The sequence below is a fragment of the Monodelphis domestica genome, chromosome 1 (genome assembly GCF_027887165.1).
Source record: "Monodelphis domestica isolate mMonDom1 chromosome 1, mMonDom1.pri, whole genome shotgun sequence".
Lineage (NCBI taxonomy): Eukaryota > Metazoa > Chordata > Mammalia > Didelphimorphia > Didelphidae > Monodelphis > Monodelphis domestica.
Window position 1 is genome coordinate 634,213,497 of NC_077227.1, and position 72,089 is coordinate 634,285,585.

The window sequence follows — 72,089 nt, forward strand, 5'->3', positions numbered from 1 at the left end:
AAAGGACACATGTATATACATGCAAATACACACCCACACCCACTCATACAGATGCCTCCTTGAAGGACAGAGGCATTTAATGAGAAACAGAACAAGCAATTTCATGGACTTTGGGGAAATTTTCTCATTCAACATAAATATTAAAATGTTATTAAAAATAACTGATAATTTACAACTTTAATTTTTCAACACTAACTCAAAGTCCATAAGGTTACAATGGACCTAATTTCATCTCTTACCTAAGTCTATTATCAGATGCCAAGTCTAGGAATGCTGAGTCAAGCCAAGGTCCAAGAGAAAGAAATGCAGAAGAGTAAACAAGAAGGCTTTCAGGCTTCTTTTCCTCAACCAGACACCAAAAATAAAATAATAGTCACAGAAAATAGACCCTCTAAGACAAGGAAAGTAGAATTTTAGTTAGTATCCCATGGGCCACGAGACTCCCTGTCCCAGAAGTTGCTTTAGAATTGTTCTACTATTATTTTCCAATAGATGAAAGTCCCACAAAAATTGCTATATTCTTACTAACATCTCCACATCAAGTTCTTGTGTTCTTATATTTTTAACACTAGAGATAAAAAATCCATTCTGAGTTTCTCGATAGAGCTAATAGATCACCATTTTCCTTTTTGGATCAGCTATATTTGCAAAAGTTAATGGGATATCAGAAAGATCCTGCCCTTTCTGAAAATAGTCTCTTCAATCTAACTGCCATGTCTGTTGTGTGCCCTTTTCACTATTATATTTTTTCTGCTAGAAGTAGAATTTATAGTAACCTCAGTAATCAATAGGAGTCTAAGAAAAGTTATACAATTCCATATTGCCATACATAGAAATAAATGAACATGCAAACTTTTAGGCACAGGGTCATGCTGTATGTTATGTATTGGAGGCATAGCAGGTCATGTCATCACTGGTCCAATATGGTATGTTAGACATTTGTAGCCCTGTCCATACCAGCAATACTTTCAGTCTGGACTTTTTCTATCAGCCCTAGTAATTTTAAAATGGCAACTCTATCTTGGATCTTCAGTATTATGGGCATATTCTATGTCAAACAAGTCCCTTGATTCTCTAGACCCAAGGTGCAGGCATTGATTGAAACAGTGGTTCTCAAAGTTTTCTTCTCTCAGGATCCCTTTATAAATTCTAAAAATTATTGAGGATGTCCTCACCAAGAGCTTTTATTTATGTGGTTTATGTGTTTATGTGATATTTGCCATGTTATATTTTGAAATGCCTTAGCATTATTATGAAAATCCTTCTGACCTCACAGATCCTTTGAAAGGATCCCAAGGACTCACAGGAGTCCTTGGATCACACTTTGAGAACCACTGAGTTAGAAGATGGCAGGAAATCACTTTCCCTTGATGGCCTGAGGATCAGGCATAGGCTTGGCATCAGAGTTGCTAAAATATGTCAAAAGCTCTGAAGAACCAACTGTTTTCATCTGCAGTGGCCACAATATATAAAATAAAAGCAACATATTGGCACAAATAATAAGGGGGAAAGGAGAAAAATGTGGTTACTGTGAAGAGGCTGATTTTTCATCTCCAAATCTGAGAGAAAATGTTTAATTCCATGTTACCTTGCCCATATAGAATCATGTTCTATGAAAGGTTTTCATAGGGATAAAAGACAAAAACCCTACTTTTAGTAATGGTGAACCTAGTGTTCATTAATATTCAAAGAGACAATACTTTTCATTATATTCTAAAAATCTGTTTTCAGCCTTTTAGATAAATGAAAGTTTCTTTTGAAAATAAGATAATTGATTATATGATTATTGATTTTTTCAAACTCTGTATTTATTTTCTTGTATTATGGTTAAAAAGTATGCAGCATGTACATTTTAATTTAAAACTAAATAATCATATAACCAAGTAATCCTAGCATGCCATATTAAAATAAGTACTTTAAAATTCACTTGTAGGTATGAGACAATCCAAAAAGAATAGAATTGTGCACATTAAGTTAAATTTTAATCTTTAATTTGCTGTCATTCCATTAAGAATCTATGATAAAAGTATGATATGATTTAGGAGTCCCTCACTATCACAGTCATTCTCCCCTGAAATAATTTTATTTTGTCAGTCATTAAAATAGGTCATGAACAATGAAACCAGTATTCCAAGTATGTTCTTACCATCTAATCATATAGCTATATAAAAATTCTGCTTCTATTCATGTAGTCTAAGTTTGTTACAGCTTTCCTAGAATTCAACTTATGAGTACTTGTTGAATTTGTGGCCAACTAAAACCTCCATGTATTTTCACATGAACTGCTATGAAATCAAACCAGATTTATCTAATAATGTGTACTTGTGTGTGTTTATTTTTCATTCAAAATGCAGGATTCTACCTTTATTGCTGTTATATTTTATCTTGTTGGGTTCAGCTCATTACTGGAGCATGTCATTCATTTTGAATTTTGATTCTGTCAAGCTAATACATCATATTAGCTATTCCTCCCAGCTTTGTGTCATCTACAAATTTAATAAGCCCGCCTCCTATGTCTTCATCCAAGTCATCAATAAAAAAAATGAACAGGTCAGATACAAGATATGCCATTAAGTGACCTCCCCGAGGTTGACATCAATCTATTACAATTGTTCAACCAGTTACAAATTCCCATAACTATATTATCATCCAGCTCTCATTCTTATATCTTATCCATATGGCTATCATGAAGCACTCTCTTAAATGCAGGGCTGAAATCAAAGATATATTATATATCTACATGTGCTATTTCTTCATTCAGGAACATAGAAACCCTCTTAGACAAGGAAGAAATTAAATTTTAGATTGACAAGCAAGATGCATGTACTTGAAACAAGGGGAAAAAAAACAATTCACAAGAGCGTAACCAAGCACCAAATTTTATGCCATAGCTAAGTACAGCATCATTAAATGGAAAGGACATAGGACGGGGGTTTGGGTTTTCTGCTGGGATTTTTCTAGATTCTCAAATGCCTTGGATCACAGTAAAGAAATTTTCTTCTGTTCTTCTGGGAATGTTGATAGGATGTTTGATGAGAAGATGAGAAAGGATGGAGAAGTCTTCCATCCTTTAGACCCTTCAAAGCATACAAGGTATTCCTTCTACCCAGGATTGGTAAACAGGTGTCTCCATGTTTGGTTGATTCCTTGACGATGATTTTCACAGGATCATTTAACAAAATTATTTCCATAATTAAACTGGTCACAGATATTGTATAAGTCCAACAGACACAGAATAAATCATAATGAAGGAAAACTTTTAAAGCTCTAGTTTGCCTTCTGATATGTGTGTATTCTCTGGTGCATGCATATATGTGTGTGTTCACAAAGATATGTATGCACACATGTATGTGTATATATATACATGAACACATGTGTTCGTGTGTTTATACATTTACATATAATACAAACATTTAGATATATATAAATCAACAAATGGAAAATTAGAGGAATTTCAGCCCCTCCACAGTACACACATTTTCCTCCTTTCTTCCCTTATTTATTCTAATAATTTCCTTTGCTTTAAAAAGTAACAGGTACTCTCTTCCTCACTCTACCCTAAGCCAGGCAAGACAAAGCAACCCGCATTTATTAATCATTTACTATGCTCCAAGCATTAGTCAAAGAGCTTGGGATACTAATAACATAAAAAAGAAAGACAGTTCTTGTCCTCAAGGGGCTTAACATGCTAATGAGGAAAACAGTATTTAAAAAAATAAAGAATGAGTGAGAGAGTTGCATAGCAGATTTGGTGTGGAAGGTACTTGTAGGGTGGACACAGTTGTGAAGTCCAGAGAAGCAGAAGCCCAACTGGGAAAGGAATGAAGTATGGCAGGCAGTGAATCATGGTGGTGAAATCTGTGGAATCAGAAACACAGCCATAAGGGGAATGAAGCACAACCAGCTTGAGCCCATTCTAGAACTGAGGCCCTGGAAGGAACTTACCCACAGGAGAATGGGGTCAGGAAGAGGAAGGGCTGTTCCAGGGTGAGAAAACAACTGTTTGATGGTGGGAAAGTCCAGAGGGTCAGAAGTATAGCTGTGAGAAAATGAAAGGACAGCCCAGGAAGTGGGGGGTGAAGAAAGAATTCATAAAGGCATGAAGATAGAAGATGGAGCTTGTGGGAAGAACAGCAAGTAGTCCAGTAGGGCTGGACTCTAGATTGCATGGAGGGGAGAATATATTGAGAGATTCTAAAAACAAGAGAAAGCCTTATTTTGAAGAGCTTTAAATGCCAATCAGAGGAGTTTTATGTTTGATATTGGAAGAAATAGCATTTCTTTTTGTTTGGTTTTTGTGCAAGATAGCCTTTAAAATATTGGTGAACCCTTTTGGTGAGCGTGTCTCCATGTTTGGTTGATTGCTTGATGATGATGGGATCATTGAACAAAATTACTTCTATGACAGAATCTTCACAGATACTGTATAATCCCAACAGACACAGGAGAAATCTTGATGTTGGAAAACTTAAAGCTCTAATTTGCTCTCTGGTGTGTGTGTGTATTTTCTGATATGTATAGATATATATAGATATAGTATTTACACATTATATATACACAGATATATATGCACATGTACATGTGTGTACATATATGTGAACACAAGTATTAGTGTGCTTGTATTTATAAATCAACTAATGGAAATTTAGAGGAATTGTAAAGTCTTCATATCTGTTCATTAATGGTGTTCAATAAATGAACTGAATCAGAACTTACTAAATACTTACTATTATCAGACACTGAGATGAGTGCTAAGGAAACAAAAATGAAATAAAATAGTACCTATTGTCAAGGAACTTACAAGCTATTTTATGAATAAGGGAAAAGCAAAATGAATACAGGTCAATAAATATAAAACATACACTGAATTGAATGCTGGGCATTTTCAATTCCTGTCTCAGTCACTTACTAGCTATGGAAACTGGGGCTAGTGATTTAAATCATTATCTGCCTAAGTTTCCTTATTTGTAATATGGGAGAAGGAATAGCACCTATCTCCCAGTTATTATGAGGATCAAGTAAGATAATATTGTAAAATGCTTAGCATAGAATCTGGATCATAGTAAGAGCTTTGTAAAATATTAGTTATTAATACTATTATCAGAAAAACAGAAGAAAAACTTGATCACATGGGTTGATGGGGATATGATTGGGGATGTAGATTCTAAACAATCACCCTGGTACAAATATCAATAATATAGAAATAGGTCTTGATCAATGACACAAGTAAAACACAGTGGAATTGTGTATTGGCTACCGGAGGGGGAGGGGAGAATATGAATCATGTAACCATGGAAAAAATATTCTAAATTAATTAAAGATTTTCAATTAAAAAATAAAACTATTATCATTACCCTTTTGGAGTTATCCTCTCTTTGGAATATCTTGAAAATCAATCTCTGAATGCCTTTAAATTGTGCCATCTCTAATGTGGCTTTCTATTATATGTCAACTATACTTGTTCTTCCCAACTTCATATTCTGAAGCACTATAGCTATTTGCTATTTTCCTGAGTCAGGAATCGAACGTGCCCAGCATTCAATCCACTGTTCAGTGTATGTTTTATATTTATTAACTTGTATTCATGTTGTTTTACCCTTCTCCCTAAAATAGCAAATGAGGACTATTGCAATGGCATTCCAATGACGTGGCTCCACCATAGTTGAAGGTAAGCATCCATTGCTATTGGAATGCTAGAAAATGTTTTTGGTTTTGTTTTTGTTTTTTGCTAAAATTGAAATGAAATGAATGAACAAGTATCATAATCTGAGTCAAGAACTAGATCCAGCATTTGAAAGAAATTCTCCAACCCTCCAGGGCTATCTCAAGATCTCTGAGGAGATGCTAAGGTCTTGGGACCCAGCTCATTGATGAGAGTGGTAGTTCAAATAGGAACTTCAAAGCATGTGCAACAAAAGTCTTCTACATAGAAAAAAGAAAATAGATGAGCAATGCATATTGCCCAGAATACCATCTTGCTTCGAGCAAGAAAGATATTCTTTTTTCCCATTGCTCAGGATCAAATAGTTAATAGTTGGGAGGCTGGCAACAAAAACTCACTAGGTCATCCCTCTCTATTTCACCATCTTGTCTCTCAAAAAGAGAGAGAGGTTTCTTGAATGACCAAAAAGACTAGGTTGTCCTTTCTGGTAATCAAGAGAAGAAAAAAGTTCTATTATAACTTGCCTTAAACAAAATATTCCTTTGTTGCTCCTTTTGGAAATAATACATAATTATCCTATTTTTCTAGGCAACAGACAATAGGAAATGATTCATTTTAATAATGGAAACATTTTAGAAAATTACTTTTAGCATTCTATTGGAAGCAAATATCAAAATAGGTCATCTCTCCTGATAATCTAGAATGCTGACTGATTTTCTCATTAACTTGGAGAAAAGTCAACTGTCTCTCTTCTATTGCTGCCTGTTCCTGACCTAGTCATGAAAGAAGTTTTTTAAAAATGGAATAGTAACCAAAAGTGAAGGGAATGCATTTCTATAGAGAAGGAGAATTGAGGCAGAAATATAAAGCAGAAGTGCTTTGAAGTTGGAAAAATAAGGAATATTTCATTCTTTAAAAAAAGGAAGTTGAAGACATTTATAAAATGGGACAGCATCCAAGAAAGGTGGATTTATCCACAAGATCTAAAGACAGATGAGGATTTGTACTTGGGCTATATTTATCTGCTTGGTCTGAATGGGAAGCCATATGCCATATTTCACATCATATGGGAATTTTTTTAATTCAAGGTCACATTTTATTGTTCTCATTATTTTCAGAATCATAATTGTAAGTTAAAACAAGTACAAGTAATGGCTTATGCATGAATGCAAAGTCTTTCTAAAGTAGGCTGACATTCCAGTTCACATCAAGGCTTGAATTTCTTTTATACACAAATACACACTTATGTAGATATGAATACCTATATCACACAGATGCTGTATTATTTTTGCTTATTGTTTAAATGATCATTTTGAGAGGCCAATTAAAAATACAGGTCTCTACTAATGTTTCAAAAATGCTGATCATTTTTTACTTGCGAGGAATCGGATTTTATCCTATTATTGTTGAACTCTACACAAAACATAGTATTAAAATAGATTTATTTAGCTTGGCCTGAGCTCAGTTTGTAGTTGGCTGCTGCCTTGTCTATCCTTCTCCATTTATTGCATTTTTTAAAAAATCTAATAAACATGAAACTTGATGTTGTCCTGTCCTTTGTTTTTTTAAAAGAATCTATGACCTCATGGGTCAATGTCTTGACTTGTTCATGAGTTGGATTTCAGTGAGACATGGTTATACAAAGTCATCAGCCTCACTCTCTCTCCCAAAGTCATTGAAGTCCAGTGGCAAGATAAAATTCAGGGCAACTGGCAATGACCTGGGATGCGGTGGACAACCTTGACTTCTTTAATATCTGACCAAGGTCTTAAATGCTCTACAATGTGTGCTTTAGCCATCTTCATGGCCATTAGAACAAATTGTTCCTAGCTGCCCATTCTGCCTGATAGATCTGAGACAATGGGAACACTGGAAAATTTTTTAAAAATGAATTTAAGCTACATGTAAATTTAAGCTACATATAAATGACTTGGTTTACAAAACAATGTTTTGAAAAGGAATGATGAAATTAGATCTCCACACTCACAAAATAGTTAATTTAATTTTTAGCTCCTGATTCAATTCAGTAGTAAGCATCTATGAGTGGAAGTAACTGGGTATAATAGGTAGGGTTCTGTGCCTAAAGTTAGGAGATGTGGAGGCAAACCCCACAAATTATATTTATTAGGTAGGTAACCTTAAGCAATATATCTACTAAATCAAATATGGGATGAGGATCTACAACGATGGGAGAACTTCCTTATACTCATCAAATCACAGATACTTCCAGAATTCACATATGGGCAACTAATAATACAATATATTTGTTCAATGTTTCAAAATTTAAAAAAACACTTTTTCTGCAACAGTATGAGGTGTGTCATTATATTCATTTTACAGATAAACTATAAGAATAGAGATTAAGTTATTTTCCCTAATCAGTTCATTAATTAGTGAAACAACTGGGTCTTGAACCCAAATTTTCAGTGCCTTTTAAAAAATTATTTTTATTGTCATGCAAAGCACACTTCCATATTGTTCATTATTGTAAGAGTCCACTCATATATAACCAAAACCCTAAAATAAAACCAAACATACACAGATGTGAAAGATTATTCTAACCTTGCTTTCTCTGGAGATGGATAGCATTCCCCATCAAAAGTCTTTCAGGATTGTTCCAGGTCATTGCATTGCTTAGAATAGACGAGTTTTCACAGATAATCATTGTACAATATTGCTATTATTATGTTCAATGATCTCTCATTTCTGCTTTTTTTGCTCTGTATCAGTTCCTGCAGATCTTTCCAGCTTTTTCTGAAGCCATCTTACTTCCTTATAGCACAATAGTATTCCATCACCACATATGTACTATTTTTTTCAGCCATTGCCTAATGCATATGCAACTTGTTTCCAATTCCAATTCTTTGCCACTATAAAAAGAGCTACAATAAATATTTTTGTACAAGTAGGTCCTTTCCCTTTTTTATCCTCTCTTTGGGATACAGACCCAATATCTGGGTATCATCAGATCAGCATAGTTTTATAGCTCTTTGGGCATAGTTCCAAATTAACCATCAGACTGGTTGGATCAGTTCACAACTCTACCAACAATACATTAGTGCTCCAATTTTGCTACATCCCCTCCAACATTTACCATTTCCTTTACTTCCAGATTGACCAATCTGATATTGCCTCAGTGTTGTTTTAATTTGCATTTCTATAATCAAGAGTGATATAGATTTTTTTCAAAAGATTATTGTTTTCTTCATCTGAAAATTGCTTGTTCATATCTTTGACCATTTGTCAATTGGAGACATTTTCTATTATCTTAATGCAAAACATTTTCCATTACAACGTTCTGTCTTTAATTTCCATTTCTAACGTTATCATTGTAATAGTTCATCTTAAAATAAGTAAGAAATCAGTTGCATTTTTTGAAGTATCGGTAGTGACCTGCACTTTTAATTGCTCTACAAAATGAGCACTTAAATAAGAAGCAAAAAAGTATCAAGTCATTCAAGGTATTGCCTATTTTACAATTTAAAAATTAGACTCATTCTCTATTTGAAATAAGAGTTATGTATACTATGCAATTATGACACTTCAAGGTCAAGGTAAGGTTTATTGTTTAATTAGTCATTCAGTCAATATTTATTAAACACCTATTACAAACATGACATTGTGCTAAGAGCTAGAGATAAAAAAGAAACAAAAAAAACAGTTTACCTTTCTAAATAGTTCTTCACAAGAACTGTAGGAGTAAAAACACAGAAGAAAAACAATTGCTTGATCACGTGGGTTGATGGAGATATGATTGGGGATGTAGACTCTAAAAGATCACCCTCTTGTAATTATCAATAATAGACTCCAGGAGGGTGGAGGAAAAGAATATGACTTATGTAACCATAAAAAATATTTCAAATTAATTAATTAAATACAATTTCTCATTTTGAAAATAAATAAATAATAAATAGTTCTTTACAGTAATCCAATGTGAGGGAGCCAAATTGTTTTATATACCCATAAATATATATGTATATGTATATATAAATACATGAATGTATGCATATATACTTCCATCTCATTCCCACATTTGTGTAAATATATGCATGTATGTCTGTGTGTATAATTATATGTATACATAGTTCTTTTTCCTCAACTCTTGCTTTTATTGATAAAATATTGGGATCATCATAAATTCATTGACTGACATTGAACAGTTTCACAAGAAAGATAAGCTGCTATTTTGCCCATCTTACTTATGTCAACATATGCTGTATGAAACAACTATTTGACAGATTGGCATTTTTGTCTTCAAATGATTATGTTCACATTGTATAGACAGTTTAGTTTTTCCGGATTCCATTAACCTTGGAGGTATACTTAAGTATGAATACAGATCTCTTCAACATGGCTACATTCTCCAGTGGCACAGATTGTAATCCTTCCATATATTCCTACCTTGAGTGTTTTTTCTCCATATGCTTTCCATAAATTCTCTATCCAACAATGAATCTACTCAACACAATTAAAAGCCATCCTTTGTTTCCTTTTTTCTTTATTTTTAAAACTATCTCAAGAATACTATATTACACTAAGACTGTCAATCTCATTCTTGCTCCATGATCAATTTTTCTCCTTTGTGGAGCATACATATTCTTCAATTGCTTTAACTAATTTTCTACTGTATTTATCTGAAGGGTCTAGCTGTGGTGAGTGATGCATAAATAGATCCTTCATCTTGCTACTTGACAACTTTGAGTGTCAATTTCCAGATCAGCAAAATTCAAGAAAGATTAGTCGTGAATTTAGTATTCTGTACAATTTTAACAGCAGATCAGTTAGTGGCCTTATTTTGGGCAACATAGGAATAAACTCTTTGAAGGATCATTCTGGGAAAGAATGGGGGAAAGAGAATTTATGGAAAAATAAGAAGTATTAAGGCAAAGCAGATGTTTAAATGGAAGTTAGAATAAATCTGAAGATAATTTATTTTGAAAAGAAAACATCAAAAAATAAACAGAATTGATTATATGGGAATTTTGTATACATTAGAAGGAAATGAGATAGAAATTAATTTATTCCCATTTTTTGGTAGTCAGAAAAAGGGAAGCTTTGAAGTATTGATGCAAAGAAATCAGCCATACTCACAGAACTCAGTACTGTAAAACCAAAAAATTCTTAGCTCTAACAGTTTTAAATGAATAACTGCAAACTGGGCTACATTAAGCTATTTTTGGCTTATTTGTAGTTCCTCCATGTCTTTTGCCCTTCTTTGATCAGAGATAGCTAAAGTGACATAGTGGGTGGAGAAATGAACTGAATTAGAAAGGCCTGGATGCAAATCTTATCTCCCATACTTATTACCTGTGTGATCTTGGGAAAATTCCTTAACTTCTTCTAGATTTTCCTAATCTAAAAAATGGAGATAGCAATAGCATTTAACTCACAAGGTTGTTGTGAGAATCATATGAGAGCATATGTAAAACTCTTTGCAAACCTTAAAGTGCTACATACATGTTAGCAACTATAATCTGGTCAAGGTTAAAAACCCAAATTCTAACCAAAATGGCATATTGAATCTAATCAAACAATAAAGTTCTGTAGAAATTTCTAGGCATTTAATGGTAAATTATTTGGGAAATACTTTTGTATACACTAACTTTTGAAAAATTACACAAACTTGGGCTCCATCAAATAAAATTTTCTATTTTAGCCTATAGTGCTATTTGGGGAAGTTTGTATTCTCAAACCAGTGTCTAAATTATGTTACTTTGCATAAAAGGAGTGATAAGAAAAGTCTTAGAATAATAGATTTAGAGGGAACAAAATCTTCTAATCCAATTCTCTCAATTTACAAATGAAGAAAATGAGACCCAGAGAGAGTTGCCCAATGTCACACAGGAAGGAAATAGTTAAGACTTGAACTTCACTCTATTAATTCCAAATCCAGTATTCTTTCCATTGTACCATGATACTACCTGGTATTGGTATATCAAAATTATATCATAGCAATTCAATACAAATAGAAGACCATGAAGATTTCCAATCTGTAAGAAAGTCGATATGAGCCAAAATTCCGATCCTCTGAAAAGTTCCAATCCTGATTACCCCCTTTGGGGCTTTATTTGTTTGTATTTTGAAGCTTCATTTTGTTCAACTATCATTCTTTGGTTCTTCTAAATACAGAACCACAATGTCACACTTCAAAAGCAATAAAAGAATAGTGGAATTTTAAATTATGTTCAATCAACAAAAATATGAAAATATTTATTGAAAAAATTATCTCTGACAGATTCCAATATTAATAATTATCATCTATGTAGCACTTTGAGGTTTATAAAACTGTACAAAGATTATCACATTTGATCTTTACAAAATTCTTGGGAAATAGGTGCTGTTATTCTTATTTTATAGATGAGGAAATTGAGGCAGTCAGAGGCTTAATGACTTGCCCAGGATCACAGAGCTAGTAAATATCTGAGGCATTATTTCAATTCAGATCTTCCTGACTCCAAGTCCAATTTCTCTCCACCATGCCACTTAGCTGTTTCTTAATATTATTAAACTAAATCATTGTTATTGTTATTGTTTCATATGGCCAATTTAACCATTAATAAACTGAAAGGCAGACGTGTTGGGACATGGATGATTTTAATGAGTATGCAAATTCTTGGTGCCTAGAAATTTTTATAAAGAGTTCAAGCAAACCAATCATATACATTTTCAAACACAAGAAAAAATGATTTATTGCCCGTAATTTTCCAAATGAAAAGATTTCAGTGCTGACGTAGTAAAATGATGCTCAAAAAGTCAAGGCTACCAAACTAATTCACCATGAGGTCACTTGGACCACTCACATTTTCTCTTTTATCAACACAAGGATTGTAAATATCATTCGTCTTTCCCTCTATTAGGACTCTTGATTTTAAAAATCAACATGGTCTCCCTTCATCGAAAGCTTCTAAGCCCAGGCTTAGATGACCATATTTTTGGTAAGTTGTTAAGGGGACATGTTTTTAGGGATAATGATTGAATAAAAGGATCATTGGAGTTCCTTCCAACTCTGAAATTCTGTGATTCTGTGAAAACAAGGCTCAGAGAGATGAAATAACTTGTCCAAGATTGCGCAATTAGTCAATATCTATAAAATGCCACCCTTTAACCTATTATAAAAATATTTGCCAACTTTAAGACCTTAGACTATCAAAAGGAATGTTTCATAGACTGTAGTTGGAGAAAAAAAACAACCTTTAATTGTACACTCCAAGTATATTATAGACATTTGAATTGTACTCATTTCATATCTCCTGTGGAACAATCCTGACAATAATTGACCCAAACAAAGAATATGAGAGCTGAAAGGGACCTTGCAGACCATCTAATCCCACCCTCACTAGACAGATAAAGAAACCAAGGTCCAGAAAAGTAAAATGACAGATGAATTCCATCTGCTTAGTATCAGAGCTGAACCTTGAACCCAACCATTCTGACCAATGACCAAATTATAATCTTAAACTTTATACCCCTCTCAGAGCATACATAGCTCCATAAAATTTTCAGAAAAGTTTCAATTAAAGAAGGGAGCGTTTTTGGATATAATATGTTTTATCTTTCTTATTCCTGCCATTTTTACTGCATGGATAAAACCAAGAAGAATAAATTGGAAAAATTTCAGTGGATGAAAAAAATCTTAGAAAGTTGCACAATTTTATGGAATCCATACAACTAAAAAAATAGTGATATAGCTAAACATGAAGAAAATAACAGTGAAGAAGATACAAGAAATGCCTTCTCCAATATGGTTGTTCTTTTCAGAATGAAAACTGTTGGGAACTCAGTACTTACCTTGAAGACACAATTCAAAGGAAGCATTCCATGATTCCCTTACCAGAATGTATTCTAAGCAGGGACTGATTCCACATAATAGACACTTAAAAAAGTTGATTCTTAGATGATTGTTAAATTGTTAAATGTTAACCCTATTTGCCCCAGTTTCCTCATCGGTAGATGAAAGAAGGAAATGCAAACCACTCTAGGATTTTTGCAAAGAAAACCTCAAGAGGAGTCACAATGAGTCCAGCATGATGGAACCACTTTATTTTTTCATGCCTCAGTTTTCTTATTTCTAAAATTAAGAAGTTGGCTTAGATAATCTCTTTTCCTGCATAGTCTATTCATTTAGGCATCTTTCAATTCTAAATCTATAATTCTGTGATCACCAAAGATCACCATGTTGCTTCTTCTCCCTAACAACTCAAAATTCAGTTATCAAATATCATGTAATCTCTAACCTATCTCATATCCCAACTTTTCCCTCTGCCACTATTCTAGTAGGACCTTTTGTTTATATTCTTCTAGAGCATTTATCATTTCCTCATGGGGCTTCTTGTCTTCATTCTTTTGTCAGTTTGAGACATCCTTCATATCATTGCCATACAAAACGTGTGTATACTATATATTTTAATCTTGTCAAGTCTTTTCTTTGATTAATGATTTTAGTGACCTCTGATTAAAGTCTTAGCATTTAAGACCTTCCATAATTTGTTACCATTCTATCATCTCAGCTTTAGTCTTATATTATATCATTTCACTACTATACCCCAGTCAAACTTCTCTCTGTTCCTCTATCCTTACCCTCAAATGTTATATACCTTCTCATTTCTGGTCCTTTTTCTACTATTCCCTATACCTGGAATATCCTCCTTTTCCTTTATCCAATTGAATTCCTACCCATCCTTCACACTGTAACATTTAAATTAGTTTCTCTACTAAAAGTATTATATTTTTAGAGGTGTATTAAAGATTATTAGAAATCAAGGATAAAGAAATACAAAATAAGAAAGGCACATGCAACCTACTCACTACATCTTGCCTGCCAGGTAGAGAGATGTGTGTGCTTAGAAGCGGAAGAAGAGAGAGCCCGAAGTAGGAAGAGAGCCTCTTTAAATAATAATTTGTGATCTCGCACTCAGGTGAGGACTCAGGTGAGATTATAGGGAATTCTGGGAACAACCAAGGACTTCTGGGGATTGAAGTCTGGGGTTCAGATGTCCATTTTTACAACACCTCAACTCAAATTCCCTTCAGTGAAAACTTCCCATCAATTGGTACAAAGTTTTACACATAGTAGATGTTTAATAAATGCATAATGATTGATTGCTTGGTCCTTCTAATTGATAACAACTGAATTTCCTTCAGACCTCACAGAGAACGTTTGTAAAATTTTTATTACATAAGTCTTTTTATTGTTTTTGGTGTAGGCATAATAGCTCTCTACTAGGATTGTATGTACAATCACATCCCTACACAGATTATTAAATCCATGAGGGCAGAGACTCTGTTTTAGATTAAATTTCTATCTTCCCAATACCTAGCCCAGTGCTCTGCCTATAGTGTGTGTTCAATAAGTGTTTGTGGAATAAAATTTAATTTTAAATTGTAATTATTTTTAAAATGTCTCACTTTTCTTATTTATTTATAAATTCTGAATGTATAGAATAAAAACTCCTCTAGGACAGGGAAAGTTTTCAGACACATCTGTATCCCAGTATCTACCTTTTGCCTTGTACATAGTAGTCACTTAATAAATGCTTATTGCTGGATAAATAGGCACTTAATAGATGCTTGTTGAATTTAATAGGATTATAAATTATGCCCTTTTCTTAAATCTTTGTATCTCTCCCTCAGTATTGTATACTACTGTACATTGTGCATTGAAGAGGCATGATAAACATTGAAAGTTATATTTTTTAATTGATAAATTATACTCTGCATTAACAATGATGAGTTAATTCATCCAGAAGAGATTCCTTTTCAGACCTTACAAAAGTTCCTGAATTTAATGGGTCCCAAAGATGAGAAGGGGGCAGCAGAACAAATACAAGCCACCATGCCTGAAAGTTACACAATGATCTATCACTTTGCCACTCCGAACTCCTACATCAATATTTTTCTTTGAAAATTGTCAGGGTGACCAACAGCAAGGTTATTTAGCCAAAGACCTTGGAATTGAGTAATTATCATGGAGACTTCCTGGTTTAGTGACTCTGGCTTCAATGCACACACAGGTCAAGACAGAAATACATTGAAGATAGAAAAAGACTACATTTGAAGCAAATAGCATTTTATTGTTTATTTTCACTGTCTCTAATGAGTATGGTTAGTGATGATCAGTCTATAAGCAAGATTTTTAAAGGCGCAGAAGGGCCATTTGTGGTCTCATCCATGAGAAACAAAGAAAAGATGTTACAAGAGATCCCTTTCTTTCCCAACAAGGTATCTTGGCTTTCTCCTCTTATTCCTAAGAACGTGGTTGTCCTGCCAGACTGAATTTGTTCTTGCTCCTGCCCCCCCTTACCTCCACCCCATCCCATCCCCGTCTCAACATTGCTTATCTGAATATATAAGCTTGCCCTTTGCTCAGATTTATGGGTTGGGGCAGTGCTATGTGTATTTACAGTCTTCTGACCTGAAGACCCAGAACTGAACAGAAAAGGAGGCAGCCAGGACCCATTTCATAAACAGAGACAGATAGGAGAGGGCTGCAGAAGGCACTGCTAGCACTTAACATTTTTAACTATTTGGCCAAGCTGAAGAATTACTGATTAGATTAGAGAAAAAGAAAAATAAGGGACCCGGTGGAAGATTTGGGGGAGTCGAGTCCGTCTATTGGCTCTCCCTGTCTGCAGGCTCTGGGTTTGGAGCTGGGGTAGGGGTGGGGGGTTAAATTTAATGTGTAAGGTCAGGAGAGAAAATTGATAAGTGAGTTACAGAGGGAGCCGTAAAATGCTTTCTGAAGGCAGAGGGTCTTCGAGGATGAGGATATAAACAACGTTTAATAAGTCAGAAACATGCTCCAGCCGCAACTGTAAGCCTGCTGGTGTGAAGCAGGACTGGTCGCATTTTTTAAAAAATGTAATTTGTTATGAGAAGAAAAGTCTCCTAATCCGTAGTCAAATAAGAACATACTGCCTCAGATTAAATAAACTCCATTTGGTCATAAGTCATTTTTCTTAGGACATTTCAAAGTAGTCCTATTTTCAAGCAGGGATGTTTCTTAAATGGGCCACCCTATGCGTAGCTATTAGTCAACAGAGTTCATGCATCGAGTTCAGCAGAGAAATAAAGCGCAGTGGAATCATGACTTGTGCCTAGCTCAGACAAACTGGACCACATTTCCCAGGGGCCTGAGCTTTGTGCAGAGAAAAGTGGGGAAATGCTGCTTACTCCTGGGCTCCTCTCTCTAGGTGGCAGGGTCCCACTCCGCTGGACCAATGCCAGTGCCAGGCAAAGACATTTGCACACCGCTATTGGACCTGCTTGTAAAAAGTCAAATAGGGTCAATCGGAATAAGTTCGGCATAGTCACCAAGCTCCCCCAAGCTCAATTCACAGTGCAATAAGTCAAGGAACTTTTTTGAGGCTAGATTTTGGGTGGAGAGATAGTTGGATGGAAAGAGTCCTGAATGCAAATCCCACCTCTAACATTTAGGGGTCTGAGTCATGTAAGAGCTTCGCTCCATTTCATTTCCTCATCAGCCAGAGACAGGGCCTCTGAGGTCTCTTCCTGTCATGGAGGCAGGGATTCCATGGTGCAGGTTACCCATTAGGTCATGAAGGGGATCGTTTCCTTCAATGCCTTTTTTTTTGTCCATTTTTTGTCCATTCCAGATGAGTCCTGATGGACTCACCTCACTAATAATGATGGCATGAGTTGGCGTGCAAATTAGAATGAAAAAGAATAATGCCACTCAATTCAATTGTATAAAATTCACACTGCAGCCTTTTTTTTTATCCCCTTTTCCACTTTTTTTTCCCTCAATTTAAAGCTCTAGATGAATGGTAGGATTCCGTGGCAAAAGAGCCAAGGCAAAGATGAGATCGTCCTATCCATAGAAACTGATTATAGAATAGTAAAAACTTATTGTAAAGGGGATGAATGGGAAAGTGCTGCTATGGCACAGCTGCATTTCTAAAATAAATGAAGGGATTCTAGGAAACAAAATTTTTGTAGGGATCCTTCAGAACTTTAAAAAAAAATACTAAAATAATGGAACTTCTGCAAAGGCAGAAAATAAAGCAGGCTCCAAATGCACATAGCCAGGAGAACGTATTTAGGAGAATAGGGAGGGGGGGAGACGAGAGCCCGGCTATTACATGGCTGCTAAAATGTTTTTCTTTATTGCTTCGGCTGAGCTCCATTTGCCAATCAAATAATTTTATTTTCTAATATGGTGCCGTTCATAGCAACAGTGGGTTCGGATGTAACCATTTTGAATCAGAGGCCTAGATCAGTCTGCCAGGGGGGGAAAAAAGCACCACAAAGAACATTGAGATGAATGGCTCTATTTTATGAGCCATAAAAGTTTTATTCATCTTGACACTGAAACAGGTTTAGGCAGTGAGTTGACACGCCTTAAATAAATAAGTGGAATTAATTCCCCAGCTCTTGAAACAATAGAAGCATGCGTGGAGCAGGGAGAAATGCCCCCATTGTTTCCTGTTGCTGCTGGATATTGATATTATTTGTGTTTTTCTGTGCATCCTCCTCAGGGGCCTGGTTGATCCACTTCAGATTCATCCCCTGTTTTATTAGAGGTTGAAAAAGGTTCAAGACCTGGTTGTACCATTGCTCCCACCGACAGCTAAGGAACCAGTTTGGCGTCTGGTTTGTGTGTTGTTTTACTGCTGACCTTCAAATCAACTTTAACCCCTGACCCCTGGAGGCATCTATCATGACAAGAGGCTGTTTAACACAAATGGTGCCCATTTATAGGGGAAGAGAGTCAGAAGATTTCCTTTTTATGAAGAATTTGGTTTTTCACCCCTCTTTTCTCAGTCACCACAGGTGAAATCCCTCTTAGCAGCTGGCTTATGAAATAATGTGAGGGGAGGCCTTAATGAGCTGAAAGCACCCTCAGCTGGAGATAAATAGATGCAAATGAGATGCACAAACAAAGGAGCTTGGACAGAGAAATATCTGCAATTCCAGCAAAATGCTGCCTGCAGCTCGGCTCGAAGATGAAGAGCTTTGATAAAATGGTAACAAAAAAGTACCTTTTTATCCTCTAGTTTGTTTTACATTGCAATAGACCATTGTCATTGTAAGCCATTGGAGCATGCACAGGGTTTTCTGCACCGATTCAGAAAAGTGTTCAAACATTTGTTTTAAGGCATTCGTGAAATATAATCAATGGGCTGTTTCTGGGCTGGGGGAATTGGGGGGGGGGGGTTGTTATTGTTGTTGGTTGCATTGGTGTTTCCCCTCCCTCCCTCGGACCCCTGTCATTTTTACCTGTTGGCCTTTCTTTGCATTGTTAATGACGCCCCCTCCCCTCCCTAGCCTCCCCTTCCCTTCCCTCCCCTCCCCCGGTCCTGTTTCTCTGGGGAGGGGAGTCTTCCAGGGACTACAGATTTTTAAAGATTTTTCTAAAGAGTCAGAGAACGAGTCAGAATCAGCTTGGAGCGAAGACTGGAACCAACATGGAGCAGCACCCAAACAGCCAGTTTTAATGAAGGCAATCAAGTCTGTAGAGCTAATTCAAAGACAGACATGTAACATGCTGATTTTAATAAGCTTTTAAAAGGCAATCTCTAACTTTTAAAAGTCTCTTTTTAATTTAATTGTCCTTGGTTCATATGATGCCCAAACAAACAAACAAAACCATTAAAATATGTTTTCAATATGTGCCCCTTTTTGGATAGTGTTTTAAACTCATCGTGTATTTGTAAAATAGCGACTCAGAATTTTTTTTTTTAAACCGGAAACCACCAACTCAATGACCAATTTTTTTTTCCTATAAAGATGAATTAAACCTAACTCGGAAACCTTCATGTTCGTAGGTTTGAGGCACGCCACTTAAATTGGCACATTTAAACACGTGTGTGATAGGCTGGTAACCAAAGCCCAGATGGAGAAACGCTAGAGCCTTCCAATAGATCAGCCTGTTTAGCTTCTCATCGCTTAACTACCTTGGGCTATTTAAAAATTTTAAAGACAATTCTAGCTTTCTACATTGAGATACCTAATGATTCTTTCAGTGATTTGATGTTGGCCCCTGCCTAAATTATTTCATCCCTGTGGCTGATATCTGGGGTGGAGTCTTGTTTTATGAGCATTATATATCGCCCTCACGCTTTATACACATTTCTTCCAACAAATGTCATATTTGCTTATCGCAAGGCAACGTCCTGATTTTAACATCCCACTCCTGTTGCATTTGGGGGTGAGAAACTCCGCCAGAATGCCCTCTGGCCGTGCAGGGGGGAAGGGATGCACTTTGGACTTTAAGACAATACATACCTGTTTAGCTCCACGCCTAAATCAGGGCATCATTAAATTCAGAATTTTAAGGGTTAATAGAAACTTGGTTATCCTGGTTTTTTTTTTTTCCTTCCTGCTCCAGGTTTGGAGCAGCATAATTACGTTCAACTGCTGTTGTTTGGAAAGGGCAAACAGCATCTTAGGCACAGAACAATGAAATTACAGCTGAGATTTAGGTTAGCAAAAGCCGTCTTCTCTAGGCTTTTATGATTCATTATTTCCCATTAAATACAGTATTAGAAGTGTACACTAGATAGCTCATGGTTGCTGCTCTCCGAGCACATTATCTATATTACACAGGTCTGGGGAGCAGAATTAGAAAACTTTGGGGGAATGAGCAATATGTGTTTGCTGATAGAAGTACCATATGGCTCATCTTCTTCAATTGCTTTCATTGCGACTCTGATGCTGGAGAAATTAAAGTTTTATTTGATGTGGCACAGCTTAATGAACTGTCTTCTGTTAGGAAAATTGAATATGTTTCCTGTTATTTGAGCACAGAGCCTCCATGGTTTGGGCTGATGAGGGATGCATTATGTATTGTTTATTTAGCATTTTGAAAACAAAAGCAAGATATTGAAGGTAAAATTGATTACTGCTGGCTTGTATTATATAATCAAATCTCTCTTTAAATTTCCTCTTCTAATATTTTGTAATGTTTTAATATAGGAATATTCCAGATCATTTTGGAAGACTCACAGACCTGGCTTTTTTGTTTGTTTGTTTTTGATCAAGACACCTATATGGGAAACAAGCTACATTACAAATCCAAATCCATCATTGTTTTACTTGTAAAGTTCAAAGGATCATGTCTGGGAAGAAAATAAATTTCCATTTGCATTCATCTATTCACAGAACTTCTAGTGAGCCTCCTTAACAGCTTTGGGAGAATGCTACAATATTTGGGTAGTTGAAAAAGGGCTGTCTTCTTTTTTTTCTTTGTTTGAACTGGACCACTCAAGAAAATGCAGGGGCAGGGACAGGAGGGAAAGAAAATACATTAAATAAATAGAAATACAAATCTTCAAAGGTCCATTTAAAGATTAAGTTTTGAGTTAACTTTTGGTATGTAAAAAAAAGAAATCAACCTGAAGATTGTTTTTTTAAAAATCAAATCAATATTCCTTGAATCTATTTTGAAATTATATAATGATTGTGGCTTTTTTAAAAAAAGAAAATACCATAAAATGTATATTTGAAGTGAACAAATTGAAGATTTGATCCATGTCATGTATATGCTTTCCTCTCCCTGCAAAAGTTGAAGAGAGATACAAAAAACATTTTAATTTCATTCTTTTAGTTTGATCCTGATTTTAAAAATTAAAAGAAAAAGCTGAATAATCTCAAAAGCCTTTGAAAATTGTGCCTTTATCTTTTTAACCACTCAATTTCTCTCTTTTTTTTCCAGCTTACAGTGCTCTTGAAAAGTACTAATGATACAGGCATAACGAACCTCAACAAGTCACTAAGATAAAAAATAGTTTAGATGAGCCAACTTCATTTTCTAAAATACAAACAACCCTAACCAAAAAAAAAAAGTCATTTATCTTCTGTGTCCTGTGATATTTTGAGAACTCTGGCAAAGATGGCAGTTAAACAAACCTCTCTTTTAATCTAAATACTGCCTGTTAGAGAGAGGCTTCCATTCAATATGTTTATAGACTTTAAGTAAAGGAGGAGTAAAAAAAAATGCTTGTATTTCACAAGAAAGTGTTCTTGAAAATGTCCCAAAACAAAGTGCTTAGGCAAAACTTCCAACATAAATATTTTCCATGGTCCATTCCCCTTCTAAATTATTCACAGAATTTTAATACACACACACACCTCACATCCTTTTTTTAAAAAAATTAATAAACAAACTTAAAGTCAATCCCCATCAATGGCTAAACCACGCAAACTTCATTTCCTTGAGAAGAAAGCATCACATTTTTATGAAACACAGTTTCATGACAGGGGACTCCACTGAGGAACACCATTATGCATTGTTATCAGCATGGTGTAATTTGACTGTTGACAAAGTATCTGTGGCAGTGAGAATGAAAGCAGTTAGAAGTGTGGCGGATTGTAATCAAGAAGATGCTTAGCTGTGCAACACTGCATCTTGAACAGATTTGAATCAACATTGCCTTAAGGGGACACACACATACAAAAAAAAGTCCATTAATTTTTAGTGGGAAAATTAGAGTGGCACTTGATGAAGTGAAATTTGACATGCGTTAATTGCTCTGCAGCTCTCCTAATTAGAGATTTTCAAATTCTTTTACTGCTGTCAGGCTGATGGTCCATTGTCTTTCTGGACAAATACTAAAATTGCAAATTGGTTTGATAGGGGAAGTTTTACTTGGGGAGGCCTGGACTGAGTTGTGGGGACCACTGTTAAAAGGTAGAAACCTAGATAGCCCAGGGAATGTTAGTCTATCTGTTCATATTAAATAGGAACAGTGCTTTTTTGTTGTTGTTCTTGTGGATATGTAAGACATAATGCAAAGGACGGTAGCAGGTGCAAAGGGGACTTTCTTAGACAAAAGGAAATGTTTCCTAGAAAAAAAGAGTTCTACTCCATATTAAAGAATTACCCCAAAAGAAGAAAAATCCAATTAAATGCTACAGCATACACACACATCCTCATACTTCCAGATACATCCAACACAAATTGGAGAAGGCAGGTTTGGTACTCCACATCACATTTTCACCAGGTCTGAAGTAAAAGATAGCAACACTCCATGTTCCCCCTTCATATCAAAAAGCAATTATAGTGCTGTACAACTACCATCCTAGCCCTGAATATGAAACAATCATAATTTGGGCTCCCCTTCCTCTCCCCTCTTGTCTAGCCCTTGAACCCCTCTTAATTCATTAACATATTGAATTTTTTCAATTTTCCATTTTCTTGCAATAACAATATTAATGCCAGGGCGAAGGCTTGATTGGAGCTAAATTACGTGTTACCTGCTGGCATTTATTTATATGGCATTGAATTATAAAGCTTTGCTATTGTCATGCCTTGGGCGAATTGTTTATGACACCAGTAATAGGAGTAATTGTTATTGTTGAAATTACCTGTCAGCTACCCATAGCAGTGGCCCTTGTCCCACTGACAAATAGTGACAAGGGAGAGGGATCCTCCATGCGTCCTCCTGATGACTTCTCCTCTGATAATAAGAAGTGCAGGGCCTCTGATAATTTGCCTGTCACTGTTGAGCGCAGCTCAGAGAGAGTTGGCCAAATTGTTGTCATTCACTTTGACAAAGACAGCAAAATGCTCCAGTGCTGGAGGAGGATTATCAAAATAAATGAAATCGCTTACACATCCTTTGTTTGGCTCAGAAATTGCCTGGCTTTGTATGAGAGTTGTAAAATTGGAATACATTTCTTATCAGCATTACTACCTATGTTCTTTCTAAGGATAGGTGTGGAGAAGGGAGAAAAGGGAGAGAAGCTTAAGGACTTTTTTTTTTTTCAATTTACATTTGGTTAGTAAAACTAGAAGAGAAGTATGAAAGAAACCCAATGATTGTGAATATCTATGATTATAACAAGAGGAGAGAAGCCTCTAAGTGTTTTGAATAAATTAGTTTCAACACCCATCCTTATACTTCAGCTTTTCTGTTTTTCTCATTTATTTTTCTTTTTTTGGTCTTGCAAAGGTAAAATAAGCATTCAGAAATGTAATGATTTCTCCTAATTGAGGGGAGAGGGAGGCTGGATTCTTCATTGTACAAATACAAACATCTCTTGAAATCCTACCACTTTATATAGTGTTAAAAAAAAAAGTCAAGTCCTAATAATTCAAAGTGCTGATTGTTTCCCAAATCTATATAGACACTTCATTGTTTGAAGAGATAACCTAAATGCGTTTCCAGGTGTGGATTAGCAACCATCACAAGCCAAAAAGAGCCTCATCATTTGCCAGAGCTCAAACATAAACATTTTTTTTTAAATTCACTCCTTTTATCTAGTGACCTTTTTGACTAGGTGAGAGAAACACCCATTCATACCTGAAAGAGGTGGACGTGAACCAATCAGATGCTTGCACATCTGAGAACCATCATCACTCTGCCCTTTCCACAACAGGCATTGCCACGTGTTGGAAAAATTCTCCACTGAAGATGCCTGTGAGAGCATTCCAAACAGATCATCTTGACAAACATTTGTTGCTCTTAGCCTTTCAAAGAAGCTATGATGTAAGGCAAAATATTGACTCCAAATAGTGATAATAATCAGTTGTCTAATAGTCCCTGGTACCCAGATATTGACCAAGTACAGTGTTAAGGGCTATCATCATTGCCTGGGGCCCTTCCCTCCTAGAGCCAGTCATTATCTGATTAGGAGGCCCTCCAAAGAAGTCACCATTGCATCATTTTATTGGTTTTAACAGCACAGGTTGGTTGGCAGGAAGAACCAAGGAGGAGGTTAGACAAGGAAAATGATTTCATTTCTCTCATTTCAGGATTTCAGAAAATGCACATCCAGACCCTCATGACTCCCTCAGTAAATAAATAAATCACCTCAGTCTGATTTAAAGAGGAACAGAGAGGGGAAAACAACAGCAATAAGAAAAGTACAATTTTCTGCCACCTGAGAATTTCACAGGCTATATCTAGTAGGTCATTCCTAGCAATTAGAGAAATGATCTAAGGTATTTTTGACCTCTCCTAAGGTGAGCATCATGCAATGCTTTAAAAACAGACAAATACATTTTAGAAGGGTCAAACTAAGGCAATAATCCAAGAAGAGAGGGGGGGAAATACCCCTGTTTCTAATCAGTGCTAACTATATATTCTTTTTAAAGACACCCACTTTATGTTTAACTATGTTGAATGCCCCTGATTAACAAGTGGAAGGCAGTGATATAATTAAGAGGTTATCTCCAGTAATAAAAATGCTCCAACATGTCTTGGAATGTGATCTCCTTCACAGATAATTTTTTAAGAATGTAGCCTGTCCCTGCTTTGTCTGTAGAAACCCAAGTTAGTGGTCCCAGGAGGAAAAATAAACATACGTTTTAAAATGAAGATATTTAAAATGTACCACATATTTCAATGTGTTGCCATAACCTGGTCTTTTTTATGTTCGTCCTATAAAACCTAAATTAAGCCTCTTAGGAGTGGTTTTGCTGCTGGTTTCATCTAAAAACACAATGGATTTTAAATGGTTACAGTAACTTCAGTGCACTCTCACATGGAGTCACGATTGACTGTTTTCCCCCTCCCTTCCCAACACAGCCCCGTAAATGGCTGAAGTCGCTTCACAATTTGAGCTTCATTTGGAAATGTAAACTTTTAACAAATAGTAATTGCTCCCGTAGCTGAATTGCTGAAGTGACTGGCAGCAAATCTCTTTTTTCCCCCTCTCTTGTAACATTTTGAACTACCCATCAGCGTCAAAGGAAACTGCACGAGTCTCTGTTGCCACTCTAAATAAGGTACAGCAATGTTAAGAAAAATGTCAGAAAATCTCAGTGGATTAAAATAACATTCCTGCATCATGTCAGCGTGGACAGCTTGCTTTACTGTTTTGCATAATTTTGAAGGATATTTTTTGTAAAACGGTCTCCCTATAAACAGAAGGAGATGCTATTTGGAGAGATTTTAGAACACATTTGATAGTCTGCAGAATTTAATTGTTTTTCTAAATCCTGTTATTCTTTACAATACATTGGGTGGATGTTGATTTTTTTAGAGAACAACAGGCAGGCTTTGCTTTTTGGTGAGCAAACTCTTGCACTCCTTGGCAATGGGAAAATAAAGAAAGCAATTTCAGGGGCTTCTGTGCATTTCTTACTCTGAAATTTCTCAGCTATTAATTTTGGTAAAAGAAGGGGAAAAAACTTTTTTTTTCTTTTTGGCTCTCAAACATAAATTCAAACACAGAGAATTATTGCCCTCTCACTCTTTTTGAAAATGCATAAAATAAGCATGCAACTTTAAAAATCTTGAATATCAGGTTGATAGACTAAAAATTTAACTAAAGGACATTTGTAATTTATGTGTTCATATATTGTAATTGCTCTGGTTTTTATTTTTTAGTTTTTCTAGGAAATGTTAAATAAATACAAAATCTATTAATGTCATTAAAAGGGCTAGTGGCATTTTAAATATTTATTATGAACTTTAAGGACAAAATAAGAAATATCTAACAAATGCAATTCTTAGCATCAGGAGAAATGGTCAGATTACCAGTAGGAAGTTAGAAGAATCTCAACTGATTTTTCAATGTGGAATTTTCTCAAAACAGGTTTTTAAAAAGAGTGAATTTAGACAAATTTGTCTCTTAACCTTTAAAGATTTCCTGCCCATTTCTGTATGTCCTTTATTACATTAATTTTTTATTTAAATTACACCATTAACTGGATATGAATTTATCAAGAATACATATATTGATTTATAAAACAGTATCATTAATTATTATAATAGCTAGATGTAGCTGATATTACAAAGCCATTTAAAGGTTTTTAATATAACTTGGACATACATAGATAGATAGACATTATGGACAAGACTACAATTTAAACTGGCTACCAGCAGTTAATGAAATCCTTGATTTATATTCTAGTTTAAAGATTGATTATATTGTTGCTTTGTAAAACTACTTATATTATGTCATTTTTCAAAGGATGTCTCAATAAAAAAAAGTGAAATAAAATATTCAGTCAATTCCCCAAGCAGATTTTGTTTTCTATATTTTAAGTGCTAGTGAAAATAATTGATTGTATGGGTTCTGAGATTTGTCATTTCCTTCCCAGGGCTGGCTTTCCTAATGGGAGCTTTGTTTGCATATGCACAATTCCACACAGTCCTCCTCTTTCCCTGAAAAGAAACACCTTCACTTTATTTCATTGTTCACAGCCACACCCCTGGATCTTTCAGAATCCCCCCAAATCAGGCCACGGAAGCCCTTCTGGCAACTGTTAGGTTATGCATTTCTTTAAGGTTGTGCAAAATTGGGACTTACCCCCAAGCCGCCAAGCAGGCAATCACGAAGCATATTTTGGTTAAAATGCAATCTGAAGAGGAGAAGAAGAGACACATGAGGAAGAATATAAACAAATAACAGTTCACACTTTCAAATGACTTTTCAAATGGTAATTAGTCAACAAATAGATTGCAAGTCAAATTCTTTTCACTTTGTACTTGGGTTAGGTCTCCTAGGCTTTTTATTTATATCACTTATCCTTGCCTGGCAACATATGTTACCGATTTATTATAGGATTTTTACTGTTAGCAGACAAATCTAAGGGTGAGCTGAGAAGGCTAGTTTCATCTGATGAGTTTAACAACAACTGCAGGGCATCCTTTAGGGTTAGCCAATAGGCTCTTTTGAAGCTATAATACTCACTATTAACCATTTTGATGCTGAAATATTTCTACTGCTAACAGTCACTTCTCCTATTGGAGAGCCTTAGAGAATTATATATACAAATGTTAAATATAAATGATTTGTTTTGTAAATATTTCAATAGACTTCCAAGCACTCTGTTCCATGTGTCTTAAATTCTCTGAAAGCATATGCCCACTACACACACACACACACACACACACACACACACACACACACACACACACACACACACAGAGGTTTCTGTTTTTTTTTTTTTCGTCTCTTAAAGGATACTTCAATCTGTAGAGCACATTTGAATAAACAGTTATCAAGCTTCAAGTTAAATTGTCAGTTGGCCCTCCCCCTTGCCTCCACCATGACATTAATTCTCTGCTATGCTACTAAAACAAACAAATATCCTTTAGAATTTAAATGATCAAATTTCTTGGATATACATGAAACCTAGAAAAGGAAAGCTCAGAGGTTTGGGTTTTTTTTTTTTCCTCCCTAAGAATTTGATATTTCTTTCCAAGTTGTAGATACTAGTCAATAAAGCTCCGTTTAAAGAGATATAATGTCAGACATGTGTTTGTGTGTATGTGTGTACTTCTTCAAAACTATTATTGCTAACTGACTACAACTGGGGATGAGAAAATCACAAAATGTTTTCAGTTTTGATTCTGTTCACCTGGGATTCAATTTAGCCCTAACTACATTCCCATTATGGAATAAGCATTTTTCCCCTTTCAAATTCCCATGGGGAGTCCCTCTGACCAATGTGAAAGGACATTTTATCAAGTTCACTTTGCAAATCCAAAGTTTAACAATTAAGGTACAAAATCTCAAATTGTTGAAGTCAATTTTGTATGAGAAAGCATTTGTTTGAGAGTGGCTGTAATTTTGACAATAAGAATTCAACTTCCAAAAGACTGATGGGAAAAATAACAGGGTACAACCAAAAGTTTCCTGTGATCAGAAAATGGAACTTTAAAAGGTTATCAGTAACTTCTATGAGCCAACAGGTATTAAGCTTCCAGACCTCTGTTCATATCCATTTAGCAACAGAAAATTGCCTCTGGAAATCCTGATACCAAGTAATCCTGATACTAAGATACCAAGTAGTTAAATTATGCCTGAGCCCTGGCATTAGACATATGAAGGAAGGAAAGGTCATCAGTGTTCCTGAAGTCTACAATTAAATAGAGAGAAAATATCACCTTGAGATTTGTAACATTCACTATGAATCTCATTTGTTAAAAGTAGTAGGTTCTCATTTATTTCCACATTAAACCTTTCCTATAAACAGATATATACTACCATCCCATGTAAATCAAGAGAAATATTTAAACAAATTAATTTTGTACATTATATATTCAAACTATGTTGACATATAATATAAATCTAGAGGAAACTACAAGTCCAGGAGATGGTTAGAGCTTTAAAGAATATAGAAATCTTTTTAAAAAGGGATAATTGCATAGGAATCCTATAAATAATGACTCAGGGAGTAAAGTAAGTGCTCATGAAGAACAATTACAGAGAAAGTTTTAGTCTTGTGTTAGGGAATTGCTTTCCAATTCCCAAGTGCCTAGAAAATAGATCTCTCATTTCTAAAATGTCTTAGTCCTTGCACAGTATTATTTAATTAATTTTTAAATGTTCATTTTTAATAGTGTCTTCTTAGAGCATTAGTAGAGAAAGGAGCACTGTAAATACAATTATTCTCAGGTTATTTTTCTTCAGTATTGAAGTTAAATTAGTTCTCTGATTCATCTTTATTCCCAAATTTCAATGCCATATCAGTTTTTCAAACTGGGTTCCAAGTATTTGTAAAATGGGCTCCTAGTCTCTGCAAAGCCTAATAAGTCTTCACTTATGGTAGTAGTACATGCTGTACTCTAACAGAAATAATGTCTTGAATATTTTCTCTCTTGGAGAGTTATTTAAAAGGTTGGATCTAAGGATGTGAGTTCTGTTGGGATCCTAGAGCTTTGTCATTACCAGTTTTTGATATATTTAAATGGGCTTTTCTGGCTACCTCTCTGATATTCAGCTGGAAAGGGTGTGCTGTATTTTCTTCTCCCTCCCCTTCTTTTTCTGTTTTGTCCATCACCTTGGTTTCTTTTCCACCATTTTTGACCTGCACTTTTTCTGGATCAGACGCAGGCAGGTTGAGAGGTAATGAGAACCAGATGGACATAGTACAGAAATTGCCCAAATGGGTATGAGAATGTGGGGAGCTGTCAGGCATGGAGAGAAGCTGGAATTTTTCAGCAATAAAATGGGATTTATCGCCACTCTACCACAGTCATTGCCGACAACCGTTTACCTTGACAGAAACCCCATTCCAATAGGCCACTCCAATGCAGATTTTTTTTCCCAAAGAGTGATGATTGGTATTTGTTCTAAGGCTCAAATGGCCTGCACTAAAGGTGAAGCATTAGGCCAAAGTCCTGTATTCCCCACTGAGGCAAATGAACCTGCTAAAATAAGTTCCTTCCACAATAGCTGTGTAATTGAAACCAGAAAGTGAGAGAATTTGATAAATTGCTTGACCCTGAAGGAATGTTAAGGTCATAAATTTTCATTGCATTTTTTCTCTTTTTTATTTTTATATATTGATTATATTTAGTATTTGTCTCAGAAATTCAACAAGCTTACAGATCATCAGTTATGGCCTGAGGGAAAGCACAGTAAATCAGCAATTAAGAAGGCAGAGGGGATTCACCCCCCTATATTCAACCCAGTGATGCACGCCTCTACTCCAAGGACAGCAATGGAAGTGTCTGACATCTCAGAAATACCCCAACTTGGCACACAACTTGTCCTGAAATGGACAAAGTGGAATCTACTAAAAAGATTTTTCTCAAAGGGGCTGCTTCTGTACTTCCTCTATTGTTTATGAATGATGAACTGCTAAAAGACTGGGATTCCATTTGCAAACATTACTAACCCAGAACTGATTTTTCCTGTAGCCTCAGAACTAGAATAGTATTTTACCTGAAAATGGGTGATCCTGCTTTTATTAAACAAAATATATACATAGCTGTGAGAGTGAGTGTGAGTGTGTATATTGGCATTAGGTGTGTCTATTTTTTAATTATTCATTTTTATCTGGATGATATAGAAAAAGAAAATATCCCATAAAAACAATCCAATACTGACCAGCTTTCTTGATTTTGTGCCATATTTGAAAATTCTTGACCATTGTGTTGCTAAGATTTGAAGGCTTTTTCCTTTGTGAATGAAATTAATCTACCAATGTTTTAAACATAATCACATGATAGGATTTTCTAAGCTGTTCCACTCTATCATGAATATAAGTATATATGTATTTGTATATATATATATGTTTGTATGTATATTTATATTTGTGTATGCATGTATATATGTGTATATATTTGTGTGTATATTTAACTCAACATGAAACATAGTAAAAAATCTTTTTGCTAACAAAAACTTCTTATCCTTTCAAACTTAAATGAAGACCCCCATCTCCCTTGTCTTCTGCATTTGCACTATGTGTGTTTGTCTTGTTTGAAACCATTAAAAAAAATGAAGCCAGAGACATTTTATCAGTAATAGATCATTTTTATTTGGGGCACTGCAAAATTAAAGAGACACAAAATGGAGTATTGGATGCCATTTCTGAACAGTTATATCCCTGGAACTATCCCACTAATTTACAATTCATTCTGATTTATTTTCAATTACAAATCACCAGTTTTGATGTGGAAACTAATGCTAGTACTAGAATGAATAGGTATGGTAAGCCAAGTAATTTGATGAAGTTTTCCCACCCAAACATCTAAGCCTCAAAAGAGAAAAATGTTTCACACTGCATTTTCATAAAGTATTATCAGCTAAAGCAAAGCTGAGTCATTTTATTCCTCTATCCCCCTTTCCTCTTTTAGAAGTAACCAATGGCAATTTTCTTAGGAGGCATAGTTTTTCCCTGTTAAATTTATTTCTTGGAGGAAGGGTAAGTGGGTGAGGGGGGGCTCCTCCACCCAGAAAAAACAATCACTAAACAATTGTGATTGGTACAAAGTAGTAAGTAGTACCAGTCCTGTTAAATTTAGGGAGAAAGTCTTGGAATGTGGCACCAAAGTACAGAGGAAGATGATATTTTTCATATGTTCTTGCTTATATGTGTGTAAATATTTTAATAACAATTTTGCAACGATATGCCTTCATCTTTAAAAAGGGCATCTCATGACATGCATATGATGTACCTTTGATCTATAGTTCTGGTTTGACTTTTTCAGGGTTAAAAATGTGGCTTCCTTCTTCTGGTACTCAGGAATTTTTGTTGCAGGGCTGTTTCAGACCAAAAAAAAAAAAGATATAAATCTCATACAGGCATAAATAAAATATGAACAGAAAATGGCTTCAATCACTAATATTTTTGCAAACTAATGTTCAGCTGATGCAACTCAATTTTATTTTGCATCACATTAGTGCCATAATGGTAATGACTGGCCTTCATTCACTAACAGTTTGAGTCAGCACTTTGAGAGGTTTTCAAATTAGGTCATACTCCACATTTGTGGCTGATACAAAGGTTGATTAAGAGAGCTTCACCGTTTTAAAGTGATGTTGTATGAGTTGAATTAAGTTCTCTGTGATAGTTCCGGGAAAATGTTAGCTGCCATAACTAAGCAGAATTAATGTATAGGCTATAGGGGAAGAATATATTTCCACAGAGTGTTTGAAATAATACCCATTTACAATTTAACAAAGTTCTCTGTATGTTATAGAAGAATTGTATGATAAGTCTTAGAAACAAGCAATCAACTACAAGGACTCTGAAGATATGATCCTCACTTTTGTTTCAGGGAAAACCAGATTTTATTGCCATGTCATTTCTTGAATTTTTTTCAATCAAAAAATTATTATTTTTAATTTTTTTTGAGAGAGAGAGAAAAAAAGAGAAACTGTCCCTTTCTTTTCTGAAGTAAAAATTAACCCATGTCACAACCAAATCTTTGACAAGAATATAACAATTCTTAGGGAAGACAAAATTACTGTACAAGCCAGACCAGAACTAAAAGAATTTAAAAGATATATTTATAGAATATTGTATTGATAAATCCAAAAGTTCATTAAAAAATTGAAGGCAATAGGATGTTTTTTAATCCACCCAGCATTTGGAAAATAAATTGTAAAAATAACTCACATAGTCCATTATACATTTTGATTAAGTTTTAGGCAAAAAACAAAACAAAAAAAAAAAAAACCTGAGCTTCTTGATGAATTAGTTCATTTGAAAAGGCAAAAATAGCTGCTCTCACTAATGTTATATTTGCATTATGTTCCAAACCATAGAGGAGAAAAGCAATGAAACTTTTAGGAGTTTTCCTACATTGTGAGTGTGTGTGTGTGTGTGTGTGTGTGTGTGTGTGTGTGTGTGTGTGCAAGTGACAATAGGACCCAAGGAAACTGAAGTGGGACTTGAAGACTCTTGTGAGCTAAGCTGAAAGGAAAATTCTTGGGCTCAGGAGTTTTGGCCTTGAAGACTCGGAGTGTTTCACATTCTTTTTCCTGCCTGTTCTTGGTTTCTTTATATTGACATCCCTGAACTTATATCCCTAATGTGAGCAATTGACTTTTTATTTCATGTTTTTGATGTTGTGCCACCCACAGACCTTTTCTGCCCTCCATCTATATTTCTGGATTCAGTCACTGCATCCACAGGCTTCTGACAGAACACCACCCTCATAGCCTCCAGACTGGCTAAGTCCAGTTTATTCTCAGTCTCTTTCAATTTACATTGAATGTGTCCCAGAAGTTCTGAATGAATTTGATTCCTAGGAGAAAAATGACTGGGAGAAAGGGGGATTCAGGTTGTTCAGAAGAAGGTGGTCCAAGACAGTCATGGTTGGTGTGTATTTTTTTTTAATCACCAAATTAGAAACATAAAGTTGTAATTGAATTAATTGTTTGTAATATTTCTAAGCATGTTTACACTTTGGACTCCTTACAGGTTTCAAGGGGATGAAAGAAAAATGACCCTTAAATCTTGAAAGGAACATAAACAATAACAGTTTTAAAACAAAAGTAAAAGATTGATTTCTGCCCTATCACAACAAATATCCCTTAATGAGCAAACCATCCCTGGCTGCTCTCTTTCCATCTTTTAGCTTTTCTGTGATACAGCCCAATAGAGTTGCTTGAATGTGATAAATAGAGATGATACCTATGGTTTCATTTACCTTTCCTCTAATCTGTTCCTTTTTATGGCCCCATGGAAGAGATTTTATTTTATTTTTCCAAAGAATACTCTAATCATTGAAATCTGATCAACAAGAAAGCCACTCATCCATGGTGAACAGTAGGGGTTGCTTCTGAGAGGGACTGACCTAAACTTTGTTCACAAAACATAAAAGCAAGAGTATTATACATATGCTCAAAATGGAGACTGTGTCAATCAGGTCAAAGAAAAAAAATATCAGCAGATAGACATTCGGTTAATGTGGTGAGTGGAGAAATGGTCAAAAAACACATTCTCTTTAAGTGAATACTCAGTCTCTTTAAATTAAAAATAAAGTTTCATCTCCTCCATGCCCCTAGTATTTGCACTGACTTCATTTACATTTCTGAAAGGTCACTTGGGCTGTTATATAAGATTGGTTGTTGATTTCACTTGCAATACACTTGGTTTATTTTTAAGTACACTAATTTGAACACTATAGAGAAGCTTCTTTCCAGCCACTGAGATGACTTAAATTCAAATCAGTCAAAACATCGTGTTGAGTAGATGAAAGTATTTGGATTATTTTGTTAGGCAATTACAGGAATACTCAAATTTCGCTATCAGTTTAATTTAGGACAAAAGAACAGCATCTAGTTAGCTAAATTTATTAATACATAGGTTGATGTGGGGGGTTTTTCCCTAGAATGGATACAGCTACATTACAGAGGTGAAACATGACTTTTGATGATCAAGCATGCAGTGATTAAATAAGGTTAATCCTCATTTTATATGCTAATAGGATATTTATAATCTCAACAGCATATCCAATTTAGCGATTTTATTCTCTGTTGTTAAGAAAGTATTTCTTATTAGTGAAAGAGAATACCCCTACATTCACCACAGATGCTATTTTAATTGGACTCAAGTGTATTGCGGATAATTAGTCCACTTCTTTAATATTTCATCTATAATTACACAATGAACAATGTGCTTAAATTTCAGAAAGTTGGTGGGTTCAAAAGGGAAACTAAAAAATAAAAGCAACTTTAGATTCATGTTTTCCTCCACTCTTTAGGAGCCCAAATGGTATAGAATTCAGGACAATGGGGATAAATTAATCAGTTAAAAGCACTCCTTAAACAACTACTTTGGCTCAGTCACTGTGCTAGGCACTGGGGATTCAAATAGAAAGAATAAAACAATTCCTACTCTCAAAGAGCTTATCGTTTAACTGGAATGGCAAAATGTTTTTCAGTGACCTCAAATCAAAAGTAAAAACTGCATCCAGCTTTATGATAATCATCTTATAAAGTTCTCTAGTAGCAGAATTGTTTGAACCAAACCAATCTATTGATGAAAGGCAAGGATATTGGACTTTCAGGATTGTGTTCTATTACCCTTGTTTCTTCTAAGACAAATGCTCAAAATGATACGTTAAACAAAAACAAGAACAAAAAAATTAGTTCGGTGTTTTCTCAGTACCCAGAGTTCACTGGGGCAAAGTAATCCCAGACAGACCCGATGATGTCTTAGCACGAGGACCAAAATTATATTTTTGGTGTCAGCAGTGTCAAATGAGACCAAAAGATTAATTTGTGATTTCAAGAATCTCCTGCTTGATTGAAAGTGGATGCATTTTCTACCTTTGTTCAACTAGGATACTTTCTGTTTAGCAGGCACAAGATATGACCTGTTGGGGGGAAAAAAACACAAACAAAAAACGTACTTTGCGGTAGTAAGAAGGGAAAAGAATATTTTGATGTGTTAAGTAAGAAATCTTTTCCAAAGTGAAAGAACCAAAAATACAACCCTCTGGTTAGCCCAGGGGAAGGAGGCATCTTAGATAATGCATGATTCCTCAACCACACTTGCAACGTGTCTCCACCCTAACCACTCAAAGAGCCATCCTGTTGGGGTCCCGGGCTCTTCTGTTTCTCCTCTTCTTCCAAAACAAGTTTTTCCATCCTCTCTTTGGGAAAGTGCTGATTAGCAAGGTGGTTAGTCTGTTCCTAGGCTAATAGGCATTCAACAAATCAAAGATTCCCTGTCAATTTTATGCACAATTTTGTCCTTTTTTGGAACAAACAATATAAAATTAAATTAGTACCTCCTAGTCTCATACCTGAAGACTGCCATTCTCTGATAACATTTTTTTAATCAGGCAAGCATTTTATTTATTATTTCCTCCACACTAATACATGACCTATTTCCTTTACTTGAAAATAAAGTTAGAAATCTCTAACGAAAGGACACTAGGTGGATATGGTGGAAGAAAGAAATGGCATCGATGTGAGTTTCAGATTTCGTAACAAAGAGGAAAGCTGTTATGAAATGTATGAAGAGATAAACATTAGCACATGCTCTACTTGCTTCAGATGTCATTTTTTTTAAAGAAGCAAATACAAGAAAAATCAATACTCCCCCCCACACACACCCCTTCCTAGTCCCAAACATTTGAGATTTTTTTCCCACAACAGACCAACATTCTGCAATCACTTTAGGCAGAGAGGCACCCATGTGACAGTGGGAGTCAAGGATAGACTGTCAACCTTGACTTCAAATTTCCTGGCTGCCACTGTTTTTGCAGCAACTAAAATTTTGTTTAAATGGTCATAAAGTGAGGTTCTTTCAGGAAAGGACTGCCACAAGGACAGAAGAGCAATGTGGCCCCTCACCCAAGTTCATGTCACTGCTGCCTGTGGAGAAAGGCTAAGCCCTTTATAATTTCAATTGCCTCCTGATCTCCCTCAATTCTCCCATTCTCCCCTGATGCCAGGCTAATGCTAATAGATTTTGTTTGTGCTAATCAACAATGATGCGAATGTCTCTGAATTACTGCTGTAAGGGAAAGTGTGATATCATATCGTTTTTCTGTCTTTCCTTTTAGTCATATCACCTGTCTGCAAACGTGAGATTCCACAAAATGAGACTTGCATTTGATCCGATAAAATGAAGACTTTATAAGTTGACTTTTTTCTGACCAGAACCCATATTAGTCGGAAAGGGAAAGGCCAAAGGGAAATTATTGCTCTTTTAGACAGCAGCATAAATTTTCTTCCTATTTTTAACCTAGCTTTTAATTTAATAAGTTTTATGACCCTTATATTAAGTACATATGTTTTACAAGACATTGTGTCCCTTGAGTCACCCTGAATTTGCTCTACGATATGGGAGTGTAATGAATGAATACTGTGTTTCTGATTTTACTTCACCCATTATTTGATTCTTATATGCTATCTAGTAAACCTGCATAAAAATAGAGATCAGCCTGCTCAGGGACTTGAAACTTGTTCTTTTAAATGAAGTGCCTGAATTTGGCCCTTTGCAAAATCTCCTATTTTCCAAGAGTTTCCTGTTGTTATTCATAATAAATAAATAAATAGAAAGACCCACATACTTTAAAATGGTTCTTGGGCTTCAAAATTTTAAAAAATGCAGCCACATGAATATATTTATACGGTCATTTCTTTGGGTAATGGCAAAGTCATTTTCCCCCACAAATCAAAGAAAAAAATTAATTCCCACTCTCACTTAATGGAAACCTAAAGCCCAATCGATTTTCTTGCTCAAAATGTTTCCTATCACGTACGTATCAGTCTGTTATTATTGCGCTTCTAACAGGGTCCTGAGTTTTTGTATTGTTCACAATATAGGACACTCTTGAAAGTTCATTCCTGACTGCACCTATCTTGGTAGAAATTTGAGTCAGATAGATTGAGCAAGGCTCAAAGAAAATAGCCTAACTGAGCTCACTCACTGTTAGCATAAAGACCCACATGCTCTAAAATGCTACATTGGTTTGGGGCCTAGCTTGGCTGGAATTATTTACTTTAGGAGGCACAAAATGTAATGCTGCCAAGGTCTCCCACATATCTATAATTGTGGCATTTATTTTGTATTATTATGATGATTAATAATAATATGACCTGGCACACATTTACCTTAATATCACATAGCAAAACATGAGCTATAGATGCACTAAATAGAAATTCAGAATGTCTATTTTATTGTGATAAGATTAAATTTGAAGTCCACATTATAAATTGGTTATTTCTAACCAAAGTTCAGCAAATCCTCCAACCACCGTATGCGTACTTCAAATCTATGACACAATACAGAATAGAAAAGCCAAATTCTTATAACACAATTTAAGATTTTGTGCCAGATCTTGTGTTTATGTATATTTAAGTTTATCAGTGTATGAAATCTAGTTCGATGAGTTCCTTTTCTGTCTTAAAAAAAAAAAAAGTTCTAATGACCCTAGAGGAGAAGTTTTTAAAAGAATCCTAAACTCCCCATAAGATATTAACATTGATGTCAAAAGGAAATACACAGCCATGTATATGTAGTGGTTATCTACACATCAGCTGGTAGGCTTTTATTGCAGTAGAAACCAATCCAAACTATCCAATATCCAATAGGAAAATTCTGAACCTCCCCCCAAAATTCCTCCTCTACCCCATACAAGCTCTTTTATGCTGGAGTGACCATAAGTTAGGATACACTTAAATTCTCTTTAGGAAGTACCTTGGCACCTCTTGGATTCTTTACATTTAAGAACATAAAATAAAAAGTCAAAACCAAACAGAGAGTTGCTTTCATCTTTAAAAGGTGAAGACCAGCCCCCAGTGGCTATGAATTATGGCGCAGGACACTGAGCACTACTGGTTTGGATAGAACGTTGGCATTATACTCCACAGAAACAAGGAACAACCATTTTAGCCAGTCACAGAGAACTCCTGGTCACCTCCCAAGGGGCAAATTGATGTCAAGTTCTGCTGTCTGTCAGGATTAAGTGCCTGTTTGCTTTTTCACTAACATGTGGTTTGAGAACAAAGCAGCTCAAATCTCCTCAGTTCTTAACAAAGCATCTCAAATTGCTGAGTAAAATTCCTTAATCCCCCATCTTAATCTGAAAACACCAGCACCACATGGTAATACACTGTGGTCTCTTTTTGGGCCACCCTCAACCAAAAAGTACTGTACCCATGCTTTCCTCTCTATTCCCTGAAATCGCCATTAACGTATTTGGTTGGGTCTCCACATCACCAGGACACTTTCAGATAGGAATCCAGGTGCCCCATTTCCAAATTAGACTGCATTGGTCATTTTTCTTCCTTATCTACTTCATTTCTAGGGTGAAGGGGGGAGGTACAGAGTAATGACAGGATAAACTTGCCCACTTGCAGAACCTTGAAGATCAGTGCTACATGGGAAACTCTCAATCATAAGTCTAAATTGACTGGCATAAATCACTGATTTGCGACATTTGTTGACTATTTGTCTTGGACTTGGAGCCAAGAGGACGTTGGCATTTTGCATAAGAATTCGGAGTATTTCTACTGAGGTAAGAGGACAAACTAAAAGGAGATGAAACATAAAACCTCAATGACTGGTTTGAAACTATGTATGAAAAACATCTTTGTTAATGCCTGGCACTTGCTTTGCTCGAGACTCCACAAAGCACATAGGACAGTTGAAAAATATTGTAAATTATTTGCATAGATCAGTTACATATTATGGATTAAGATTTTCCTCTGTCCATTGCCCAGAATGGATGGATTCCAATTTTTTTGGAGGCCATAATTTGCCAAGTGTTGAATTCTGCAAGTTGAATTACATAAAACCTTACTTCCTCTCAAATAAATTATTCATTATTATTTCAGCACATTATTTGAAGTCTCTTGCTTAAATAATTTTAGTTATGAAGTTGATTTGGGTGAGCATGAGAAGTATAGTAGACTAAAACTCTTATGCCTGAGAAGCCAAAAAAAAAAATATATATATATATATATATAAATCTGGATTGTAAAGGAATCAAATCAGATTAGAGATTACCTAACTGAAATCTTTCATCGCAAAAAACTCTCTCTCTCTCTCTCTCTCTCTCTCTCTCTCTCTCTCTCTCTCTCTCTCTCTCTCTCTCTCTCTCTCTCTCTCTCCTCCTCCTCCTCCTCCTCCTCCTCCTCCTCCTCCTCCTCCTCCTCCCACCTCTCTTGGTAGCTAAGAGATGTGAAACAAATAAAAATCCATTTCTTGGCAACAGTGGTTGTCCTAGTATCTCTGAGTAATACATACTGAAACTACCTAGAGAACTGAGAACTATTGAGCTAAGTTTAGACAATGCTATAACCATTTGGGATGGTTGAAGAAAAAAATATAGTTAAAAATAAGAATGATGAATAACCAATAGAAAAGGAGAAGCATTGTGGAAGTATTGGTATCCTGAAGAGAAATATCCTTGTCCAGTGGTCCTAGCTTCCACTTGAGAAACTCCAATGATAATGATTCCATTACTATCTGAAGAATCCCCTTCACTTTGGTAGACCTCTAAAAATATTTGGACTTTTAGGACAGTCCAAATCTTTTCCACAAACTTTACTTAGAAATCAATTACTGACAGTTAAGTTAAAATAAGGCAAAGATTTTTTTTAAACTTTGGTATCTCCCTACTATATATCATCTTAGTGCTATAATTTATTTTTACCTTTCTATCAAATTGAGCTTAGACTTTCTGAAACTTCTGTCCTTTGCTTTTCATTCTTCCCTCTCATGTTGAAGCAAACTTTACACTAAAGAAAATCTTTGAAGTAATCATCTCTTCTTTTCAAAGAACAGTGAGAAAATAAGGTATTGCTCATTATATCTTTAATATAGATTGAAGGATTTTTTTTTACTTCCTTCAGTATTTTTGTTTAGTCCAATACAGTTATTTTTATAGTTACTAAAAGGAAGTGTTTTCTTTAAAATTTCTTTTTTAAAAGAAAGGAAGAGCCAGACCATTGTTGCAGCCCAGTTCACTGTATATGGTTTCACATCGGATTGGAACTATAGTTGCGCTAATTCCACAACCTGCTATAAATGGCAAGCCCAGAGGATACAGAAGAAATACAGCAATAAAGCAATATAGGTAGCTAACTATGGGGTTAGTACTGATGCGGAGAGTCTCCCTACCTCATCCAGTTTAGACAAAGTTTGTTCCTTTGTGTATTGTGGCAAGGACAAAATTAATTTCACTGAGCTCTCCCTGGAGGCCTGATTTCTACTTCAAAGAAGAATTAAAATAGTGGGCAGCAACTACTTTTTTACCCTTTATTTTCTTTTCAAAACAAGAGAATATGGAAAAGGAAAAAAAAACAATATACAAGGTAGGTGAGAGATGATTTGAAAAGAAATATGAAGTTATTCTTATTTTACAGCCTGTTCATCTCTCTAGCACGTATCAGTCATGACCAAAAGGGTTTTTTTTAAAGATATGCTTAATAATTATGAAAAAGTTTTTGGGAATCATGCTTAAAGATATTTAGGCAACATCAACTTTAGTGAGCAGTTTACCACTAAGAAACAGACTTAGGAAAGCAAAAACTGATAGCATCTTAACTTTCCAATCTAATAAACATCTTTTTTAAGCATCATTTTTTAATTCAGAGGACATACTCTTTTTAATCATTAAAACATAAAAGAATTCTGTACTTAGGATAGTAAGATGTATGAGTATATATCCCAAAATGGTTCTTCAGACCAGCTGCCTGCCTCTCACACCCACCCTGCCAGCTTTTCTATCAATCAGGCCTTCTGTAGTTGCCTTATGGAAACATTTATAAAAATATTTGGACTTTTAGGACAGCCCAAATCTTTTCCAAAAAATTTACTTAGGAAAAAAATTACTGACAGCTAAGTTACAATAAGGCAAAGATTTTTTAAAACTTTGGTATCTCCCTACTATACTGTCTTAGTGCTTACTTGTTGATTTTATTTTTGTTTATTGAATGATTGAATTATTGGCTATGCTCTCATTTAGAGTAAAGGGCTGAAATGTTGAATGACTAGGCCAATTCCAGAATGACTAAGATTCAAGTTTAATGACTTTAGTAACTTTTGTAATTAATATCACTTTAAAATATTCATAGCTGGGCCAGTTGCCCTGAAAGCTTAATATGGGAACTGAGAAAAGAAAGGGAAGAGAAAGGAGAAAGGAAGGGGAAGGAAAGAAAAATAAAAGAGGGGAAAAAACAGTTTAAAATAATTGCAACTTAAATGACTGTCAGAAGAAAAGCCAAAGTGAAGGGTGTGCTTTACTGGTGGACTGACAATTTGACATCTTGTTGGTCTTGGCATCCTTAAAGTTTCCTGCTGAGCATAAGGTGCAAAGCCAAAATGCCACAAAGCACATACCGCAATAAACTGTATTATAAAACTTCTTTTTAAAGGTGGGTTTTGCTTAACTGCTTTCTTTTACAAGGAAAAATTCAGTGGGGTGATGCAGGGCACACTGGGAAATGATTGTGGTGTAGACAATAGGCATTGATAAAACTTTTCAAATACATATCCTAAAGCTCAGCAATAATGTTTCTAAAATTTTTTTCTAACTTTCATTCAAAACAACTGAAATCATGGATTGAATTTTTCCTCTAGGACCATTACCTTTCCTTTGTACCATGGCTACAAATTAGACCAAAATCCAACCATTCATCCAATAAGAACCCTGACTTTTTAACCAAATCCATCATGGGGACTGGAAAAAATAATTCTCAAAATGCATACCCTAAGGACAATACCACAGAAGTGTCTTCTATGAAGTTCTTCATATCACAGTGACAGAATATAAGTCTTTCCATCTTGTAAAATTAAGAATATGGGCACTGAAGAGGAAAACTCTCAAATTTCTTGTTGGAATGGGCCAAAGCAATGAATTGGTACTGGGATCCCTTTGCAAAATTGCCATCAAAGACTTAAAACTAAAACTTTTATTCTTAATTGGAACAAAACATTTCCTTCTTTCCTTACTATTTGTCTATAAAAATAGACCATTTCATTTGGAATCTGCTCTTCTAGATTCATTAAAGATAAGAGGCTATTTACATTTGACTGAACAAATATGTTCAAATCTTCACTCCCACCCAAAAAAAGAATCTTCCACAATCTTCATTTCTTCCTGCCATCCCCACCATCTATCATTCCTAACCTCTCCTTCTTTTAACAACCAAATCCCTAAAGATGAATTGCAGGAGGTGGAGTGGAGATAGACCATCGATACTCTACTTCTTTCTCTGATGATGATGACATTATCAGCTCCACTGGGTTTGATTATTTTTTCTATGCACATGACTCCCATATCTATATATCTAACCCTAATCTCTCTGTAGAACTGGATGTTTTCAGGTCATCCCAGAGATTCTTTAATTTTGGGTATCCCCAGTGCCTACCACATGCCTGGCACACTGCACTTAATGAAAGCTTTTTGATTTAAGTCCTAGACAGAATTCATTATTCCCCCTCCCCCCCAAAAAACTCACCCCCCCTTTTCCGACTTTCTTATCTTTATTTAGGACATCCTCATCCTAACCGTTGGAGAGTTACAACCTCAAAATCATTCTCAATTTTTCACTTTCCCCTCATCTTCTTTGTCCAATTAATTGCCAAGCATTTTCTATTCTATAGCCATAACATTTTTGAGACTTTTCTCTTCACTCCCATAGTCAGCACCCTCATTGTGGCCCTTAGCAACTGTGGCCTATACTATGGAAACGGACTCCTTATATCCTTCCTTAAATCTCTTTCCTACAACACATCCTCCACACCACTCCCAAAGTGATTCTCCTAATGCACAGTTCTGATCATGTAATTCCCCCTGCTTGTTAAGCTTCAATGGCTTCCTATTGCCTCCAAGATAAAATACAACTTGTGTGTTTGGCAATTAAAACCCTTCATAATCTGATTCCATTCTACCTTTCAAAACTTCTTATATATCATTCCCCTTCATACATTATGTTCTAGCTAAACTAGACTTTTTATTATTACATTATCTCATATACAACCTTCTTTTTCTAGTCTCTGTTCCTTTGTGAAGGCTATATTCCTACAAACCTAAAAGACAGCTACTGCTTCTTAGAAAACAGATTTCCTAAAAGCTCAACCCAAAACTACCTTCTACAAGAAGCATTTCCTAATGCCAACAGCTATCTGTGCCCCTTAAAAAACTTCGTGTTTATTTTGTATTTACTTATGTGTATATATGTTGTTTTTCCTCTATAGAATGTAAGCTCTTTAAGGTCAGTGACTGATTTCATTTCTATTTTTGAATCTCCAACACTTAGCATATTCTATAAATGCTTGGTGATTGATTAAATGATGGATAGAACTGGTTTTGAAAAGCTTTGATAAAAGCAGGTGTAGAAAGATTAGGGCCAACAATAACTTTTCATTTGACAATTGCATATAGCCCATTAACAACCAATTATGGGATAAAGATCAAGACAGAAAATACTTTTTTAGAAAGGGGTTTGTATTTGTGATTTCATCTGTATAGGGAATTCCCAGTATGAAAATTTTATAGAGTGATAAATACTGGCAATTTATCTTTGAATTAGTCTTAATCAATTGCTATATATATATAGTATATATATATATATATATACTACTATAAAGTTTTGTTAAGAAAGCTTACTTCTCTAAGATAGAACCCCCAAATAGATATGAAACAAATGTTTTCATATCTTTTTAGGGCAGAATCTTTCAGTGCCAAGAAACATTAAAATCTATGTTTGAATTCACCATTTTCTTCTACTCTCTCTCTGTTCCTTCTCTCTTTGTATGCCACCAAGTTATGTTGGTTTTGGGAAATTTTCCAGAAGGAGATTATTTTTATGGGCCCATTCTCAATACCAAATTCTTTAGAGACAAATGAATTCTCTGCTTGCACTGTAAGAAATGAAATTGAACTGTTCAAAGAATTTTTGTAATATAGGCAGAGCTTCAGATTGTTAAAATTTTCAATTCTATTTAACCAGTCATTTTAATTTCTTGAAATTCACATGGAAATTTGACCCAATGGAAAGCTTCCCCTATCAATAAAAGCACATAATTATAATGATACTTCTGTATATATTCCATTAACAGATAACATTACTAATAATTAAAAGGGTAGGGGAGAGAATGGGAGTTTCATTTTTCCCCTTTATTGGAAACTCAACAATTTCAGACAAAACCTTGTTTAGATAATACTTTGAAAATTTGCTCTTGGGCAGCACTTTATTTTTTTCTTTAATGAGGCATTTTAAAAGAATATTCCATTCATCTATAAAGTCAGAAAACTTTTAAATTTTATTTGGCTTTCTTCTCCTATACAATCATCAGCAGGGAGCATAGTTTAGTAGTGTCCATAGGACTGAGATGATAGCACTATAAGCTATTCATTGAAAATCATCTTAGTGGTAGTAGGAAAAAATTGGGGAGTTTTTTAAGCAAATCTGGGGGAAAGTTCAATAGATATATGCATACTTCAGGGACATCTAAATCATTTTGATTATAAGACAATCAAAGGTGGGAGCCTAGTCTCCATCTATCTCTTTAGCATCATTGCACAGTGGCTTCAATATTTCTTTGGGAGTGAAGGGAGGGACAATGAAGCTGTGCAAAGAATAGTCATCAATGATTGTTAATAATAACCACCTGGGTCATTTTTATTACATGATCAAATTATCAAATCATAGGAATGTATGACACTGATTTTCAGATATAAAAAGCTCTACTTTCTAAAAGATGGCCAACAGCTGTTTGTTCTTGATCGAATAGACAAACAAATGAAATGGTATTAAATTGCAGCAGGAAGGATTTAAGCCCATTCTAAGGAAAAACTTCTTACATGATAGTTATTAAGCACTAAAATGGATTTAGAAGGTTTCTTAGGAAGAAGCTTTTTAAATCTCCTTTCCTAGAGGGTTGGTTTTTTTTGTTTTTGTTTTTGTTTGTTGTTGTTGTTAAGGCAGACTATATATAAAACAGGGAAAGAGAAAAGGAATATCAGAAATAGTAAAGATCCACCTCACTTGCTTTCAGGACAAGAACCCAATTTTTTTGCCAGAATAGCATTGATCTTTGGGGCAGAGGCAGGGGAAGAGGAAGCATCCTTATTCCTTAAAAACACTTAAATATCCTTTGGTATCTACTTCCTTATTTTCCCTATTAGAATGTTCCAGATGTAATATACTTTCCTTTTCCTCACTTCAAATCAGAGATTAGGTACAGTTCTTACTGAAATAGGTAATTCAAATTCTTCAGAGGGGAGGTAGAACAAACCAGATTGTCCTTTAGGTATCTTCTCTTTATATAGATTTCTGTTCTAATGACATGTCATAGTCCACTGCTGACTCAGCTCTGAGGAAGGTACCACCAACTCCACAAAATGTTATGCCACAATATTATATTTAAGAATGTATATGTACTTTCTGGAGAATAAATTTAGAGGATGAAAACAGATTTAGTTTATTTAGCTACCAACAAGACTTAACTATAGATAAACTTTATTATTTTTCAACTCTGCTGCCAAATCACATTAAAAAAAAAACAGCCCTGGTGAACAGCTATGTCTCTTCCCTAGGCTTGTAAGTATTTTTATTTCCATGTTTTTAGCTGTGAATTGGAAGATTGAAAGTGTCCTGCCTAAAACCAACCCCAATTCATCCCAGTGTCATCAATTATAGTTTAGGTTTCTATCCTTTTTCTATTAATGCTATTTATTTGTAGGAGAGTATACCCTATATTTATGTGAAGAATATTTGAGTAGGTACCATTCTAGTAGGTATCTTTATAAAGAATAAATTATATCTACTGGAAAGATTATTATTGGGAAGAATACCAATGTGGGCTTTGAGCTACCATTTTAGGAATATAGACTCACAGGGTTACTTATTCCTAGAACCAGAGGGAGTAACTTCCCAGTGGGGATACAGTTGCGAGTATATGTTCTGCGTGTATCCCAGATTGGATATTATATGTAAATAGGAGTTGTTGTTAATTCTTTTTTAAAGCTTATCAAAGGCCATTGTGGTTTCAAAATTGTTAGTTAATCTATTACCAATTCCCAGTCATAGCATAGTTGCTGACAAAATAAAATACCGCGTTTTGCTTTGATGCTTTGATGATCTAACCATGCCCACATGAGAAAAGAAATTAAACATCCTATAGGAAAGAAGCAGTAGGCAGTAAGTAATTTAGTAAGTTCTATCTCACATTCCTTTCCCTATTGGCTCCCTATTTTGCTACCTTAGTTGGATAGTTTCTCTATTTCTTTCTCCCTTTTGTATGCTTCGTACTCCCAGAATGTTTCCTTTCTTCTTCCTTCTTCATAATATATCTCTTTTTTTTTTTCATTTTTCCACATACCATTAAAGTTTCTAAAATCCAGGGTAGCTGATAGAGATATAGTCAACATGAAGTTGTGGGGAAAACACTAAGATCTGGGATTCTTATATTCCAGATAAAATGTATTCTCCTTGATGACAAAGAGTATTTCGTTATTATCCTTACATTCTGAGATCCTAACACAGTTTGGGGTACATAGTAATAACTTAAAAAAAAACTATTGATTGTTTCTAATCTACTACTAATTATATGATGTTGGAAATGCCATTTAACCTATCTGAGCAGCAATTTTCTCATTTATAAAATGAAAAGCTTGGGTTATATAGGTTGTGCTATAGGGAAAATTCCATTTAGCTCTGACATTGATCTAAATTATTAAATTGCAATTCCATTCAATTCTATAAGCAATTTTGAAATATAGACTTTATGCAAATATGCTGAGACTACAAAACAAAAAGAAAACCACTGCCTGCCCTCAAGGAGCTTAAGAGAGAAGAGTATGACATTTAAACCAGTAAATACAATGAAATTTTAAGAGGGAGAGAACATTAAAAACCAGGGGAATAAGGAAAGATTTGCAATAAAAGGTGGCAGCAGAGTAGAAACTTGAAAGAAACTAAGGGTAAATAAGTAAGTCTATAGGAATGTTGAAGATCATCACTGATGATAGTGATGTCATTATGTGAACTTTGATGGTATCAGAGTGTTGTGGGTTTTAAAGTGTTGTGGCCAAGGGATCTGCATTCCTCAGTGCCCCAGAGGTCTCTCCCCCTTACTTCCTGGCATGGGATTGGTCTTGAATTGGACCAATCCTGTGCTAGGTAGGGGCCATGCCCCCCACTTCCAGGCATGGGATTGGTGTATATAAGGACCAATCCTGGGCCTAGCAGGGAACTTTGAATCTAAAGAAATTCAAGGTTTAGGGAGTTAGTTAATTTCAGCCAGGGGAAATTTGGGTTTTCTGACTTTATTAAAGTTAATAATATAAAAAGAGTTTTTCTTATTTTAATCATTTCAGTATTAAGTCATAATTTTCTTTGTAGACAAGGATCTTCTAGGACCAAGATTTTTTGTCCTACTCAACCATAAGATTCATGCTGTGATAAGAGTTTGTGATGAATGATACAAATTCTTTCATTACTGTGAAGAAAGTAGATAAAGCCCCATAGGAGATATATGTTGATTTTCGTGAATTTAAAAAAAATTAAGGAAATCTGTGGACCTTTCCCTCATTCATCTTGGGTATGATGAGATTGGAATTAGCCATCCAAAGGAATGCCCCTATATGGCCCACTTTGCACAAGTAAAATTTTGTTAGACAAGCATTGTAACTAAACTTTTCCCAGAGATTTTGGTTCTGAACTATACAGATGTATGTAGGAGAAGACCCACATTTTTTTTCATGAATTGTTCCAAATAGCTGAGGAACATGTTCCAACAATTATCTTCATCAATAAAATGAATGCCATTTGGAACAAAAGGTGTGACTCAAATTCATGTGGAAAAAGAGAAATTCTAAGAACAATGTTAGAATTATTGAATGCATTGGGTGGGGTTGACTCTAGAGATGATGTGAAAGTGATTTTAGTCCCCAAACCACTGTGACTGAGAGAAATGGAACAAGACTGAAGAAAATGAAATGTAAAAGAAGAAGAACTCAAGAAAGCAGATAGAATCCTCTAAACCTAAAATGGGTATCCAGACCCATCACTTCACTTCTCTCTGACCAACTTCTCTGAAGGAGAAGGCTGATTAAGTTCTTGGTTGTTACCTTCCTCTACCTGGTTTGAGCTGAAGAAAAGAGAGTCTTGCCCAGTAAAGACCCCAATTGAACTATTATTGTTTTCCCTCAGGATAAGCCAAATATTCTTTATTTTAAGAGACTTGAACAAAAGCCTTCAATAAATAATAAGAATTAGAATTAGGGAAATCCTATCTCCCTCTCTCCCATTTCCCTCTTATTTCTTTCCCCCAAAGAAAATAAATAGATTTTTTTTTAAACTATAGAAACTGTCCTCAGGAATTTGTAATCAGAGGGAGAGGCTGACTCACCATCTGTTAGGCAAACTCCATTAGGCTGCTTAGCAGAGAGAACAGGAAGGAAGGGTGTCCTCTGAAATCAGCTCCCTTCCTTCAAAACTATTTCCTGGAGTAACATCTATTTAGTTCCCCCCTCATCTCTCACTATTCCCCTCCAAAACAATTTGGCACCCAGAAACAGCCTGAACCCACCCCAGGCTAGTAGACAGAAAAATAAAAATTGAATAGGGAAGGAAGAAGGAAGAAGATAAAAAAAAATGATGCTACAAATAGTGTTCTGGGCATCTGTTCTGGCCATTATAGCTTTCTATTGGATTTTTAATATCATATACAACACAGTTACAGGAGTGGTGCTGGACACAATGGGTTTTATAGCCAACTCCACTCCATTTATTACAACGATGCCTTTTTCAATTGTGGCAAGTGATCACACAAGTCTATGTGATCACAATGGCAGCTATTCAGACACTATCTTATCTCAGGAACGTCCTTAGACTAATAACACCCAAGAAGGCTGCCCAAATCCTAGTGCTGGACAATAAATTAGAACTAGTCCATACTATGGTGATACCCAAAAGACTGAGTTTTCCTTTAAGCTGAAAATACCAAGGAGTACATCATTCAGATTCATACAATGCAGAAAGACTTTGGAAGATGATGTAACTTTAGGTGATTTGATCATGACTTAAAATGACATCTGGAGCAGATATCAAGGAAATTTGTGTAGAAGCTGATCTGATGGTCCTGAAAGAACATAAAATGAAAGTAACAAATAAAGATGTCAAAAAATCTAAAGACAATATATACTTTATAAGAAACTAGAAGGCACCCCAGAGGGACTATATCTTTAAATGAACCATAATGTCTCCATAAGAGTTGTTAAAAACTTCCCAGACCTCTTAAAAAAAATGCTGGATAAGTTAAAGAGAACATACTCCAGTTGGCCTTGAACACCAACACATTTCACATATCTTATTCAGATATGATGTGTGGGGTACCCATTAAACTGTGTTTGACTTTTGTTCACTGTGCTACAGTATAATGAACAATAAAATACTTTCAGAAAGAAAAAAAGTGATGAGAGATTGAAATTCAAAGTTCTTCATAGCCTTGTCTCTTCCAAACTTTCTAGTCTTCTTATGTCTTACTCCCCAACATGGACTCTAATCCATTGATGCTGAGGTCCTTGTTATTTCACATGCAAGGCATTCCATCTCTTGGCTCCAGACATTTTCTCTGGCTGTCACCCAGGCCTACAAATTTCTCCCTCCTTCTCTCCAATTACTGACTTCTCTGGCTTCCTTTAAGTCACAAATAAAATTCCACCTTCTATAGGAAACTTGCCCTAATTAATTCTAATGGTCTTCATTCCATTAATTTGTTTCTTATTTATACTGTCTATACCTTGCTTTGTATATATCTGTGTTATGTTGTCTATCCTATTACATTATAAATCCCTTGAGGTCAGGAATTGTCTATTTGCCTCTTTGAATCTCAAGCATTTATCAGAGTATCTGGCACATAAAAGGCACTCAAATGAATTTATTTTTAATTTTTAATATTCATTTTAGTTTTTGAGTTCCAAATTCTCTTCCTTCCTCCCCACCCATCCATTAAGAAAGTAAGCATTGACATTATATGTGTGACAATACATAAAACATATTTCTGTATTAACCATGTTACAAGAAAAATAAAGTGAAAAGATGTGCTTCAATGTGCAGTCAGAGACCATCAGTTCTCTTTCTAGAAGTGAATAACACTTTTCATCATGACTCCTTTGGAATTTTGAATTGTTGTGGAACATTGTAATGATAAGACTATCTCTCACAGTTGTTCATCATTACAATATTGCTATTACTGGGTACCTGTTCTGCTCATTTCACTTTGAATTAGTTCAGATTTTTCTGAAAACAGTCCCCTCGTTATTTTATACCATAATAATATTCCACCACAATAATATATGACAACTTTTATAGCCACTCGCCATTTGATAAGTATTTCCAATCTTTGCCACCATAAAAAGAGATGCTATAAACATTTTTGTAGAAATAGGTACTTTTCTTTAAAAAAAATTCTTTGGAATACAACCCTGACAGTGCTATTGCTGCATCAAAGGGTATACACAATTTTATAGGTCTTTGAGCATATTTCCAAATTGTTTTCCAGAATAATTAGGCCAGTTCACAAGACTACTAATGGTGTGTTAGAGTTCTTATTTTTCTACTTCTCCAGCATTTATCATGTTAGCCAATCTGATAAGTGTGAGGTAATAACTTAGAGATGTTTAATCTGTATTTCTCTAGTTAATAGTGATTTAGACCACTTTTTCATTTGACTATTGATAACTTTGATTTCTTCTTCTGAAAATGGTCTGTTGATAACCTTTTACAATTTATCAATAGAGGAATGACTTTTTATATAACTTTAGTTTATTTACTATATTTAAGAAATAAGGCCTTTATCAGAGAGATTTGCTGTAAGATTTTTTCTCTCCTCAGTTTCCTACTTATCTTTAAATAAATCTTTATAAATAAATGAATAAATAAAATCTTTAAATAAATAAATAACTATTGGGCCTGGGAGTGGAGTTATAAGAGGTACTGTATATGCAGAATTGACATGGCATAGTCTATCTCATTCTAGGACATCATAATTTTCCTCCATTCTTCCTCCTCTTCCTCCAGAAGTAAGATATTACTGAGAATTTATTTTCTTTCCATTCTATTCCTATCAAGAGAAGTTTGCTTTAAATGTGTGTTTGTGTGTATTTTTTCTGGACCTTCCCAATGTGGAAATTTCTGTTCTGTGACTATCCATATTTATTGTAAGGGTTTATTTTTTTATTTTTAGTTGTGTGGATAAGAGAGAAGAAAAAAATAAATGGTTGCTAATTGGAAAAAATAAAATTTAATTTTAATAAATTAGAAACTTCCTAACATATCAAGATATTATTGTGACTTAAATTTCTAAATGAGCTTTTTTTTAAGGTGTATTTATGGGAATTTGTGTTTGTGGGCAAATACTTAGTATGTTTTCCACTGACACATTTGATGCTTTTTGAATTTATGTCCAAACTGGGCAAAAAAGAACCCCAGACAACAATATGCCCAATATTATTCAAATGTTAAGCATCATGAATTGTGAAAGCTACCACTGAATTTAATGTGATAAATATCAAACCCTATCCCAAAGCTACAGGAAAAATGAAAGAGGAGTTGAATTCTAAATATGCAAATATAATAGATAGCACACCCATTTGTCAGGTGCATCATTTTATAGTCCATGGTTGAGTAATAGGCTAAGGCTAGATATCTGCTGCCTCATCCAATGATATTACTTTCAATCATGCTAATTAAATTAATATGATCTGCACTAATGAAAACCACAAAAAATCTATTTTGTTTTCTATCAGCACATACATTTTTATAATTCAGACTTGTCATACCAGTGTGCTTTTCAGGATCAAATTCAGTGATAATTAGGTAAACATGTTTTAGTCATTTACCTACATAACTGACAAAGAAAATAATCTCCTCAGCAGTGAGGCAAATTCAGTTTTATTTGAACAGTAAACCAAGTCAGGAAGTAGAAATATATCCTTTACTTACCTAGCTTTCTAGTTGTCTCATCTATAACTCTTTCAACTAGCTCTCATTTTAAAGTATATTCTTCTCCAATATGTTTTCTAAATGATTAGTCACCTGAGAAAACATTAAATGAACAAATCATAAGGTTTAAAAGATTTATGACACACATTATATTAAACAAATTCAATAGGGTCTATGTCTAAAAATTAGAAATCTTTAGATCATACTTTTATTTACTAAATTCCCACCTTAAAGTACTTAGCTCCTTTTTGTAATAGTAAATTTTGGGGGTTTGGGTTTTTTTTAATCTGATGTCAGTTTCCCAGAGTACCCAAGCGAAAACAGATTACTTAGTCCTTGCTTCAAAGAAATAATGGGTTACTAGCATAATTAATTTTATGTTTAATTACTGTAGAATGAAACAATTCAACAATATCCAATCAATCCTTAGAATGACAGAACAGAAGGTCAGTGGTTGCTAAGTCAATTGTTTTGAAAGAAAAATTTATGTCAGGTTCTCTTTTATATGCTAGGGAAAGAAATTGGATAAAAGTGGTCAAGCAAACATTAATTAATTGTATAAATGTAATGCTGTTGTCATGCTAAATCATACAACCAGTGGCTAAAGGCGGCAGACATGCATCAGTTGCAAATTTCTAGTGATATGCTACTAAGCCACACATACAAATGAAAGCCAAAGAGTCAAATGTCAATATCTCAGGAATTTTTTTTTTAATTCTGTTTGATGCCTGGTGAAAACGAGTTGGTGATCTCAATCCACTTTAATTATACATGGGTACCCAACTCAGGAAGTTCCCCCATGACAATTGACTCCTTTGTGCAGCGAGGCAGGGATGCCAATGATAACAAGAAGGATCTACCTCAGAAGGAGGGGTCCCCGTATTGCTAACATGAATCATGTTTGGGGCCTATATAGGAAATTAGGTTACTGAAATGTAGGAAGACTCGAATTTCTGCCCAGAGAGTAAATGGATTAATTATCAAGCATTTTCTCATAGCTGCAGTTTTCTCTGGCATTTAATTCTGTAAAATATCTTTCTTTGCTTATCCAGCTCTCTGAAATCACATTATTCCACCTGCTGTAACTAAAGTAATGACCTACTAAAAAGTAGGCAACAACTATACTACTTGCCTTTCTCCAACCACTCTTTGTGAGGAACTAAGGGGAGAAAGAAAGGGAAACAGTTTTCCTTTCTAAAAGGTGTCCCTTTCTGAAGCCAGTGTAAAAAGCATCATGACCTCTAGGACCAGAGAAAAGGCAAGAAATACCTCTGCATAATACCAGAAACCTCTGTGGAACTCTATATGCCTGGATCCAGCAGAAAATTACTTTCCCACAAAAACTTCTCATAAATATCAGAGAAAAGTGTCAGAGTAGAAGTAGCAGAGCTCAGGGGGTAAAGAACAGTCTAAATGGTCACACTATTGATGAGATCTTTCTAAATTTGGACATAATAACATTTACCAAACTCAGAAATAATGCTATCATTCTGTGGTGGCACATGGGTGGCTCAGAGTAATGGAGAAATGCCTTAAAAACCTTTCACTAGGAGTCTGTAAAATATGTCGTTCCCCCTGCAACTAAAGAATATGTCTATGATCCAACCTCAAGCAAATAATATTAATAAATAATGCATATAATTTGAGTTTGCATAAATTTAAATGTTTGATATATAGGTGAAGTATTGTAATAATTTCTAGACAATATCATGTAATTAATAAATCTAGTTGGACTGTTTAACAAAATGATAAAATCCATAAAAAACCCTGAGTATACTGAGATGACTTCATGCTATTGGAGCTGACTTATGGTTTATTACAAGGGTATGGAAGTCCCCAGCAGGATGGGAGACTGAGAACTGAGAGCGAGAATGAGAGTGAGAAAGGCTCTTCAAGGCTTGACTTAGAGCAGGAAGTTTAAGAAGGGGTACTTCTGTGCCTAAGAGATGCCCAGGCTGGCTCTGGGACCCGCTCTGGCAGTAGTCTTGGGAAGTACTTGTTGTTTAGTCTGCTCTTTAGAAAGGACCAACAGCCCTGGCCTGGGCCCTGTCCCAGCTTAGCTCTCCATCTCTCCCTACCCCAGTTGGGACCCGCTTGTCCCAACTAGAAGACAAAAGCTCCTTCCCCCAAACTTGTCATCATTTCCCTCCCCTGCCTCCAGATGTTTCCCCTCTCTCTCTCTTTCTCCCTCTCCCTCTGTGTGTGTTTCTGTATTTCTCCCTTCCCTCCCTTTTCCCCTCCCTCCCTCCTTCTTCCTCTCTCTCTCTCTCTCTCTCTCTCTCTCTCTCTCTCTCTCTCTCTCTCTCTCTCTCTCTCTCTCTCTCTCTCTCTCTCTCTCTCTGTTTCTGTATCTCTCCCTTCCCTCCTTGTCTCCCTCCCTTCTTTCCTCCCTCCCTCCTTCTTCCTCTCTCTCTCTCTCTCTCTCTCTCTCTCTCTCTCTCTCTCTCTCTCTCTCTCTCTCTCTCTCATTCTCTCTCTTTCTCTTTAAATCCTTAATTTCTGTCTTAGAATTGATGCTAAGTATCAGTTCCAAGGCAGAAGAGTGGCAAGGACTAGACGGTTAAATGACTTATTCAGGGTCATACAGCAAGACAGTATCAAGTCACATTTGAACCCAGGACTTCCTTGTCTCCAGACCTGGCTCTCTAGCCATTGAACTACCTAGCTGTCCCAGGTTAAGTCTCTTCTCTAGGGTCACACAGATGATATGAAGCAGAGTTGGCATTTTAACTCAGATCTTCTGATTCCAAATCCAGTGTCATGTACTCCCTCAATTAGGAAATGTGATTTTAATAAGTCAGAATCTTTTCACATGACAGAGCCATCATGATACCTTGGTGAAATTTGGTGATGCTCCCAATTCCCAACCCTTTCTTCTAGGACCATGGAACAAAACAAATCCCATAAAATTTCTGGGCTGAATTGTAAATAATAGTAAAGACTTGTCTGCTTTTCTGAGAAATGGCTAATGTTTCCTGCCCACACTGAAATTACATGTCACCATGTTGCTGCCAAATGCAACCAAGCAGTCCCATGTGTCTGTCATGCAATAGAAGCAGCAATGCATTCTTTAAAACAATATCTCAAACATATATATTTCACAGGAGAAACCAGAATTGTTATAAATAGAGATTGTACATAGTTCCCCATGTCTGAATGTATAAAGTAAACCCACTAGACCAGAACGGTTTGGGAGGGGTGGTAAGTATTCACATACGGCACTGATCCATTGCATGGAATGTCTTCAAGTTACGCTGGGTATGTAGAGCCAACCACGGAATGGAAAAAAAATATTTTTCTTGAGTCATTACTGATTTTTCTGATATGAGTACTCAGCTAATTTGAATTTTTCTTAAATACAAAGAAACAACTATTACACACAAATGAAGTGACATCAGAATATGATTCAGTTTTCCTCAAGTATATTGGGTGCTCTCTTTTTCAAAAGACATTCATTTGATCAAGATATTCTTCCCTCATCTATAAATAGACAAAATAATTTTCTTTTGTAAGTTTATTTTGAAAACATGCACTCTTAAGGCACTTCCAGTCAAAGCAGCAAAATGAATGGAGGCAAATTGTCTAGCTTCCCTACACCTACTCTAGAAAAAACCAGAATTCACAGGAAATCTAAGAATAATCAAGACATACCCTGAGTAACTACAGTAAATGACTTGTTCCACTCCAGAACTACACAGAAAGTCAGTCCACATCTTATACTCAGTAGGAAAGGGTAGGGTAAGCAAAGCCAATGTCATCTCAGACAAACAAGCCCACAGCCTCCCAGCACAACCACAGAAGGTTGATAGACATGTGTAACCTAAAGTTCTCTGAGTATAGAAGGAAGAACAGACAGCTCCCCCAAGAAAACCCAGAGTGGTTGTTAACTCACAGCCAGGTTCTTGGGGAGCAACAAGGAGTCAGGATATTATAATGACCAATGACGGTGTAGCAGAACATCCTAGGTACTCAGAACTCCAATATCCCTAGTATTCTATCCTGAAATGGCACAGAGAACACTGAAGATCCAGCCAATTGAACCTTAAAAATCTCAGAAATCCTTCCTAGCAAAGAACGACTCAGGAAATCAGGAAGAGATGAAGAAAGATCAATTACTCCATAGTACAGGTATAGAAGCTGACCCTAGAATAAGAGCTCAGTTGAAGGTCTTAAGCTGGAGAGATGATTAAATCACAGGAAATATTAATCAATATTTATATTATTGCAAAACGAGAGAATCTCCCCCCTCTAAAAAGAAAGAATAACCAAAAACTATAAGCAGATGATTAAAAGGGGAGGGGAGAAAGGATTTCTTTTCCATAAGTCCTCCCTGAATACTAGAGAAGAAATAAAGCAATCTTTTGAAGTGAAGAATTAGAAGAATAAATAGCTTAGAAGAGAAAGTGGTGTTTTTTCAAAAAGCAAACATATTAATGGGAAGAAGGAAACAAGCATTTATTAAATATTTAGAATATGCTAAACACTTTTCAAATATTTCATTTGATCCTCACAACAACTCTGGGAAATAGGTGTTATTATTATCTAAGCTTTGTAGTTTAAGAAACTGAGGCAGATAGAGCTCAATTAACTTATTTAGAGTCAGAAAGCAGGAGGTGTGTGAGGCCATATCTGTACTTAAGTCTTCCTTACCTTAGACCCAGTGTTCCATCCACTGTGCTACCTATTCAAAAAATTGAATAAAGGAAAGAATATAAAAAGTCTAATATTAAAAGCAAGTGACCTGGAAAGGAAAAATAACTAAAGGAATCATCAGATTCACTGAAAATCATAATAAAAACAAAAGCATTTTTTCCATTTTTTAAGATGTCACAAACTAAAGCCATCCAAATATATTAAAAACAAGGAGGTCAAAGCAAAGCTAGAAAGAATCCATCAATTGTCTTCTAAAAGAAAAGTCTCAGGAATGTGATAGGTATAATCCAGAGCTTCAACATCAAATGGAAAAGCCTGTAAGCATTAAAAAAAAAACTTCAAGAGTGAAAGATCTATAGTCATGATCATAAAAAAGAAAGCAAGACAACTTTTGCTATCAGCGAGAAATCTTGGAATAGTCTCTTCCAAAATGCAAAAGAGATAGCCTTCTTACCAAGAATAACTTACTATGAACAGCTGAATAAATTCCTAAAGAGGAAAAAGTGGACCTTAATGAAATAGATTTTCAAATATTTCCAAATAAAAGACTAGAAATTAGAATTAACTTTTAGACAGAAAAGCAAGAATCAAGAGAAAACTAGAAAGGTAAATGTATTTAAGCAATCGGAAGAGACTATATGAGAATAGTTCTTAAATTCTTAAAAACATTCTTAAAAGGAGAAAGTAAACAAGTATCTCCTCAGGGTCTTAATATCTCCAAAAAAAAGTGAAATAAGGTAGAGGACCAGGAATGGACTGATTCTGTTCTAAAGATTTTAAGAAGAAAAGGAATACATTTGTGTAGAAAGGAGAAAGAAGAGGGTATGACTTGTCTTTTTCTCATAATTGGAGTGTCTATAACCATGGAAGAAAAGGTGGAAGGAAGAGGCATTGATTGACCTCTCATCTAACATGGACAAAGGCAGGTTGAAAACACAAACACACACATACACACACACACACACACACACACACACACAATGTTTGGAATAAAAATATATCAAACCAAACAGGGAAATAAATGGGAATGGGAGCAAGCATTAAGAGGAGAATATTATCAGGGAGATGATGGACACCAACTAAACAAATTTCTTGATCTTAAAGGGGGTTGGGAGTTGATAATGAAAAAATAAAAGAAAGTAAAGTATGAGAAACTAAGAGAGTACCCTTCACGTGGAGAATGACTGAATAAAATTATGGAATATGAATGTAGTAGAATATAGCACATTATAATAACTGATGGAAATCATTTCAAAGAAATCTAGGTAGCATGAATTAATGCAGAGTTAAGAGATTGGAACAATGCAAATAACTTCTACAAGGACAACATCTCTATGCAGAATAACTATTTGTAAGTTTTTTACATTCTTATCAATGCAGCAACCAATTATGTCTCCAGAGGACTTAAAATGAAAAATAAAAAACCTACCTCCTAACAGAGAAATGCTAGACTTAATATGTAAAAGGAGATGTTCATTTTTGGACATTGAAATTTTGCTTGATTATTGTTTATTTGTCACAAGTTTTCTATTTTTCTCTCACTTTTATTAAAAAGGATCAGTGGTAGGCAGAGGGGCTTAGAAAAAAATGTTGACAAAAAAAGAGAAACATTGAACTTTTATTTTTAATGCAAAGAAGAGAAGAGAAAAAAATTCAGACAAGTGACTTAGTTTTTAAAATAAAGTACAGTGTTTGCTATATATATTTTAAGTTGTATGGAAATCCATGTTTTCATATACAATTCTTTTTTTTAATTTACTGCTGTATGTTCTGAAATGCTTTCTTTTATAAAGCTAAATTTCAAAAGAAAATTTAACCAAAAGAAAATATGATATCCTCTTGATGACTACTTTGACTCTTCCTACTCTGACTCTACCTTAAATATCTCTAATGATAGAACAACCTATTGAAGCATTAGAGGTGAAGAGACATTGGTAATACTAGAAACCTAATATTTTCTAACCAGAAGGGATGGAAGAAATGAATGAAATAAAGAAGCTGACTTCAGACTATAGGAAAACCACAAAATAAAATTCTTTATCAATGTAATAATTGATGAAGAAATTGGTGACCTTTTCAAGCTGATGGTATGTCATTAGATATTCTACCATTATCACAATGTCCAAACAGCTTTTTTATTTCAAAATTAATTTTGCAATCATAAAAATATATAGTTTTGATATCCTCATAAAGTCATTTATGAGTCATTCCCTGATAACTAATTTTTAAAAGTCTACTAATATTCAATATAATGCAGAACCACAAATCAAATCCAAGTAATTAACAAATTCAAATAAATATCATTAATGAATTTTTCAAAATCAAAATAGCAGACTGATAAATGAACCTCTTTAGCAATTTAGTCCAGATAGGGACGGTGTTGTTTTGCTTCTAGGAGAAAAAAAGTTACTCTTTCCTACCAAGTGAATATAAAAGGTCACAGTTCACCTCTTTTATCATCTACAATTGCTTTTGCTCTGCTAATGAAAATACCATGATGTAAAATACAGTACATAGTATCTATGCTAACAGTGATTCATGAAATGAAGCTTACCATAATTTCCTTTAAAAGCAACTCTAATGCCAATTATACAGTCACTTTAGATGAACTAAGAACTGTGTTATTGCAGATGAGAAATACATTTACAACACCGACATTCATCTAATTCCTCACAAAACTGGTTCTCAAGTGTTCACACTAATATTTCCACTTATAGTGTAACAAGAGTTTGGTGTACAATCAGACTATTTTGTTTTAAATGGAGGCACTCGAGAGAGATATTTGGGACCAGCTTCTGTGAGACAAGAGAACTTGTACATGTGTGTACATCCTGGCTGGTTAAAAACAGTCTCCTTCAGCTGGTTATCTAAAACTCTCTGCAGTTTTTTTTCTTTTTTTAAAGGCAAAAGATATCAAGAGGGATGTTTGTCTATTTGTGTGACCTTGAGCAAGTCACAAGCTACCTGTCAGCAATTTTCTCAACTGTAAAATGAAGTAGTTAGAGGGTTCCTGAAATACTATCCAATTCTAGATCTTTTTCTCAATATACATATATAAAATAAATACCAGACAATTTAGTACAGGAAGACGCTAGCATCTAGGAGAATCAGGAAAGACGCCATGTAAGAAATGGTACATGAGTTGAGCTTTAAAGAAATCTAGGAATTGACAGAGGCAGAAAAGAGGAGCCAGTGAAAGGTATAGAGGCAGGAGCTGTATGTCTTCTATGGGTAATAATGGTAAATATTTATATATCCCTTACTATGTGCCAGGAATTGTGCTAAGCACTTTACAATTATAATCTCATTTAATCCTTAAATATTTGGAGAACGATGCTGTCATGTCCATTTTACAGATGAGGAAACTGAGACAAAAGTGGGTAAATGATTTGCTTGGGGTCCCTTGGCTAGTAAGCATATGAGGTCATATTTAAATTCAATTATTTCTGACTCCAGGTCTAGTCCTCCATCCGCTGTGCCACCTACCTGCCCAGAGTAGCAGCAAGAATACTTATACTGGGTCTGAAGTCAGCAAAACTATCTTCTTGAGTTCCATTCTGTAGCTGTATGATCCTGGGCAAGTCACTTCACTCTATTTACCTCAGTTTTCTTATCTGTAAAATGAGCTGGAGAAGGAAATGGCAAACCCCTCTCATATCTTTGTTAAGAACACCCTAAATGGGATCACAAAGAGTTGGACAGGACTGAAACAACTGTACCACAAAGGTGTAAAAAAAGGAAATAACCCAAAACAAGGCTAGAAATGTAAGTTAAAGCAAGATTGTGAAAGGCTTTAAATGTTAAATAGAGAAGCTTTTATTTCAAGAACATCTACAAGCTTCTTGACTTATGTAATAGAAGAATCCAAAAGGGATAATTATTTTCTGCATTTGATTCTCACTAATAGTCAGGAACTGGTGGCAGGGTTGGAAGTCATGAGAACTTTTGGTGGGGAGGAGAATTCTGATTGATTAGTGCAGTGAACAATGGTGATTCCAGAGGACTTGCCAACACTAGACTCCTCTGTTGCTGTTATTGTTATTTAGTCATTTTTTAGTCATGTCTGACTCTTCATGCCCCATTTGGGGTTTTCTTGGCAAAGATACTATATCAATTTGCCATTTTTTTCTCTACCTTATTTTACAGATGAAGAAACTGCGGCAAACATGGCAGACTTGACCAGGGTCATACAGCTAGTAAGCATCTAAAGGCAGATTTTAATTGAGGAAGAAGAGTCTTCTTTCTAAAAAATAATAAAAACCCTGACTTTCCATTTTATAATAAATATTGTGTATTGTTTCCAAGGCAGAAGAGCTAGGCAATGGGGTTTAAGTGACTTGCCCAAGGTTACTTACCCAATTAGGAAGTAGCTGAGGTCACAGTTGAACCCACAATCTCTTGTCTCTGAGCCTGGCCCTCAATCCACTGAACTGCCTAGCTGTCCCCAAAAGAGGAGCCTTCTGGACTTCAGGTCTGGTATTCTATTTACTGCATCATCTAGTTGCTCTACTATGCTTTCCACTGTCCTGACAAAGAGATGATAGACCCAAAAGTCAGTTAAGTGAGACATATTGTTTTGGACATGGACAACGTAAATGTTTGTTTTGCTTGAATATGAATATTTGTAATAAAATTCTTAATTTTTTTATTTTTTCCTTTAAATTATGATTGTGGGAATAAGACAAAATGAATATTTGTTTATTGAAAAAATTAATTTAAAATAGTGCCAAGTGTGAGTTGGACACCCTCACATGATGCAAATGGTTAAGTTTTTAGCTGTACCTGGGGAAAAAAAAGGCTTACAGGAAGACTAGGACCACTGCTTGGGGGAAGGAGGGATAGAGCAATGATAACTAACAGTTGAGAAAAGGCAACACTGCCTCATTTTTATTATTCTCCTCTTTTCTCTGCCAATGAGAATTATCTTTAGACTTGAGAGGACCTGGCAGTGATGGCTCCTGAGGAGTTGAGAATCAAAGCAAATAGAAAGTAGTAAAGCATTTATCCACCCTTGATGAATTCAAGTCACCTGGACCACATCATCGGTCACAGAATGAACTAGAGGATGGACATGATTAGTGAGCCACTGTCAGTGATATTTGACAGGATTACTAAATTGGTACATAAGGAATTACTGTTGGGATGGCTAACCTAGATTTTAGAGTGAAGTGTTTGGAAGAACAATATGTTTTGTTCTTCTTGTGGAAAATATGGGGACATTTAGGCTAGATGACAACAGAGCTGGATTCAGAGCAAGAGAAATGTTCAGACTCATAGAATAATCATTAGTTGTTTTGGGTCATCTTGGAAAAAGAACTCTATTACATCCTTGTCCCAAGGATTTGTGCTGTTTATGATTTCAATAAAAGCTTAAATGGCAGAACTATCACACTGAGAGATAATACAAAACTGAGAAGGATAGTTAATTCGTCAATCATCCAATCACAATATGGAAGCACCATTAAAAAAGTGTTAAAGCATCATTGTGTTAGATGCTAAGGATACAAAGAAAAAAATAAGTCTCTTCCCTAATGAAGCTTGCATTCTATTGAAGGAAGGGGGGAAAACAGAGAGAATGCTTTTTTGCTGTTTTTTAGTCATTTCTGACTATTCATGACTCCATTTAGACTTTTCTTGGCAAAGATATTGGAGTTGCTTGTCATATTCTACTCCAGCCCATTTTGCTGATGAGGAAACTAAGGTAAATAAGGTTAAGTGATTTGCCCAAGGTCACACAGCTGGTAAATGCCTTGAGGCCAGCTTTGAACTCAAGAAAATGAGTCTTCCTGACTCCAGGCTCAGTGCTCCAGTCACTACATACTAAATAAAATATAAAACATACTGAATGTAAATAACAAATAATTTCTAGGGGTAGGCATTAGAAGCTAAAGGAATCAGGAAAGACCTCATCTAGGAAGTGATTTGTGTTCTGAGCATTGAAGGGAGCTAGGAATTCTAAGAGTCAAAATCGAGGAGGGAATATACTCAAGGTCTGAGCAAAAAACATGGAGGTCAGAGATAGAATCTTATAGGTGAGGTATAAGAAAGACCAATCTGGCTACACTTTAGAGTGCATAGAGGGGTCTTGTAAACCTGGAAATATAGATTTGAATCAGGTTACCAAAGACTTTAAGTGCCAAACAGTGGAGATTGTAGTTAATTCTAGTAAGAATGGAGAGTTACTAAAGCTAACACAGCATAAGAGATAACAGAATAAGGGCAGCAAGGTAGCAGAAAGGTTAGAATGCCAGGCCTGGACTCAGGAGGGCATAGTTTCAAATGGGACTTCAGACACTCTGTAGCTATGTATATCTGGACAAGTCATTGAACCTCAGTTGTCTAGCCCTTGCAGCTCAACTGTCTTAAAATTGATATTACGGCAGAAAGTAAGGGCTAAGAAATAGAAAGAGACAAAGACAGAGAGAAAGGAGGGAGAGAGAGAAGGAGGAAGAAAGAGACAGAGAGAGACAAAAAGACAGAGAGACAGAAAGACAGACAGAGAGTGGAGGAGGAAGAGAGAGAGAGAGAGAGAGAGAGAGAGAGAGAGAGAGAGAGAGAGAGAGAGAGAGAGAGAGAGAGAGAGAGAGAGAGAGAGAGAGATGCAAAGTCCAAGGATGCTGGTAAGCTGAAGTATGTCTAGGAGCTGTCAAGCAGAAAGGAGAATAACCTTGAGTCCATGATATGGGAGGAAGATATGAAAGAAATGAAGGTGTTTTAGGCCAGAGACCATGATAATGGCCATCTAATATTTAGAAAGCTGTCACAAGGAAGGTGCTCTACACTTTTTCTGTTGGCCAAAACAGAGGGGCAGAAGGGAAACAATGGGTTCCAGGAAATATTCCCCCCCAAATAATTCAGTTCTCCCAAGGTACAATAGGTTGCCCTAGCTGAGGGATAGCCTATTTCTTCACAGGAGGTCATGAAACTGAGAACTAATATCTACTTGGTGTCTATACTGTACTTTGGATTCCCTTTGGATATAGACAACTGGCAAGGCTCTTTCCAAACCTGAAATTCTATGTGATTCTCTGCATGTAATATATTCACATTTTAATTTCTACTTCACTTTCCAGACACCACGTCTTTTTTTTAATGCATAAACACTTTGGAAAGATCTTCATTTGAGTAAAATAGAGCTCCTGTAATTTTTCTTTCACCCTATTATAATAGTTTAATGTATGCCTCACAGAGATTTCAATAAAATACTTCAGAGAAGGTGGCAGGTCAGTATGCCTTGTTTTAAGTTTATGAACTGACAGCCCACTTTCAATGACAAAAGAAAATGTAACCTAGGCTCCATTTTAAAGCAATGATTGTCAGATCACATGTTCAATGTGTCATACAAAGTACACTTCATTAAGGAGTGAATTACTTTACTTGTAACATGAGCTAAATTAAAGTCAATGTCAGGTGGCATAAATCATGAATTTAAATGCATCACTAAGTACGTTCGAATACCCAGCATCCCCCTTTGGCCTTTCAATATACCCCACATTTGGGTTTCATTTCTATAGATTTTAAGAAGAGCAGATAGTCTTTATTTGTTTTAAGTTAGAAAGGATACAAAATTATTGTCAAAAAAAACTTCAAGATGTCATGCTTAATGATAGTGTGCTGATCTCTCTCCAGGTTGGTGATTTTGAGAAGTAAGAATTCACTATGTTCAGACTTAGAACACAGAAGATCAAAAATCCCATCCTCGTGGTTGATTGGGAAAGAGCAAAAATCTCCTGTCTATGTAGGGCAGATTAAAGAATATATATTTAGTAAGGATCCATTAAAAACCTGGAATTTACAAAAGAGGCATTCTCCATTTAAATAATATCTTCTTATCTAGCTGACTAAAATCCATGTATCTTAATGTAATTCCTGGAATATCATACTATTGAAAGGAACCTTTACATTAGTCCCTCAGCTCTGAATGGGCAGGATTCATCGATCAACACAATTTTCCTAGCTGTGTACATAGTAAATATGTTGATCATTTTCAATCCAACAAATTATTCTAATCTTGATCTTTTGTGGGGAGAACTGGGTTGTGCAGACAGTGGCTACTTCTAAGATTTTCTTCTTATCTCAGTGTAGACTCCCTTATCAACAGTATTAATCATTTCTCCTGGAAACACCAATATCAATCTTTCCTCCACCAATGCAAATCAACAACTTGGCTTGTGGTCTTTAACTGTTGCAGGAATACAATGATCCAGGACATTTCTGAGGGTCTTATGACAAAGAATGCTATCTGCCTCCAGAGAAAGAACTGTTGCAATTGGAATGCAGATGAAAGCATACGATTTTTCATCTATTTATTTGGCTTTATGTTTGGGGGGTTTGGTTTCATAAGATTATTCACTTATAAAAATAAATTTTATGGAAATATGTTTTGTGTGATAATACATGTATAACCTAGACTGAATGCTTGCCAGCACTGGGAGGGGTAAGAGAAAGAAGGGAGGGAGAAAAGTTTGATCATGAAACTTAGGAAAACTTGTGTGGAAATTTGTTGTTACATGCAATTGGTTAAAAAATAATTTAAAAATAAAAAATAAAATGTTACATGGTGGCATTGAGAGGGTAAAACACTTGCCCATGGCCACAACTTGAACCTGAGTCTTCCTGACTTGTGCTTGCTGCAGCAGCACATATACCAAGTCTTCCTGCCTTCAGTTCTCTATTCAATAAAGCGAACTAAATAAATATATTAGTGTTTACATGAAGGTACCCAATTCAAAAGTAAGATCATTGTGTTTAATAAAAACAACTCTAACAACCCCCCAAAGTGGAGTGAAGATTTGGCTATTTCTGGGAAAACTGGATCATTCTTGGACAGATAAATAGGAGTCTGGTTTATCCAATATGGTAGCCTGCTCTAACCAGTATGACTTGTCAAAAACCAACTCTATATTTCATTTTATATAACACAGAAAATCTGCAAAGTAAGGGGGGCCTTAACACTTTGATAAAAATGATTGTTTTTAATTTCCTTAAGTTTTAGAATCATTAAAATGCCTTGGAAAAGTTGGGACAGGAGAAAAGGGATAGCAAGTACAAGGCGAATGTTGACAGTAAAACCTCAAGAGAGAATTTCCAATTGGCTGTTGTAGCAAGGAGAGTTGGTAAAGGGTTGCTCTAAGGGGAATGTTGAAGTATTAATCAGATTATAGAACTATATAAAAGATTTAGAATTCTGGTTTGTTGGAACCTGGTCCAAGACAACAGGAATCAAACTATAAAATTATTATTTTCCTGATAAACAATATCAAGACAAATAATTCCATCTTGATTTCATACTCTTAAAACTATAGCCTTGGGGGCAGCTGGGTAGCTCAGTGGATTGAGTGCCAGGTCGAGAGATGGAAGGTCCTAGGTTCAAATCTGGCCTCAGACCCTTCCTAGCTGTGTGACCCTGGGCAAGTCACTTGACCCCCATTGCCTAGCCCTTACCACTCTTCTGCCTTGGAACCAATACATAGTATTAATTCCAAATGGAAGGTAAGGGTTTAAAAAAAAACCATAACCTTCCTCCCACTCCCCTATAGATGCATATTCATTTGGTAATCAAAACCAAAAAAGGTAAAATTAGGAAACTGGCTATGTTGTGATACAAGTCCAGAAAAGAGGGCAGAAGAGGAATTGAGCAAAATACATAGCATACAATATTAGAAATGTAGTCTAAAAATCAGTTTTAAAATTTCAAAGTTGTTTTTAAAAACCTGATATAGATTTGGAGGTGACAACCATGGTTTTTGGGTAGCTACACATAAAATTAGTACATTCATTTTAATTCCATTACTAATTATTGCTTACCCTTGTGTCCAGTAAATTTCATTTTATTTTCCAAACATGAAAAACATAATAAAAAGAATGGAATATTGTCAACTGAACTCTGCTGGCTGTGTTTTTTTAAATACTCCTCTGGATGGGTGAATGAGACAGTATGATTAAGTGGCTGTTACTTTGATCATCTGTCATCTACATGTCTTTAAGCCCCAAGGTGTAGTTTGTGCCAGACAGGGAAAGAAGTATACCCCAGGAGACTAAGGGGAGATCTACTTGGTAATCAAAAAAGAGAAATGAATGTGGCATTGAAGAGACTGAATGAAGGAGGCACAGAGCTCACTTGTTTATCCCTTAATATAAATTTTCTTGCCTATCTATTTTGTTTCTATGATCCTTCTCTTTAACTGAGGGATGCAATTGCATTATTTCTCTTTCTCTTACATTTCCATCTTCACTGTCCTATTTTATCCCTTTCTCTCTCAAATTTTCTGGCTAAAAAGATAGACTATAGACTCCCATTTTCCTCCAAGTTGATGCATGCCTCAAAGTAATAGCCCAAACCCAGGGATGAAGTTCAGGTCCAGGGTAGCCCTCCAATTCAAAGAAGCCTAGTCCAATTGGTATGCAAAAAAAAAAAAAATCTTCACTACCTCACAAGTATTCATCCAACTTTACATGAAGACTTCCACTATCTTGAGGTAACCTGTTATGTTTTGTATGATTCAAATTGTTAGGAGTTTTTCCTGACATCAAGCTTTAAAGTGACCCCTTTGAGACTTACCTGTTGTTCCTGTTTCTGCTCTCTGGGACCAAACTGCAAAAAAAAAAAATAAAATAAAATAAAATCCCTCATCCATCTGACAATCCTGGAATAGTGCATAGAATATTTAACTTGGAATCTGGAAGACCAAGTTCAAATCCCACTTCATACATTTGGCTGTGTGATCTGGGTAAATCTCTTGATTTCTCATAGACTCAGTTTCCTCAATTCTAAAAATAAGGGGTTTCAAGTAAGGTCCAATTTAGCTCTACATCTATGATGGCATGAAATACTTGAAGACAGCTACCACATCCACTCTGAGTCTTCTCTTTTCTAACCTAAACACCCCCCAGTTCCTTCAATCAATCCTCTTAGGATATAAACTCAAGACCCTTTATCATATTGGTTGCTCTTCTCTAGAAATTCTTCAGTTTATCAATGTCCTTCTCAAACTGTAGTACCCAAAATTGAGCCCAATACTCTGAAAGAACTCTGACAAGAACAATGACTAAAGAAGTTTCTGTAGAAGCTACAAGATTGGGTTCAAAGTCAGAATGATCTTAGAACTTACATAGGTCCAAATAGCTAAGGCAGAACTCCATATTCTAGGCATGCACACTCATTATACTATTCCCAGGTAGGTGATACTGGTCCACATAGAACAGTGAATGAGGGCTAGACTTGAAATCAGAAAGAACTGGGTTCAAATCTTACCTTAGATGCTTATGATCTAGTCATTTATAAAATTAAAAAAACAAAAACAAAAACAGATGCACCTTTATCTTGCTACTGCCTGTCACTTTCTTAGAGAGTGAACAAAAATAATGACTTTGGAACCCAGACCCCTAGAAACAATCACACACACACACACACACACACACACACACACACACACACACACACACACAACCTGTTTGGGAGAGGTAATTCAATCAAATTTTATCCTTCTCCAAGAAAAGAGCTGCCCCAGATTAGATGATGATTGAGTAAGTCCTTGCCTTGGCTCTCTAGATCAGAAGTGGACTGGTACAATCCAAAACACTCTCAAGTATAGCCTGAACCAAATTAAAATTTAATTGGGAAATAGTTAATAAAATAAATAAAAATGTAATAAAACATTTTATAAATGGTCCATATGCTTCTCCCTCATTTTTATGTATGAGTAAATGGCTTCTCTTTTTATGTGAATTGAATATTGAATAGATATTATGTATCTCTGATCATTCTTTATTCTATCATCCAAACACTAAGGGACCCACAGTGCCAGCTTCAGATGCCTTCATGAACTTTGGAAAAAATTGTTCTCATTTATCCATTCTGGCAGAGAATGTCTTCACATGCTTGGGGTAGATATCCCTCACAACACACTGATGGGTTTGTGGCCTGTTGGTTATTCTCAAACTGATTTAGCCTGTGTGCTGCAGCGGTCTACTAAGGTATGGCCAATGTGCATGCTACCACTTTTTGGCATCACAATGAGAGTTGGGTGAAGGTGACTACCAAAAGTAGATGAGCAGTTCTGCAAAGGACTTGGCAAGTCTCCAAAATGGAGGTGGTACACTCCAAGATCTTCCACTGCATCCCAGGCCATTACCAGTCATCTTGACTCTTGACTTGCCATTGGATCTCAATGTCTCTGGAAGAGAGAGTGAGGCTGATGACTTTTGGAACTCTGTCTCACTTAAATAAAACTACAAACAAGTAAAGACATTACATATGACATCATTGGTCCTCTTCAAAAACAGAGAGCACTCACCTAAATTAGATCTGTTTCTCAAGGTGATCAAAACAAAGGGGAAAGAATCTATATGTTCTAAATATTTGTAGTAGCTCTCTTTGTAATGGCAAAGAACTGGAAACTGAGGCAATGCACATCAACTGAAGAATGACTGAACAAGTTTTGGTGTATGATTATGATGGAATAATAATGTGCTGTAAGAAATGATGAGCAGGTTAATTGAAAATGAACTAAGTATGGAAAGATCTACATGAAATTTTGAAAACTGAAACTAATAGTACCAAGAGAATATTATATACAACAACAGAAATAATGTTTGAAAAGTTACTTGTTAATATCTACTTCCAGAGAAGCAGAAAATAAAGAAAATAAATAGAAATGTACAAGACAAAGTTTTTTTTTCTTTTTTTAAATAATATTTTATTTGATCATTTCCAAGCATTATTCATTAAAGACAAAGATCATTTTCTTTTCCTCCTCCCCACCCCCCATAGCCGACGCATGATTCCACTGGGTATCACATGTGTTCTTGATTTGAACCCATTGCCATGTTGTTAATATTTGCATTAGAGTGTTAGTTTAGAGTCTCTCATAGTTTTAAATATACATTTTTTCAATGATAAACTTCTCTAGAGTACAGAGGGGAGGAATTGCCTAGGAATTTTAATGTAACCAACAAATTAATTAATTTAAAAATTAAAAGAAAAAAGAAAACAGGACAAACAACAATCCCATCCACCAGGGCACCAGAACTTATATATCATGGGCATCTTGACATCTGCTTTATTAGATAGACATTCACATTATATCTTCAGGTAGAATATAAACTCCCTAATTGAAAGGAATATTTCAGCTTTGTATTTTTATCCCCAGTATCTAGCACAACACCTGACAAATACAAAATGTTTGATAAATGCCTGTTAACTAATTGATTGGTTAATTTTAAATCATGTCATTTCTAAACATCATTTAAACTCTCCAAGTCCTGGTTTACTCATCTATAAGTTTAGGATAATATTAGTGGGTATCTAACCAGTAGATATATGTAAACATTAAATGATATTTTAAAAGCATTTTAAAGCGAAAATAAAAAATGGGGGAAACAGTGTTATATATATGTGCTATTATCATACTTTGCTACATTTGTTTTATTTGGGAACTGACTTGTATATGCTGTCGTGTTAAGCTATTTTGCTCATTAGAGATTGCATTCCATAAATACTGGTTGAGAGAATTAATGAAAATACTAGAAAATAAGTGCTCTCAGAGTTTGTTCAAGGCCTTGAGCTATCACAAAAACAATGCCATCTTTTTGTTACAGAGGTTGAGATATCTCACTAGAACAATTCTTTACATTAACAAGGTTTTCAAAGTTTAAAAAGGAATTTACATACCAACAATAAACTCCATTACTTTAATATTAAGCACTAGTCTAATCTGGAAATTTGGAAATTGGTGACAATTACTATGTCATTTTTAAAAAATATTTCTTAGAAATTCAGGTTTGGGGGTGGGTAAAACTAATGTAAGTCTTACTTACAAAAGATGGGAAAGAACCTTCAAACTATGGCCCTACAAATTGGATCTATGGCTTCCATTTCTACAACATTGCAGCTTCATGCTCTTACCAGGCTAGCCTATTCCATCGCTCCCTAAGGGTCTGGTCAGCTATATGAGTGCAGAATAGAAGCAAAACTATTAAAGGAGCTCATTAAAATAGTGCAAGACTAGTAGTGATAGCAAGTGCAACTGACTCATCATATACTCCTCTCCCCAGGTACTAATAGCCTTCTTCATTACACCAGGAATGCAAAATAGTACATGCATCAGGTAACTGGACCCAACCAAATGACTCTTATCTGTCCTTTCTGTTCCTTTGGGGAAATTTGTTATTTTATTGTTTTATTAAAATTGGCTCTCCAGGATGGTTCGCCCCCTTTCCCCCTCCCCAAACACCTGTAGAAGAGTTCATTTTGTAATTGCTTCCCCGAGTCATATCTTGTTCTGTTATTGACTGATCAGCAAGGAAGAAAAAATTTCACTCTTATACTAGCTCCAAGATTGAAGACTTCCCATCCTTCCCTCAATCCCACCCCAGCTCTCCAGCTCTCCAGTTTATCTTAGCACTCAACTCTCCTCCCCTGGTCCTCTCCATCTATTCAAAGATAAAAACAAACCTGTGTGCCAGACACATCCAACTGAATATGTGTAACTTCCAATACATCCTGCAGTACTTAAGAATGGATCATGAAAAGGAGCTAATGGGTGACAGGAACTACAGAATGGATCATCCTCAATATGAAGAGTTAGAATTATCTGGCATCCATGTTTGTGCGGAGACTGAATTAACCAGTGGCATTTCTAGAAGATAGGGTGGGGTGGGAGAGGGCAAGCATATTGATTAGTCAAGGGAGGAAGAAAGTAATCCATTGCAACACACATCTGGAGTGACCTGATCCTAGCAGGCATATACTTCATTCAATATTCTAAATGAAAGTTCTGTTGTAGTAAGAGTGGCCCAGAACAGAGTTGTAACCAAGTCTGGACAATCAAGATTTTTACTTGGTGCAACAAAATTTAGAGAATAAAAAATTTTAATAGTCATTTGAAAGAGTATACATTTTTGAGTGCAGAATGAAGCATATTTTTTAAACTTTACTTTTCTTGTTTTCTTGCAAGATGATTAATATGGAATCATTTTTTGCATGACTTCACACATATAAATTATATATTGCTTGCCTTCTCAATGAGTTGGGAGGGGCTAGGAGGAAAGAGAAAATTTGGAACTCAAATGTAAAAAAAGAATGTTATAAATAAATGCATGAATGATTTTTTAAAAATAAAGATCAATATACCTAAAACCATCAGCTAATATCATCTGCAATGGGGATAAACTAGATGCATTCCCAATAAGATCAGGAGTG

At 35.4% G+C, this 72,089-nt stretch overlaps 1 long non-coding RNA gene across 2 annotated transcripts; it reads right to left on the reverse strand.

Moving 5' to 3' along the window:
• Nucleotides 1-20,697: 20,697 nt before the first annotated feature.
• On the reverse strand, nucleotides 20,698-27,452 carry LOC103096850 (uncharacterized). 2 transcript variants are annotated; one of them, XR_008915619.1, is made up of 3 exons: nucleotides 27,266-27,452; nucleotides 26,882-26,933; nucleotides 20,698-24,040 (listed from the first exon to the last, which is right to left on the reverse strand). It is a non-coding gene; the product is annotated as an uncharacterized LOC103096850 (long non-coding RNA). The 2 variants fall into 2 exon arrangements; XR_459190.3 differs by lacking the exon at nucleotides 27,266-27,452 and having other exon boundaries at nucleotides 20,698-21,176; nucleotides 23,926-24,040; nucleotides 26,882-27,255.
• Nucleotides 27,453-72,089: the final 44,637 nt, after the last annotated feature.